General features: G+C 43.8%; 1 long non-coding RNA gene across 2 annotated transcripts; it reads right to left on the bottom strand.

Moving 5' to 3' along the window:
- Positions 1–28,343: 28,343 nt before the first annotated feature.
- On the bottom strand, positions 28,344–43,381 carry LOC139704983 (uncharacterized). 2 transcript variants are annotated; one of them, XR_011706910.1, is made up of 4 exons: positions 42,969–43,381; positions 42,172–42,375; positions 29,625–29,744; positions 28,344–28,848 (listed from the first exon to the last, which is right to left on the bottom strand). It is a non-coding gene; the product is annotated as an uncharacterized lncRNA (long non-coding RNA). The 2 variants fall into 2 exon arrangements; XR_011706911.1 differs by lacking the exons at positions 28,344–28,848; positions 29,625–29,744 and adding an exon at positions 39,366–40,260.
- Between the last annotated feature and the right edge of the window lie 17,567 nt (positions 43,382–60,948).

Consider the following 60,948-nt stretch of genomic DNA (forward strand, 5'->3'; position numbering starts at 1 on the left):
CCTCTGGAGAAGAGAGGAGCCGTGAGAGTCATTAGCAGCCAGTACCTACAAGAGAATGGGTCAGGGCATCGGCTACAGCCACTATGGCATGGGGACAGCATGTGGAGAATCACACACACACACACACACACAGACACACACACACGATACCAATCAATATTTCCACATGGATGTGGCTCACTTTGAGAGACCTCATCTGGTCTCAAAGTCCCAGCCATCCTGTGCTCCTTACTGATTGATTGATTGATGGATGGATGGATGGATGGATTGAATCCCACCTGACTTTTGATTCTCTCTCTTACCAATGCTCACATAAAAATTCCTTTCCTTGAGTTCCTTCTGATTAAAGAAACTTAAAGAGAGCATAGAATGTTCCTCCCTTGGAAGCTTTTAAAAGATTTAATAGAAAGATAGATAAAATGCACAAAGCTATTTTCTTTATGCACATAGAATATAAAAATATGTTTTTGAAAAATCAAGTTTTAAAAGACAATTTCTTAACATAGGAACATAGTACATCCAACATATAAAAATGATACAGGACTGAGTGTGCATACAGTATTGTATGTACCAATAAACATGTATTGGTAAATGAATGAGGCTACAAGGAAATAATTGAAAATGCTAACAATGGTTATCTCTTAATGAGAGGCAGTTTTCATACCATTATTTTAATGTGATTTTATCTCCATAGTTTAACAATAAATTTGTTTTTTTTTTCAGAAAATAATAAATTTCAGAGATCTGAAATTTACTTTTTCAAAAATGTGGCTGAAATAAAGAGCTAAATGGATAAAATAAATAAATAAATAAAATTAAAATAAAGAGATAAAATAAAGAAGTAAAGAGAAATAAAGGAGAATGCTTTGGCGTGAATTCCTCAAGGCAAGAAACTGGGAGAAGAAAGTTGATTCTGAGCTGCGGGTGTGTGAGTCAGTGGTAAAATTTGGTTATGGTTTCTCTCTTCAGCTCATTATTAAAACTGAACAGAGTAAAGCCATCACCTTCTCTGGCAAGAGACTATACAATTAGTAATATCACCTCTGACCTTCCTTTTTGCCTCTGGCTATGAAATAGTCTCACAAAGACAATGGAGGCCCAGGCAGTGGCCTTAGATGTCAAGGGCAACTGAACTCTTGATTCATCTTTTACACTTTCTGTCCCTTATTTCTGCACCCCCACGTGTCCCTCTTCCCTCGTCTCCCTCTCCATTCCTTCGTCCCCTTCTATGCCTTCACCTCTTTCTGATCATCTCTTGCCTGCTTTTCTTTCCCTCTCGCAATGAAGGCTTGGTGACTACCTCCCAAGGAGCCAGAAAAGCACTACGTTCATCCTCTCCCTAATTCAGCCTCTGGATGCATGGAGAGCAATCAAGGTAGATGTGTGACAACGTCATATTTTATTTAATATTTCATACCTTTATCCTCTGTCTCCTTCTAGACACGGTTTTAGTCCTGGAAACATTAAATACCCCAGGGGGAGGTTAAAATCACTGTGCATCAGGATAACAATATCTTTGCTGAATAAATTTGCTTTGTCTGTAGTTAGTCAATAAAATAAGTCCTTTTAAATTTAGTCAGTTTCATTTATGATCCCTGATGGTATAATGCCATTCATAAACAGCGAGAAGGTGTAAAATCAGGAGAAGAAATAAAGGAAGAAAAGATAAACAAAAAGTTGGAGTGAGTAAATGAGTGAGTAATCTTGGCATTGGGAAAGTGTGTAACAAAAGACCTTTCTTGTGCTGTGGCTGGCTGCAAACTCAGCTTCAATATTTCAGTGTCCGAAACAAACAGTGAAATAAAGATAATTGCACCACTGAGCAAGTATATGAGATAAAAACTGACCAATTTCTCAGAACTATTCCTAGATTTGGAACCAGATGAGAATCAAACTCTGAGTGTCATGAGCAGAGCCATCCACCGCAGCCTGACAGGATGTGATCACACATGTCACCAGCCTGTGGCCACCTTCAGGAGAGGCTGATACCTGCACAGCAAATCTCAGATCCACACACACCATGCGTGGGTGCCTCCCCTGGGTATAACCCAGGTCACCTGCATCCTGCTCATCTGGATATATACATGACAGACTTCAGGACCGGAGGAGCAAACAGTGCTTAAATATATCATCCAGGTAAGTTATATGGCCTTAAGCACTGACTTATGTATTTAGTTTTCTTCATTCAATAAAACACATTGGGCACCACTGTGTCTCAGAAACTATGCTAAGTTACCATGGCACCTCTGTCCCCTCTTGGTGTTTGAGAGTTTGAGAACCCAGCAAAGATTTCAACAAGAGAGAGCAAAGCCCTCTGAGGCCTTTATGTACGTGTCAATCCAACTGTCCATCCAAGTGATTATTCTCCTGGCCAGTGTTTATCTGTGTGCCACATACCACGCAAAACGGCAAGATTAGAAAAGTGAGTGAGACAAGGTTCTTGCCTTCAAAGAGTCCCCACCAAGTGATGAAGAGGGACCACATTTGGCTCCTGCTACATTGAGGCCAGGCACCAAGAACTATGGGGTGCTCAAGAGAGGAAAATTAGCTATTTTGGTTTTTTTTTCCAGTAATTTCCATAGAAGGAACCTCCTTGGACTGATGGCTTTCTAGAAGGAGACTGTGCCTGGCAATGAAGGGAGCGAGAAAGTGAACAAGAGTTTAAAGATGAACTAGGACGTCTTAGATGTAGAAACTGATAGTGTGAGCCTTGGGGGTGATAAATCTGGGCTGAAGGATTCCTCTGCCACTCGGGAGACACGGGACCTCCAGGTGTCATAATGCAAGTGTGTGAGAAAGACGCTTGCCCATTGTCAAACACAGCGGCTGGTCCAAAGTCCCAACTGGGTTCACTCTACTCGTGCTTCCATTTTCATTCTGCCATGTCTGTTTTGCATGGAAATGTGTTATATAAATGCCAAATGGGTCTTGGGCACAGATTCTGTGCAGGGTCCACGAGGACAGAAATAGACTTGATCATAGAAGGACCAGACCAGGGTCCAGTGCTGAAAGATCAGTAAGTGGGGATAATGATGAGTATGTCACTCAAACTGAGCTCCTGAGTCCAAATTCCAGCTCCTCCACTACGTTTGTATGCACTCTTGGATGGATTGTTCTCATCCATCCTATAATAATACTTACCTAGGTGGTGATTGTAATGGATTTGAACCATGTGCACATGTGCGTGCCATGATGGAAGTCAAGTTTTTAAAGTAACGGCCCATCAGACACCAATGCCACCTGGGGGTGAACTTCTTGATCTCGGTGGATTTCATTCCTAGTGGGTCTTATACAGGTTCTGGCTCTCAAGTTTGAGAAATGAAGGTATGTAAGGCATGTCAACCTGGCCCCTTCACCCCCACCATCCCATGGGAAAGAGATGTGTCAGGCCAGACACACAGGTCACCGGGTAGACGCCCCCAGCCTTTGAAGCCCTGAGCCGATGAGGATTGAAAGGCTTGGCATCCCGCTGGGCAACGGTTCAGCTCAAAGTTCACACTGCTGTACATTTGAGAACTTCCTGACCAGCTGCCCTGGGTCACAGGGAACTGAACCTCTGCTTGTCTCCAGCCTTGACATGGGACTGTGAGCAAATTCTTGAATTTACAAGACAGCATCAATGAGCTGATTATGTCAAAACATTTGAAGACAAGGCAAAATGGAACTTCAAAAGACTTGGGAAGGCCGGGATCCCCTTTCAGAAGTCAGCAAGTTCAATTGTTGATAAAATTCCTAGATCGGGCTCACATTTTGGCTTTGAAATCTCAGCTCAGAGGGCAAATGAGCTCCTTTAATGTATTTAAAATTGGGGTAAGGCTTTCACCTCCTAACTCTTGCTGAAAATGATATTCTCTTTTTCATGGAGGGTTTCCTTTGGAGTGTGGCGTCTACATTTACAATGAAGCGCTCATGTTGCTTTCACAAATATGTGCATGTGTGTACATATACATGTGTCTTTATCATCTAAAATGGAAGGAAGGGGTAGAGAATTGGGAGCCTTAATGCATCCTTTTTTATTCTATAGAAGATGACAGGTTCCTTGGATTTTGCTAAGGACATACTTCTAGAATTGCTTAGCAATTCTAGAATAATTCTAGAATAATTCTAGAATCATCTGAGAGGAGTTTTCAAAGAAGGAAAAGATCTTGTGAACTGAGTTTTGGTAGGAGCACTTAGGGAAATATGACTCAATTTAAAATATATTCTTTCTTCCTGACAGTTCTTTCAAAACAATTTTTTAAGTCAAATTTTGTATTTATACATAGAAATATGCAATTCACTATTCAGAGGTTGGGATCCAGGCACGACTCTGAAGTCAAACAAGTGACCTATTAGCCTTTAAAATAAAATCATTACCAACTCATGAATTGAAGCATATTTAATGAGTTTAAATGCATTGTATTTCTTATCTTCATTGAACTCAAGGTGCTTCATCTTTGGTCGGGGGAAAACTCTTCAGAACTTCTGACATACCCCCATAGTCTTTGATGGTGTATTTCTATTTGGTAGAATAAAAGTTTTAGGTTAATCTTGCATTTCCTGCTCCATTGCTCCAGGAAGCCCTGGTTTCTTATTGTGGGAAATGATAGTTGACGATTGCAACCTGGGAACTATAGAGACTTATTAAGACTAGATTAGTCATCGCATCTAGACATTTTTATAAAGTAGAATTAAGAAGTGTGTAGTAGCATTTCTAATGCTGGTTCAGAGATATATGATTTTTACTTATTCCTTTCACATCATATATGTATCTCCTTTGTCTTTACCCAACACCTTGGTTTCCAAGGACACAGTGAATGAGATAATTCAAATATTTCATTAGTGCTCATTTGTTTATCCCACACCACACACACACACAATACTCGTACTGCCACTACCAACTGGGCTTGCTAAAAATCGGAGTCTCATTTTCACTTAAACTGTAGAAAACAATAAGAGAATATCATCCCCACCCCTACAACCATGAAGCCATATAATAATAAAAAAATCCTATTTATAGTCCATCAGAAATCAGCACAACCAGGTAAACTTTCAAAGATTGACATGTCCCTCTGAGAAGAGATGGGACACATGGCAGGCTCTATCTTTGGCAGAATGTGGGAGGAAGAGATAAAGTTGGCAAGAGCAACCCAAATCATGACTTCTTCAACATCAGTAAGTTAGCATGGTTAGCATGGTAGTGTAGAATTTCTGGAAGCCCAAGAAACAGGGGAGTCACCACCTCTTTTCCACGATTCTCTTATGAGGAAGAGTAGGGGGCAGGACAGGAGCCTGAGAGTGCTGTCCTTCCACCGTGCAGGGGAGTAGCCCTGCCAATGTCAAAGGAGCTGGGAGCCACTTGAAGCAGCCCTCCAGACTGTGGGCCCTGCACGAATGGGTGCTGCCCATATGCTGCCATCGCAGGACAAACAGAAATGTCTCCCTTCCCAGATTTTCTCTCCCATTTAAGGCAAAGGCCATCTGCAGCTGGAAGAAGCAATTGTACTAAAACAGTTCTCATGGCTGTTCAGTCTGTGCTCTTACTCTTAGGTACACAACATGTTCCTTCAGTAGGTAGATTCAAAAGTTTTCAGGATTTGTTCCTTTTCTCTGATTTTCTTCTTAGGGGGCTCCTGCTATTTGTGTATTGGTTCTTCTTTATCTCACCTCATTCTCTTGAAGACTTCCAGCTCTTCTTTTCTTTACTTTTATTTTGTTAATGGATTTATTTTTTGCAGCACTCCTGATTGAACACAGGGTCTCATGCACGCACCCACATCCCCCCAGAACTCATCTATTTTTTATTTAATGAGTAGTTTCTCCTTTTGCCTTCTCTTTCTCCTAAGGCACCTTCTGTTGGGTTTATTTGTTGTCTGTTCCTCATAGTTTTGTCCTCTTTTCTAAAATGTTTTGTTCTTTTATTTTTTAATTATTTCTTGAGTTCTAAGTTTTTCCAATCTTGATCTGTTTTATATTTATATGTCTTATGTCATATATATTTATTTCATAAATATGTGCATGTGTATATTTATACATATATCTTCATCCTCTCAAATGGAAGGAAGGGGTAGAGAATTAGAATGTCTTTTACTCTTTTTTAAAATAATCATTTCAGAGTCTTGGTCTGTTTTGTGGCACGTCTTTCAGGCGTGTTATCATTGTTTGTAGGTACGTCACACACACTTACTCTTCTTTTTCCCAAAATGTTGTGTTGTGGCAGTGACTTCTTTTGCTTTGCTGCTGTTTATTGTTATGTGCAAATGGTTTCTGCTCATTCTTAAGGGGTGGAGGTCTTCAATATCATTTTTAACTTCATAGACCTGCTTCTGTAGTTTTCATGTGTGGTTAAAAATATGAAGATTTTCTTTCTGAAATTTCCTGGGGTTTCTCCCCTCCTCTGTTTTCATCTGACCCATCTCTTCTCATCATAATCATCTTGATGCCACTCCCAGCCAGTTGTCCTCAGAGTGGACTCTGTCCTGAAAGGAAGAGTTGGCTGTCAGTTTCAAGGTTCCTAGAGGTCAGATGGCCCAGGATTTTCATTCTAGAGACCATTTGTGGTTACCTCTGGTCCAGTGGGCAAGGTCTAGGTCATGCTCTGATTACACCTCTGTGTTTCTCAGCCAAAGCCTGGTGGCCATCTGGGGTTCTGCGCTCTCAGGTCCTCCTATGGTCCTGTTCCTTCCTTTGCTCCTGTAGCATGAACGCTGGGCCACCTCGGAGCTTGTGGTTGTTTCCCCTCACCCACTCACTGCTTTTTGAGGTTCATTCTTTAACACAATAATGTCATGGGAAGAGGGACAATGGCCAGAGGGATATTTGATCTTTTCAATGAGCCTGAGATCTTTGCAATCACTTATTGTAGGTGAGAAAATAGAGATTCAAAGACAGTGACCTGCCCAGGCCCGTCCCACTTGGTAAGCGACAGAGCCGGAATCTAAACTTTGGTGAGCGTGACTCCAAAGTGCCTCTTCCTTCTTCCGCAGCTTGGGGTCTCTGTTGTTTTCTGGTGTTAGTTCAGGGAGATTTGCTGTAGGTTTAAGCCCATGAAGGCTTTGACAAGATCCATGATGGCAACCACTAGTAATTGGCTAACGTGACACCCAGTCCCACCTCTTTCTGTCTTGTCTGCCTCCACTACAGAGGCAGGAAGAGGTAAACCTCACTTTTCCAGTCTCCCTTGCAGCTGCAGTGGCCCCAGGATACAGCTCTGGTCCAGAGGTGGAAGTCTGTTCAGTGTTTCTGGGAAGTGTCTTGCTTTTCTGATTTAAAAAATGGGCACCTGTGGCATGTGACTGGTCCTACATCCTTGCTCTTGGGTGTGCCTAGTTCCGGGACAGCCTTCTACAACCACAAGGAAAAGACCAAGAAAATCATAGTGAGACTGGCCCTGAACCAAGTTTTATGTTTGCAAAAATAGAACAACAACAACAAAATACCCATCTACTGGTTTAATCCACTATTAGTTAAGAGCATCCAGAATTGTTCCACAGTGAAATACTCACTTCTGATATCAAGAAGCACATTGTAGACTTTTGAAAACCTTGCTTACTCTCTGCAGTATGAAGTTGCTAACAGCATTATTTTAGCTGTGAAAAGTGATTAAATACAATTGGAACTAGAGTTCCATTTTTGATGGACCCACGTTTTCACTCCTGCAATGTTCAACTTCACATTGAACTTTATTCAGGGCCTACGAGCAGCTACTGTATTTGAGCAGTCAACATTCATGTGGTTTCTGTTTACTAAAGCATTAGCAGAAACATATACTGAAATATATACCACCATATAATAGATCCCAGATGTGTTATTGCATTTCTTTAAAGAAAGAAAAAAAAGATATTTGAAAAATAAGGAACCAAAGAACATTCTCTGTCAATCTGATTCAGCATGGTGGTAACTCACAGCATGAAAACAAACCAACGTGGGGTTAAAATGTGCCGGGGTTAAGGTCTGACTCACTTTGTTTAAATTCAGCAAATGATCATGAGTCTTCTTTGGGGCCAGATTACCTGCCTTTCTGGTTGTTATCCCAGTTTCAAAGACAATTAAAGGAAGGTTAATGAGCTGCAGGAGCTTCAGACCCAGAACAATGAAACTGGAATTCAATCTGGGCCTGTCTACTCTAAGGTCCACATGACTACTGCATGACTCTACTGCCTTAAATATTTCAGAAATACTTATGACATCTATAAACAGCAGAGAGGGAAAAAAGTCTTTTTCAAAAGCAAAAGCCATTCCATGAAAGAAAGATTTCTGAATGGCTTCAGAAAGTGGACCAAGGACATTTGGTGAGTGGACATTATCAAAAGACACATTTTTAACTTTGCTATCATCTTCCAAAAAAAATCTCTATTTCCTGCTGGCTATGCACTGGGCAGCATGGTAGCCATGTCTCTAGATGAAATAAAAACAAGATTCTTACCTATCTTGGAAGAAAAAAATAATAAAGACAATGGACCACATACACATAAAGGACTGTACAGCTATCTTTGTGCTAGTCCTTGGCTTGGGGCCGTGGTCTAAAAGGCCTATGGTTAATCTCTACATGATTTAGAAAGCAGGAGGACAGGTAAGTGTCTGACCAGAGCCATCTCATCAACTCATCCCTCAAACTCTGCCTTCATAGGTTGTGTGGATTTGTGAGTCCTAAGAACATGTCTAAGGAGCAACCACCATAGGAAGATCTCCTCAAGGCCCGCCGTGGTCTTCCACAGGGTGAGGGACAGGCTGGACACCTTTGGATTTGGGACATGAGAATTTTCCTTCCCATGGACTTCATTCCTGGGTCTAGGGAAGGACTTGTTGAGTTGGTAGAATAATGAACATTCAGGGGCTGTTATACATTTTGAAAAAAGAGATGAAATTCAGGCAAACTCTCCAGGTGCTGGGGGGTGAAAGTCCTTAATCATTCAATCCAGTCAATACCCTACCCACACTGGGAACCTGGGACAGCTCAATCCCAAAGAGAAGGAACCCTGCCCAGCTAGCTTCCTTACTCTACTCCCCGTGAAATAGTTAAAACCTCCCATAGCTCTCAAGGGGTTTGGAGTCTGTACATAAAATAAGGCGTAAACAGAACGGGCTATAAATTACTTTCACCTGGATGGACTTGTGCCACAATATAGTTTAAAGTTTTAGTAGCACAGGGAAGAAGAAGAATGGGAGAAAAATCTCCATAATTCTAGTGAGGTGTAGGATTATTAACTATACTAAAAAAAGGACAGACTCTGGGAGGGTACTCAGGCCTGTGGGTTACTATATTCTGATTTTATCCCATTCTGGAAGCTGTCTGTGTGCATATTGCCCAACAGAAGGGTGAGGAAGAAGCAGTTGAGGTAAATCCCTTCTCTTTACTTAGAGAGATGGAACCCAAAACTCTCAACCTGGAATTAGAAGTGAAGACATTTACCAGAGGCTGCACCATCAAGGCAGAAGCTAGCCCTCAGGAAAGGGGAGGGTTAGGCAGGCAGTAGGGTCCTACTGAGACTGGCTGGGGTGGTTCACAAAGGCTCAGAATCAGATGGTGTACTGAGGTGGAGGGCCATCCTGGGGCTGGTCCACTGGGGACTGGGACAGCTAAGATTTGGATATGAGGCTTCTATCAACCAGCAAAGTCCTTGGTCAGGGTCATGTCCCCAAGTCCTGGGACCAAGCCCCATAGGGAAGAGATGGAGGTTATTGAGGAAGCCTTTTACTAAAGGAATAGGTTTATCCACCACCCACTCCTACCCACCTCCTGAGGATTTGTCCCCATTGAGTAGAACAGCCTGGGTCTGGGGCTCAAGTCTTCACATGATCAGAAGATTCTGGCCAATAGTATTTTTCTTGCTGGTAGCAATGCCACCTATTGACCCCAAGGCAAAGTGCTACATGAACATGATTTTATATCATCCATGGAACTGTGTAAAGTAACCAGAGGTCTTTATCCTGATTTTTGAATGAGGAAAAAAGGCTAAAGCAACCTACCCAAGGCTACGTGGTTATGAAATGGCAGAACCAGAGTTTAAGCTCCTCTTTGGGTCAGAAGTATATTACCATACTGTCTCCTGACAAAATCCACAGGGCTCACAGTCAGGCCTTGGGAACTGGCTGCCTGTAGTGGGGTTCTCCAGAGAAACAGAACCACTTAAATTACAGTTTTAGTCATTCGCGCGTATTTGTTCTATCTATATAGACAATCTATCTATATGAGGAGATTTCTTGCAGACAATTGGCTCTCATGATTATGTTGGCCCCAACATCTGTGGTCAGCGAGCTGGAGACCCAGGAGAGGTGATGGTACACTTCCAGTGAGACTAAATCTGAAGGCAAGGAAGACTGATGTCCCAACTTGGAGACGGTCATGGAGAGAGAGAATGAACCCTCCCTTAATGTTTTCATTTTATTCAGGCCTTTAGTGAATTGAATAATCCTACTTACATTATGGAGCACGATCCGCTCTTCAGATGTTAACCTCAGCCAGAAACACACTCACAGAAACTCCCAGAATCCTATTAAATTGATATATGGGCACCGGTCAAGTTGACACATAAAACAAACCATCACACCACCCCAAATGAAGCCGATCCTCTTCTGCATCATAAAGATTGATTTTTCCTCTGTCTGCTAATTCTCAAAGAATAAAGACAAGAGAGGGGCTCTTCCACCTGCCACCTCTCTCTTCTGGCTCTGTCAGAAAGGTTGTCATGGTTTTGGACTCTCATTCTCCATGAAGATCCAAAGGAAATGAGGGCATTTCCGCCAGCTGGTGTTTTAGTACCTAGGCAATCCTTTTAGGCACAGAAACAAAGTTAGGCCAAAGTTGGGGGAAAAATGTCCCCAGACAAAAATGAGCTCTCTCTACCATTACACACACATACCTCTTGACGCACTTGCTGGTGGCAGCTGCACACGAGATGTGAAAACTTGTCACTCTGAGGAACATGGAAACAGACACTCAACTTCCTTCCTAGGCCACATGTGTGCACCTGCTTATGGAGTATGGTGACAAAAGGAGCAGTGGCCTTTTCCAGCTGGCCTGTCCACTCAGCCCCAGGCCTGCCCATGCCAAGGGAGCCAGAGAGTGACCACACACCAGCAGACACCCACTTCAGGTTGTCTCTCTGCTTCCCACAAACTCCTCCCATGACCCACCAAGATGGACCCCCTTAAGATAGTTCAGAGAAAATGAAACAGACTGGGGGACCTCTATGGTTCCTCAGGTCTCCCTAGTCATTTCCGGAATGTCTCGGGTGGCCCCCAAGTAACAGCAGTTCTAACTATGAAGATCCCTTAGACCTGCGGCATCTGTCTTCCAGCCTGGGAGTTGTACCAGGGGGTTATTTTTATAGTTTTCAATTCTGCCTTGCTGACCAAGGCTTGAAACTAGCTTAAAGGACTCAGATGAAACAAATTTGCAAGTCACAGCTGAAATCTTGGATCAGGTGATTGAACATCTGGAGGACCTAACCACTTTGGAGAAATAAGTGCTTTCTCATCCTTTAAAAAAACCCTACTGCCATTCTAAAAGAGGAAGGGGAAACCAACAGAGTTTTGATGATGCTTACAACTCAATTTCCTGCCTTGGTTCTCAAATAGTTCCACTGAACTCTTGGGCTGCTAGTTTTAGAAATGATACTGTAACTATGAGCAATGGTAACAACACTGCCTGCTATTTACACCAGAGCTGCTCCTGGACAGAGGCTGCCAGGTACTTTCCCATCATCTTATATTCCAGTCTGGGCTCAGATCAGCCCAGAAGTCCACTGTACAACAGGGCATTTGTCAGTGCCCACACATCAAAGAGGACTGCCCTCTGCAATTCTCCTTGTCTTTCCTTATACTCGCTTTAATCCTCTGCTCCTACTCACTCCCACCCCACCCCACATGACCACATCCAAAGTAGCAACGAGCACGTGTAGTCTAGGAGTTCTGGAGGACAGTGTCCTCAATATTCATATGCTGACTCCCCTGCCCCCAATGTGGTAGTGTTAGGAGGGTCTTCAGGTCTTCAGGTCTGTCCATCATGTGAGGATAAAAGGAGAAGATGGTCATCTGTGACGCAGAGGAGGGCCCTCACCAGAACTCGAACCGTGTTGGCATTCCAACATGGCACACTCCCAGTTTCCAGAACCATGAGAAGTAAATCTGTGTTGTGTATAAACCACCAGCTTATGCTGTGGCTGCCCAGCTGACTAAATCAGAGGATGAATGTAAGACAGTGAGGAAGAGGACACCTTTATGTTTTCCCCACTGGGGTCCTGATAACAAATAGTCCCCATGGTCATCAGATTCCAGTCATTTTCCTGATAAAGGAAGAGCCCTGGACCTGGACATGTGGTTCTCCTACCAACCCTGATGATGGTTATTCTAGGAGCGTTCCGTGACTCACTTTGGGATCATCAAGACAGAAACTTCTTTTCCTTTGTCCAAAAATGCTTCCCCTTCCCACCTGCTGAAAAGTGAGCACAGCTTTTCAAAACTTGCATATTTTCTATCAAAAAAGTCAACATCAAAAGATAATTCAGCCATAACTATACCCTGATTTTAACTGGAAATCTGTGAAGATATTTTTGTGGTTACAGTGATTGGGAGATTTTACTGGTGTTTAGGTGGTGGGAAGTCAGGGATGACCCCAATCCTCCAAGGTTCAGGACAGTGCCAGCCCCTGGCACATTCCTAGGAGCTCAACAGATATTTGATTATTGAATGAGCATAAGCACAGCCACGGTTTCCTCTTCTGAGGTCTCCCTTCTTGGGGAGTAACTGGCTCATCTGAGGACCTTCAGGTGGGTCTGGGTCGTGCACAAACCCAAGTAGAGTGATTTTTCTCACAAAACAATGGCAATTTGAGGATAATTAGTAATTCTTCTTCTCCAAGCTATATAATCTCAGAGGCAGGGACCATGTTCCATATGAGGATCATCAGGGCCATTCACGAATATTGCCTCCTTCTGGGCATTGACTAGAATTACACTTTCCCACCCCTTTTGGTGTCAGCCATGATCAAATGATTTGATTGGCCCATGAAATATGATCAAAAGAGCTGTGTCTCATTACGGGGCAGGTAAAAGAGCCAGCAGGCCATTCACTCACCACGTCCATTCCCACCACCACGGTGATGGCGGATCCTGGTAATCTGAAGGCCGAGTGGCCAGGGTGAGCAGCTTACTGCTTAGCTGTGGCAAGGTGAGAAGTCACGTTCCACCTGGAGCAAAGAGGAGTCTGGTTTTGCGAGGCCACTGAGATCTGGAGGTGACTTGTTAGCCCAGTATAACTTTGCTTATCTTAACTGCTATGGTCTAATCTGGAAAAGGACCCCTACTTCTTCACCCAACCGCAGAACAAAAGGAGAGATGAGACAAAGAGAAAGACAGATGGAGGCAAAGCTCTTAGCCCTATTCTTGAGTTTGTCCAAAAAAAAAAAAAATACTGGATTGAAGAAATTTTCCCCGTGAAGAATGGAGGGGCAGTGGAGCTGGGGAGACCCTGGCTAAATCCAACATTTTCCCTGGGCATGGGCTCAGCCCAGCTAGAGCAGGTTTTCAGTAGTTCACCAGGGTTGCCATAACAAACACCAAAGGCTGCTTGGTTTAACCAATAATTCTCATAATTTTGGAATTCTAGGTGTCAGTCGAGCTTGAATCTTTTGCAATCTGTCTGTCCCTGAGTTGTAGATGATCATCTTCTCTGCATCTCTACATGGTCCCTCTCTGTGTGTCAGTGTCCTCGTCTCTTCTTATAAGGGCACCAGTCCTATTGGATTAGAAGTCACCCCAATGACCTTATTTAACCTTAACTACCTCTTTCAAGATCCCATCTCCAAAAGCCTCATATCTAAGGTACTAGGAAGTTATCACTTCAATGAAGGAAATTGAGGACACAGTTCAGTTCACAATAGGAGGCTTCTCCGTTGGCCATGACTCCAAACAGCAAATCAGGTGACACTGAGAAAGGTGTGCCAGTGTGCCTCATTGTCGTCTTTGCAAGTGTGTTATTCACACATTAGTCTTTCCAAATTCACTCTTCACCCATCCCTCAGCCTCTTCAAGGATGGATTGGGTGCAGGGGGGAAGTGAACCAACCATCTCACACCCAATGGACCCCTCCACAGGGAGAAAACATAGGAGGAAGGAAGATGTGTGTCCTGTCCGCAGTCTGGATCTGATCCAAGCCTGTGCTCTGATCCCCTGATGCAGAACTTGGGCCATCGAAGGCACACAGGAAGACAGGATGGGCTCTATTGTGACATTTCTAACATTGCTTGGTTTGGTTTAGTTGCACTAGGGTTGTTCCACATTGCTCTTTGTTCCACTTGGGTATTTTCTACCTCTACACCCAACTGTCAGCTCTGGGAGGAGGAAGGATTTCCTGTACCCTCACTCCACCTTGCACACACCTGGCTTGTGGCAACTGCCCCACTAGGGTGGTAGCAAACGGAGCTCCGGGGCCATTTTTGGTTGCTGATTTTCTCACACCACAAATGAAACAAGGTGGAGGAAAATCAAAGCCTGGCTCAGCTCATGGTAGGAGAATCCTTTAGGTGCAGGGCTGACTACTGCCCGGCCAGGAAAAGCTGAGCCACTGTGGCCACAGCCAGGGAGCCCTACAGTCCAAATGGGTAGCTGGGTTGTTCTGCCAAGTCTCACTGCCGTTGGGAAGAAAAATGCACGTGAGGGAGCAAAGCCAAACATGCGTGCTCTGCCCCGAGAAGCCAAAGTAGCCTTTTGAAAGATTAATGGGGCATTTGGCTCTCGGCTTCTTAACAAGAGAGAAGGGGAGAGAGATTTCTGAAAAATAGCAGTGGCTCTGGCGGCAATTCCAGAGGACGGACTGTGTGATGGCCCATCCGTGCTTCCCCCCCACCCCAATCCTTGCTTAATTTTTTCCCACACTCTCTCCCCATTCTGCTTCTCTGCTTCCTCTTCTCATTCTTCTTTGGTGTCTTGGCCTCCCAGAACAACTTCTGGCTTTCCTTTCCTCCTCATCCAATCTCCTTCCTGTTCCCATCCATCAGGCTGTGTGGGAGGGGCGTTCTGTATGGTAGAGACGCCCGGGCTTTGGAAGGTAGCCAGGACGCCCAGCTCAACTCTGCAAAAATCTAAAACGTGCAGGAGGGACGTGGATTGTGTTTCTCCTCTTCTGTGGCGATGGCAGCTACATATCTGATCATGGAAATATTCCTCCCTACTAAAGGTGATTCTGGTGGGGATGTCAGTCCTATGCCCGCACCACTTGACCGCCTCACACACAGAGGTTGGCAGGTGATCAGCACATACAGTCTGCTCCATGACGTGACTGGTCCAAGGCCACAAAGCGGGGCCAATCAGAATCCTTCCGGGATCACTATGCACCACAAGCTAGAAAGACCAATGCAGCCTGCGTCTTCTGGGAGTCTTCTCCCCTCTCCAGAAAGGAGAGACTTCCAGAATGCAAAGTGACACAGAACTACACAGTCCAACACAGGACCCAGAGAGGCCACCTGGATCAACCCCTACAGCCTATAGTTTTCCATCACATGAGCACTATGGGTTGGGGGGGGCCGTGTAACTGTAGTTACGCTCTGCATGATGACATTTCTGACAATAACAGACTGCATATACAGTGGTGGCCCCTAAGATGATAACAGAGCAGTAACATTCCTATCACCTAAATAACACTGTAGCTGTTCTAATGTCCTGAGTGCAACACATGGCTCACTGTGGCCATGCTGGTGTAAGCAACCAACTGCACTGCCCGTGGTATAAAAGTCTAGTGCATACAATCATTGGTACATAATATTTGGTAATGCTAATGAGCAACTATGTTACTGGTTTTTATATTTACTATACCATACTTTTTAGTGTAGAATTGGAATGCTGTCACACTGTCAGAAGTCTTATACACCTTGTGCCTGTCGTGTTCCTTGATGGCATCAGGAAGCATCCAAGGGACTGACCTGCCCACTGACAGTCTGATGTTTGCACAGTGATGACCCATTTTTCGGAGTCTTTCCCCATATGAAGCAGCGCAGGACTGGAGTTTGAATTTGGTTTCTGCAGTCTGTAACCCATGGAATCCTAATAATCCCACAGTGTGTCGTCAGGTACTTCTAACTTCTTGGACCCTGAGCTTTCTTATCTAAAATTGGACTTCCTGGCCTGTGTGCTCCAGCCTTAGTGGAGGGCGTCTGTAACAAAGACACCTCCTGGACTCATTCCCAGGCGTGGTCTTTCTCCTACTAGACCCGGGACCTAGAAGGGGCTCAGTCTGTGTTCATTCACATCCCTTTTCCCTTCTCTCTCTCTCTTCTTTGAAGAACCTAATTACAACTTCTACTTCTTGTCTTTCCTGGCTAAGACAAATTTCCAGCCAATTTCTCCCAGCCCTCCTGCAGGTAAGTTTTCTTACCTGTGTACTCAGTGTCTGTGAAAAAACTATGGTCAGTCACAATTGTGTGTCCAGTTGGTGCTGTCAAGCAGGTCTATTCCAGCCATGCTTACCAGGGAAGAGGCAGCTAGCCAGCTATGCCCACAAGGGGCTGGTTGCTACAAGTGTTGTCAAGCTTTAAGGGCCGTAAATAATTACTGGTGCAAGAACTATGTCCAACCAAATGGAATTTTAGCTTGATATTCAAGAAACAACTCATGAAAGTAGCCCCATCCAAACTCTCTTTCTTTCCCTCCCCAAGGTCTGGGTGGACATTCCACACTCCCTCATGGTGATCCAGAGGTGATCATATTGCCAAGAAAACTCCTTCTCCCCAAACTGGCTCCTTCTCCTGACTTTCCAGTTTGAGTAGAAGGTACCAACATTCTCCTAGGATCTAGGCCTCAGGCCCCAATGAGGTGATTATTTAAGCTTCTTTCACATTGTTCCCGAGTCATGAAAATCCCATCTCAAATCTGTCTTTTTTTTTCTATTGCTATGACCCTAATTCAGGACCATTTACCTTTCACCTGTGCTATTTCAGAGGCCTTCAATCTTCTCACAGAGGTTAGCTTACTTCTCTTGGTAATATTGCTAGCCACAGCCAGTTTGATTCCAAAGGCCATGGCCTCCCAACCGCTGTGGACTGAATCATGTCCTTCCTTACCCTCTAAATTCATAATTCCTATGTTGAGGCCCTAACCTGCAATGTGATGGTATTTAAAGATGGGGCTTTGGGGAGGTAATTGGGCTTGGATGAGGTTATGAAATGGGCCTCTCATGATGGAATTATTGCCCTTACAAGAAGATACCAAAGATCTTAATTAATTGGGCTCCCCACCTCCCACCATGCATGCACAAAGAAGAGGCCATGCTTTTACACAGAGCACAGAAGCTGTCTACAAAACAAGAGTAGAACCTCACCACGACCCGATCATGCTGGTTTTCTGATGGTGAACTTTTAGCCTTCAGAACTGTGAGAAAATAAATCTATGTTATTTAAGCCACTGGTTCTATGACATTTAGTTATGGCAGCCTGAGCTCAGACACTAACTTAATGAGCCCCAATTAGCATACAGATGAGGGATAAATAGTTATCGCAGATGCTAACATTTTTGGCCAAAGCTCTTATCCTATGAGAAAGTCCCCTTTTCTGATGAAAATCCATGTCTTCTCTGTGTTTTTAGTATAAGTCAGTTTTATTACTGATGAGATGATTTAACCTCATATTATCCTGCTTTCAAAAATATCTGTTTTACTTTGCCATTTAAATGTTCAATTTATGGTTATGCCTGGGGATTCTCAGTTTTTCCTGTACCATCCCTGGCTAAAGAAAACAAGTAGCTAAAACATTTTCCCTTTGAAAGTTTCCCTGAAAACAAGTACCTGGGTTAGTAAGATAGACAAACCATCTGCTTATCAGTCATGGATTAACCACTTTTTTTCCTAAATGCATTTGAATTAGAAAGGCCTAGTAATTACCAAGGCCTCGACTGTTGAATCTTCTCAATCCTTCAGCCTTTAGGGTCAGGCCAGTCTGTCTTTAATGTAAAAATCAAATAGTTGTGGCCTCAGTCTTTGAAAATAGCAGAATCTGGTCAGCTGTTGGTAGCTTTTGGGAGAAATAGAAAACAATTTAGGGAGGAATATTGAAAGCCTCTATTTGTTAATTATAGTCACCAAGGGTCAAAAGACAGGGACAGAACCAAACCATAATGAGAGGAATATTGTAGACGGTGTTTTTAGTTAGGGTGAGATTAGGTTATGCAGCAGTAACACACACCTGAATTCAGTAATTTTCACATGAAAACTTGTTTTCCTCAAGTCCATTGTAAGCCTGTGACTTTCCAGGGAGATCCCTTTCCACGTGGAAATTCTGGAAGCTGATATACTTCTATCTCAGGATTTTAATATCACAACATATGCCTTACGGGGCCATTGAGCCATGAGAGCCAAAGAGTTCTAAAGGAGCTTTTCTTTACCTTTGCTTTGGAAGTGCTCCACGCTGCTTTTGTCCACTGAACAGAAGTAGTCCTATGTCTCTGCTTGGCTGGGGCAGTGAGCCCATCTGGTGAGCGGTCAGCGGCTCTACCATGAGGGCAAAGCCAGGCTATTTAATTTTACTTAGTTCCCAGGCATCCTCTAAAATGTATAAATATTTCATCTTTTTACCTCTGTATTTTTTGCTCCTCTCTGCAGAAGGAGATAGAGGCCACCTGCATTCTAATCCTGGTTATTTCATTGACTAATTGGTGACCTTGAGTGTGTCTAACTTTGCTTCTCTGATTCTCAGTACACTCTCTGGTAGGTTGGGAATGGTCAGTCACACCCTTAGCTGAACTACTGTGAGATTCAAAGTAGACATCTGAAATGCTCACCAAAGTGCTTGGCTTCTCTGTTTAATCCTCAGCGCCAGTTTGCTGAATGAAAAGCCACAAGCAAATTAACTGCATCCTATTTAATTTAATAGATACCACGACATTCAACAAAAATGGAACAAGGTGCAGAGGACCATCTTAGTCAATCAGATTGTCATGGTTGGTAAATTCATTCCACGTGGAAGTGTTTAAAATGAAGATGACTCTCATTCTACTCCACTGAGCTATTGGGAAACTCAAATTCGATTATCTGTGAGAAGGCTATGTAAACCGTAAATTGCCAAATAGATGTAAAATGCTGGTATTAACAGCACTGTGACCAAGGCTGGCTTCCTAGGGGCATGTCCTGAGTAGTTACATCAGGCCCTGTTCTCAGAAGGACCCCATACTTGGTTTAGTGATCTGCTATCTCCATCGTGAAATTCTTAATAATTTTCCAACAGGGAGCACCAAGATTTCATTTTGCACTGAGTCCTGTGAATTATGTAGCTGGTCCTAGCTGTGACTCAAAATATTGATTCTTTTTATAAAATAGGGGACATTTTAGGTACTTTTCCTGGTCCCTTTTAGTCCTAAAGTTATGACTCATATATATATATAAATATATATATATACATACATATATATATAAATGCATGCATATTTATTTATTTATTAATTTTTAAAAGCTCTTCTACTGTTCTTCTCTTTCTAATCAAACATTTTTAAAAGTATCTGTTATTTCTCACAAGCTCTCAATCTTTCAGTTTCCAGTCCCGTGAAGCCCTGAAAAAAGATTTGCTTTCCCCACTGGACTCAGTCTACTTAGCTGAAACCCTTAGAGACAATTTCAACTTTGTGTTTTTATGAGGTCTGGTTCAAAGCCTGCCTTGCTGCACACTTAATGGTCTGCACTCTACACTGAGGACTTGTGTTCGCATTGGGGCATTTGTTTTATGGATTTTTTTTTTTTTTGCAAACATATTTTAAGATATCTGCACTGGAAAGAGAACTTCAGAGTGGTAGCGTTGTTTCTGAACCAGAGAAGCTGTAATGTAGCAGAAAATGTGAGACCTGCCATGAGCACAGTTATGTTTAAGTTCTTATCCCATGTTTGGTTACCAGATGTGTAAGCCTAAGTCAGTTGCTTATCTCTCTGGGCTTCAGTTTTCTCATCTGTGAAGTGGGGTAGCAGGGGTAGGTGGTACCTACTTCATAGAGTTGTTGGATGGAGACACAAAAATAGCATTCTTTAAATTCCTTTAACGGTGTAATATACCCATAAAAGGGAATGATACACTGTAGTGTTTTCCTTCCAAACGATTTCAATGTACAAATGAATTAATTAACTATGATAACTTCAAGAATTAATTAACTATGATAACTTCTAGCATTCAAGTGTTTTGGCACCCTGGACTATGTTTTGTGATGGTTAGCTCCAGAGACTCCATGGTTCTAGAATTCTTCAGGGAATTAATAGCAAAAGTTCAGGATGGGCCATTTCAGTCAAGGACACGTAACCTTTGGACCAAGGGTGGTATGTGTAAGAGAGGGAGTAGAAAACTAGTAGAGTAAGATCATAAACTTCTCCAAGGGACCTGAAAAGGCAGGAGTAAGGAGGCAGAATAGAAGGAAGCTGAGAGAGATGGGCAGAGGGGTGGGGTGGGGGGAGAGGAAGACAATGGCGAGAAGATGCAGGAAGGCTGAGACCTGAGCCGGAAGCTCTCAGTGGTGGCCATGGCTGCTGCTTCCTGTTGTGCACTACACAACTGCGGGAGGAAATATCATCCTCCTGGTTCATAGAGATGTTAAAACACTTTCTCAGCAGATGATAATAAAGATCTCAAGGAATTTTTTTCCTAATTCACATAGAGTCGTCACATAGACTACATTGGCTGTGGAACTAATGGAATTTTAAGGATAGCTGCTCACTTTTACGCCACTTTGAGCCATGTAGCCTGCCAGCCCATTGCTCCTGATTTGTTCCCACATTGTCACTTGGATCATACACATTTAATTTCATTATTTGGGTGGGGCTTTGGGAAACTCAGGGAGAAGCTTAGCTCGGGAGACACAGAACAATAAGAAAGCCGTAGCTGAGGGGGGAGAGGGAGGGAAAGGGGAGCACTGGGGAAAGGTTGAGCAGGTGATGTTATGTGCCCGTATGGATCTATAACAACGTGTCACACTGTTATTATAGTCACCAGGGAAAGGTCAAGAAGACCTTCCCTGGACCTCAGGTAAAACCACTCCTCTTGGTCGCTCGCATCAGTTGTGATTCAAACAACAGGAAGAAGAGTTTCCCTGGATGCCAATATCCTGGGAAAATATTAAAAGGGCCAAGGAAGTTATGTATGCAAAGATATTTTCTTGTTGCAGCAAGAAGAAAATATCTTTGCATACATAACTTCCTGTGAGTATACTAAAATCTGTGAGTATACTAAAATCATTCCTTGGGTTGTGCAAGACCACGTTCAGAACTGCCAGGGACCCAAGACAGGCCACTCTCTGTGGAGGGAAGATGAAGACTCTGATGGTCTAAGTGGTTGCAGCTGCTGGGATGTGGGGTTCACCGGGTGAACCAGGAGGTGTCCTTATGTTCCTCAGCAAAGGTTCCCATTTCACTTGAAAGTACAGCTTCCCCACCCCCAGAATTTGTAATCTAGATTGGAAACCACATGTAGTCATGCCAAACATTTTTTTTTTATTTAGATTGTCCAACTTTTGTAGCTAATTATCAGATGGAGTCAGTGTAACCAAACCTGCCTCTCTGTGCTGGATTTGATTAAAATGCCTCTGCTATCAGCCAGGGGCTGTGGTAAGCGCGATGGTCTTTTTTTTTTTTCCTTCCCTGAGGAAAGCCCCTACAAGCTCTGTAAATCGGTACTTATAACTGGAATGGCAGAGACTTACCGTAAGAAGCGCTACCACTTCCGCTTTTAAGAAACAATCAACTATTTCCTGACTTTTCAAGTCGGAAGTCTTTGGGGAGCTAGGAAGGGCAAGAAAAGGTACCATGTAACAATACACTAAGGCGCAGGCAGGAGGATCCAGAAAGATCCTCCAAGTTCATGACTTATAGCTCAGCCATCTGCAGGTACTGCCCAGGAACATCCAGCTTCCTTGCTGAGAAGAACACTGTAACCAATGCTCCAGAACACCTGGAAAACACAAAACACTCAATGGTTGGCTCAATTGTGGGGCCACAGGGAGAAAAGCCTTCCTTGCATGGGTCGGTCACTATACGCCTGCTGATGCCCCTGAGTGTCTGCTTACCCTCCACACAGAAATGACTGGGGGCCTCGTGGGTGGGGTAGGATGGGAGCCCAGGATCATCTTCTTTCTGCAGATCATATGCCAGGCACCGGTGGGAGTGGGGAGGAAGAGAGGGAGGGAGCCAGGAGCCTGTGTCCTAACATCTTCTTAGGACCTCAGAACCCAATCAACATAGAAAACTCTAGATGATATCATCAGACTCTCAGAGCAGAACACACACCCCCAACTCACTTTCATCTGAGCCAACATGTCTCCTCCCATCCCTGGCCACAGAGAAATGGGTTTCCCCACTGCCTAGGCTCACCTGTCCTCTTGCTCTTAGGAGGCTGTTCCCTCCTCAGCTTCCCCATCTTCTGGGTCTTACAGCATCTGCATCCCTCCAGCTTCTTGGTGGAGATGGAAGAGTCTTCTCTTTCCATCAGAGCAGGATCTCAGGAATGTGCTGGGACACACTCTTACCTCCTTGCCTGCTATTTACTGTGTCACTCACTGAGATCTGGCTTCTTCCTCCTGTGTTCTCCCTGCACCAAGATCCCCAGGTACCTCCACTGGCCACATCCTAAAAAACTCTTCTTAATAACGGTTGTGAATTACCCTGCTGCCTGTACTTACTTTCAGATTCTTTAGTGGTGGCCCTTTAAAGAATGGGTCATCACAGGATCCTAGTCTCACTTTTCTATGATGCGATGATGCGGGTTCCTTCCCCTCCAAGAGAGGGATAGAGATTCTGCCGGTGGGAATGTGAAATTGTGTGGCCACTGGGAAAAAAAGCCTAGCAATTCTTCAAGAAGACACACATAGAGTTTCTACTTGACGTAGCATTTCTATTCCTAGATATTTACCCTTTAAAAACACACACTATCTAGAGTTCATCTAGTCCTCCCATGCTCTATCCAGGGTTCATCTATTCCTCCCATGCTCTATCCAGAGTTTGATCTTGATCGTGGGAGGAATAGATGAACTCTAGATAGGGCAGAAGGGTTGGAGGGGAGGGGGCATGGGGTTATAAATGATTGTGGAATGTGGTGATCATTATTATCCAAAGTACATGTATAAAGACATAAATTGGTGTGAATATACTTTGTATAAAACCAGAGGAAAAAATAAAAATTCCAGAAAAAACACACACACACACAATATGCACACAATCATCTGTAGCAACATGATTTGTAATAACCAAATGGTAGAAAACATGAAACTGTCCATCAACTAGTGAATGAATAACCAAAATGTAAAATGTTCATATAGTGAAATATAATTCAGTTACACAAAGAAATGAAATACTAAAACTCACTGCAGTATGAGTGAACCCCGAGCACAGGCCATAGCGTGGATAAAACCAGTTACCAAAGACTGCACAGTGTATGATTTCATTTACATAAAATGTCTAGAATTGGAAAATCTGTAGAGACATAAAGGAGATTAGTGGTTGTGTAGGATTTATGGAGATGGGGATGTTAGGGATTAGCTCAAGAGTGGGGAATTTCTTTTTAGAGTGATGAAAGTAATTTAAAATTGAGATGATGCTGCAGAATCTGTGAGTATACTAAAATCATTTAATTGTACACTTTAAATGGGCAAATTGGATAGTTTGTGGATTATACATCCATAAAGCTGTTTCCAAAAAATAGTAGGAAAATGATACACCTACCTCATCAAAGATCTGGAAAATATTGACACATTGTGATACTGGAAAGAGACATATGTTCTACTTTTTCATGTTCAAAGTTCTTTTCATTGCAAGAAACAGAAATCATTGAAAACAGACAAGCAGAGTGGGATTCTGAGGACTCATAGAGTTCAAGGGCTGGAAGCAAAGTTACATGTATTCTTTGACATGTATCCAGCAAAGCACTGTAATAAAAATAAAAGAGACTAATATTAATGGGTTGAGCGAGCTTGGTGCCTATTAGGTATTTGTAGAGCTGACCGCTAGTTTATTCACGTGGGGAATTAGTCGATAGAAGCTGCCCCTTTTGTATCTGGATGTTTGTATTGCTTTGTTTGGGGAAGTACCAAGAAAGTAAGGTTGGGGTTGGAATGTGTAGGTCTTGTAGCTCACTTTGGGTCACTGAGTGACTTTCTGGCACTTAGGACATTGTGATACTTGGAGAATGCAGTGGGATCTCACAATGTGGAAGTGGATTTCCTTTAGGAATGGTTAATAGGGGAGTCATGGGTGTGACTGTTCTCTTAAACTTGCATTTAAATTCCAAAAGCTAATTCTTTATTAATACTGAAAAACTCAGAGATTTATATAGCAAAAGGTCTGAAGGAGTATGTTATCCAAGTACATGGTCACCGCTCTCTCTCTCTTTCCCCTTTATAACTTTTATCAGTTATTACTGATGTTATTTGTCTGCGAGGACTTAATGTTCTATAAACTGTTTTGACATGAGCTTTGAATGGGAATCATATTTGTCTTGATCAGTCTTATGTGCAGCTAGAATGAGGATAATGGGAGGTGCTCTGTAAATATTTTTGAATGAATGAACGTGATAGTCTGTTTAGACCTAAACACATGCACATCTACTCGTTCATCTACACTCCGAGGCTCAGGTTAAAACTGTGAGCATTAATTCTGTCTGTCAACTGGATTGAATCAAAGGACCCAGATATTTAACTAAGTGTCATTTCTAGACGTGTCTGTGTTTATGGACACTAACATTGCATTGTTTGTATTCAGTGGATATCCTACTTTGAATTTTGATGGTTTTGTGGGCTAGCAATCTGTGATAAAATACACTCTCGTGAGGTTGGGCCCAGGCAGGGCATCATAATTCCCAGTCAACTGTGAGATCTGGAGGGCAAACGACCTATAACTATGCTTCTCAACTGTGATTGCTGGGTTAGGCTTATTAAATGCATTTACAAGTTATATTTTCAATGGGTTTACTGGGCCAAAATCCCACTGTAAGTCACAAAGCATCTGTCTGTATTATTGGTTCTGTTTCTCTGGAGAATCCTAATACAAAACCCTTGAGGTCTGAATTCCTGAGCCTGCTTTTTTTATGATGTTCTTTTTCTTTGAAGCACTTGAATCCATGTTGACCTATAGGGCAGGGGAACAAGGATGGAGGGGACCATGGTCATATAGGAACTACCAATTAAACAGCTGTAGTTTGAAAAGCCTCCTAAGGGTTCATGTGTTAAATACTTTGTCCCACCCCATAGCACTGTTGGGGGATGGTAGAACGTTTGAGAGGTGGGGCCTCATGGGAGGGAGCTAGGTTATTGGGCATGTGCCTTAGAAGGGGATATTGGCACCCTAGCCCTCGTCTTCATTTTTCCTGCTGCCTGGCTTCCATGAGGTGGACAGTTCTTCTCCATCACGCAGTCCCACCATGCAGCACTTAGCCCTGGACTAACCACTGTGAAATCATTCTCCAAAATAAACCTTTCCTTCTTTAGTTGGTTATCTTGGATATTTTGTTATAGCAGCAGAAAGCTAACACCCCCTCCGACATTCTTTTCTTCTATTAGAATAGTTGACCCATGGGGTGGACATGGGAGTGCACTGTACTAATTGGATCCAGGCCTCTCCCTAGGGACTGCATGAACTGTGCTTTTCATCTCCAATTAAAAATGAGCTTCAGAATTTTTTACATTTGGGTTTTTTTTTTCTTTTCTAAAATATTTTTCATGTTCTTCTGTGGACAATGACATTTTACAAACACCTTAGAAGCTTGAAAATACCTTGAGTACGGGTTTTAAAAGAAACATAGAATGACTGTAGCTGAGAGTGATTTTTGATGACAGTGAGTTTGCATCAAAAACAGATAACTTAGAAGTGAAATTGAAAGTCCCCAAGAATGACAAAAGTGTCATGAGAAAGACTCACTGGTCTATGAGAGTGAAAGTAATAGGGCAAGGTGTGGATAAATGAAAATATTTTAGAGTGCTCTCTCACAATAATGTAAAAGGAATGTGTTTAACTATAGATTAATCTGATCCTGAATCCTCAAGATGACAGTCACCTTACATAAGAAGAGTGACCCCAACCCAATAAACTCTAGCGTCACAAAATAAAGTTAATAGGGTATAATCAGTGCTTGCTTGGGAGTTTATGTGTTCTCACTAGCTAGTTGTATAATCTTGAGAAAATGATTTATCAACCCCTTTTGAACTTCTATTTCCTCATCGGTCAAGTCGGAATAATTATGTCTTGTTGACTGTGGTGGACATGGGAATGCACTGCCCTGAGCCCCTTCCAATTGAAAAACTTGTCCCATTGCCTTGGACTACTTTTGGCAGTGCCTTCAGCTACAAATTTCCCCCAGCGCAGAGAGCAGCTTCATTCCAGGTCACGCTCCTTCCCAGGATGGCCCATATCCAAGGACTGCTCTACACAAGAGTATGAAGAATTGGCCACCTTGGTCCAACTGGAGACAAGTCGGGAGGATGACTCTTGCTTGAGAGTTCCCTGTGGGTCAGACAAGGCTGTCCCTGAGCCAGCATCCCAGCATGCTTTTTCCTTGGGTGTTGATGCCAAGACCACTGTGCAATAAACACTTTACATGCTAAACTTTGTCTCAGAGTATGCGTCCCAAGGAATCCAATCTGCAGTCCACATCTAACTTAAGATGCAAGTAAATTTAGAAATTATTTATAGTTGGAATTGGAAAGTACTAATTCAGTCACTGACTCATCACATGAACTTTAAATATAGGTGTTGACCAGAGAGACATTTGTGATTTCTGTTGCTTATACAAACCACCTAAGAATTTAGTATCTCAAAAAAGCAATTTATACCCACCACTGTATAGATTGACTGGGTGGTCTTCCTGCTCTGCATGGAAATGGCCAACATACTGGGAAGTCTGGTAGGCAGAAGGTGGGCTGCATGCTCACCTGGGATTATCATCAGGGACTTCAGTTCTCCATATGTACCTCTCCACATGGCTACTTGGGCTTCCCCATAACATGGCATCTAAGTCCTAAGAAAGATCATTCCAAGTTGAAAAGCCCATTGTACAAGCACTTATCAAGCATCCTCTCACACCACGCTGTCCAATATCCCAGCAACCAAAGCAAGTCGCATCGCCAAGCCTGGAGTTAATGTTGGAAAGACTGGCACAAGGGCTTGACTGTGGAGAGTAACAGTTTATTGAAGAGCACCAAACTACCAGGCTTTATGAAAGGAAAACAGTAAGTATTGGGCAAGTTTTTATGGAACCAACAAAAAATTTTCTTTCCTCCTGACTAGGTAGGTTTTCTTTAGTACTTTCTCTGTAGAATACTTATAAACCATAGAAGGTAATATTTATCAAACAACAGAGTCAATATTCTAGCATCGGCTAGGTATTAGAAATATTTCACAGATATTAAACTACAGCTGGCTTTAAGGAGCACACGGTCATGTCAGGGAGATGAGCGTGCAAATATGTAATTACAGAACAGTGTGACAAGATAATACAAGAGTGTATCTCCAAAGTAAAATGGGAGCCCAGGGGAGGCAGCATCTAAGTCTAGGAGAGGGAGAAGCAGGCATTTCCAGCTGAGCAACATCAAGGTAAAGATAAAATAACTGCTCCAGTGTAAAATAACATACACCATCACAGCAATCTTTGCTAGAATTACAGTTCAATTCCCTGCGGTAGAAAGGGTTGTGTGTACATGTCCATATATGCATGCATGTCACCAAGAAGAGGTGAATACAAGAAGCAATGGGACAGGTATGTGAACTCCAGATCAGGAAGGAGCTGGATTCCATAGAATGTTTCAGAGGCTCAGGACTACCCCGCGGGGCCGGGGCGGTGGGGGCACCCAGGGACGCCTTCCTCAGAAGAGCAGGAGGTTGGATTTGTGCACTGAAGTTTGGTGCGCTCTGCATCCTGCCTTGGTTTGCATTGCCTCATTCCATTCCTGCAGCATGACGCAGTGCTTCCCCACATCCCCCCAAAGAACAATCCATTCCACAAAACATTACTGAAAATGTGGAATTTCTCTACATTTGCACAATGCAGCGATTTCCACGTTGCTGCAGAAACTGAAGGCTTTATGGGTGGGACCGAGGGGGAAATCACATTTCAGGATGTACCGAATCTCAATCCCCAGGTCCCCCAGTCCTCGGTCCCTCCTGTGCTGGTCCAGGACCATTGAGTTCTCATCTTTCCTTGATCCCTTCCCCTACAAAGTCTTTAATTTTCTCTGACTCTAGGTCTTTAGAAATCATGCCTCCCTCCTCCTCCCCATCTCCCCTTTTCTCATGTAGGGCAATTAGGCATTACTCTAGCCTGTCTGTTCCCATCATTTCTCTCAGCAAAGAAACACTTGCCAATATTGATATCTTCACACACCTCGAAAGACATCAGAGAATATTAATTTTATAAATAGCATCAGTATATGTTTATGGCTTAACTTTCAAACATCACTTCGGAAACCATACGAAGAATGATCAGGTTGGAGGCAGAGGGAGGCTAAAGAGGTCAGTAAGGAGGGACACAATGGCATAGGTGTAACAGGTGGAGGATCTGAGGTAGCCGCTCAGATACAAGTGGAAGGGGCAGGCAGCATCAGGAGGTGGAATTAGTGGACTTGTCCATTAATCCAGCCCATATTGTCTCTCAAGCATAGACATGTTTCTTCCTCAAGTTGGTATGATTTGGCATGATCTGGGCTTATTGGTGGAGCCAATCTTAGGAAAAGAAGTCATAGTGTGGTAGGGGATTGAGCCCTATGTTATAGATGGTGATCCTCTCCACTCCCACAGCCCTATTGCAAGTATCAGGTACGATAACGAACAATGAGGCAGTCTTCTGAAAGTTTCCAGGTGGTCTCACATATCCAGATCGATGGTGGCTCCTGTCTCAGTCCAATTTCCATTGCTGCAACAGGATACCACAGACTGGGAAATGTATAAAGAATAGAGGTTTAGGGCTGGGATTGTGGCTCAGTGGTAGAGCTCTCGTTTAGCACGTGCCAGGCCCTGGGTTTGATCCTCAGCACCATATACAAATAAATAAATAAAATAAAGGTATTGTGTCCAACTACTTCTAAAAAATAAATGTTTTTTTAAAAAAGAATAGAGGTTTATTCTTTTTGTGATTCTAGGGGCTGGAAAGTCCAAGAGTGTAATTCTGGAAGCTAGTGAGGACCTTCTAACAGCAGCATAACTTGGTCCAGGCATTGCCTGGCAACACAGATCAAAGTTGCTTATTTGGATGTCTCTTCTTCTGACAAAGCTACTCATGTCATCAGAGGACTCCAGCCTCAAGACTACATCCAATCCTAATTACCTCCAAATAGCACCTTTTCCAACCAGAATGCTGTTGGGGATTAAGTTTCAACATGTGTTTTGGAGAACAAACTCCCAGATCTCAGCAGCCCCTGTCACTCTAGGCAACTGTCCCTTATTCCAACAGGGCTGCTTTGGTTGAGATCCTTTCTGAATCTTTGGCATCTGCATTTGGAGCCAGGATATGAGACACCCAATAGTCTGGTCTCATTACTTGATGGTGACTTTCTATTTTCCCTCTGGAGAGCTTTAACCACCATGCACATCCAAACTGCTTTCCAGATCCCAAGGCTAAGGCTTCAACTAAGGAAAATAAGTTGGGGCATGAGAGTGGAAGAGCTTGAAGCTCAGGGTTGGAAAAAGGACCACGGCCAACAGCCACAGACCTGTTAGGAAGAGAGGCTGGATGGAGTCTGTCCTGCCTGGCTCTTCATCTCCAACTTCCCGAGTGCCACACATCATCAGCAGGTGATCCGGGACACTTCTCCGGATGCGACACTTCATTCCTAGGAGGTGAGAAGCAACAGTATTGCAAAGAGAATTAAAAAGGGCACGGGAACTGGAAACGAGCTTTATTCAAACGGCACTAGGGCTGGTTTACGGCAGAATGAGGCTGCAAATGAATTTTTCTTTCATAGCTTCATTGTTCAACTGCAAGATCTGCTTAAACCAGGGAAAGGTGGGCATTTTGAAGCAGTCCAGGTAGGTTCGGCTAGGGCTGAGCAGACTTCCCTGGTTGTTAAAACAGGCAAAGAAAAAGGAATCAGGATGGTGAGCTATAAATAACTAAAGACAAAGATAGACAAATAAAATTTGCTCACAAATACTAAATAACTGTTCAGGAAAAAATTATGGGGATTTTTCTTTAATTTTGTATCTTTGTTTCTTCTTTAGTGGAGGAGAAGATAGTATATAAACTACCATGTACTGGCCACAAATCTTACTACTTCCCCATAGACTATGAAATATGGGTTATTGCCTTTTACTATATGCAGCGTGTGTGTGTGTGTGTGTGTGTGTGTGTGTGTATGAGAGAGGTTAAGTTGCCAACTAATATTCGACAGAGACTGTGCTCTTAAACACCAAGGTGTTCTCCCGTTTGGAGTTCAGCTCGGGCAGCCTCTTCATTGCTGGTACCACAGCTGAGAGCCTGCAACCCTTCTTCCCCAGGGTTGTCAGAGAGGACCAAGGAGAAGTTGAGCCTCGGGGTTTTCCTGGATGGAATGGTTGAAATAGAACAAAATACAAGGTGTATTAGAGATAAAGACACCTGGTGATCATCCACCCAGATGTGGTCAAATATTTTTTAAACCTTATTTTTAAAACAGTTTTAGATTTACAGAAAAATTATAAATAGTAACACTTCACCACTAGTATGGCAATTGGTTAGAATTAATGAGCCCATGTCCACAAGCTATCATGAACTCGAGTTCATGTTCCAGAATCCCCTCCAGGGTACCCCGTTGATTTAATCATCGTGTCTGCTTGGGTCCCCCTTGGCTATCTCAGACTCTGTCCTTTTGGATGACCTTGACAGATTTGAAGAGTACTGCTCAGGTATTTTGTAGCATGCCCCTCAATATGGTTGTAGACGATATTTTTTTTCTCAAGTTGTCCTGCAGCTGTGTGTTCCTGGGAGGAAGACTGCAGAGGTAAAATGCCATTTCATCAGGTGATATCAAGGGCACACACCATCAGCATGTCTTATCACTGAAGAGGTGGACTTTCATCACCCAACTGAAATTCCAAATCTAGGTTCTATCTGGATATGGTACTTGGTTTCAGTCGATGTATTACTTTTTCGTTATTTGGTATGCCTTGTAATTTTGGGTAGAAAGTTGGATGTGTTGTATTGGGCAATAGGAACCAAGGAAACTAGGCCCCGCTTGGTGGATGTGATTAATCTGGCCACAGGTTGGTTGTATTTAATGCCACTAGAGCTGTAGATGCTTTGGGCTTCTAGTTCCTCTAGTGTCCTCTGTTGTCTTTGGACTTCCCTAAGAACTCTCCAGATTTCACAGTGGTATTCCCTTTAAAACCTCAGCTCTCAGATGGTCTGAGGAAAGTCTTCAATTCTGTTTGTTCAGCTTATTATTATTATTATTAGGACAGAAGTGACAATTTCTAAGTCCTTTACATGTTGGATCTGAAACCAGAAGTCTCTCCAAATACTTTTAAGAGCAGAAATATATTTTTTTCTTAATGAAATCTACATAACAGGGATGGGCATCATCATCCCTTTTTCAAGTATCCCAGATCATTAAAAAGTGGCATGTCCACATGGGGCACGTGGCTTCTTCCCACGTGATGGCAGTACTCTTTCTTGTCCATGAAATGCAGCCAGATGGCTTGCAGGCTATGGCTGGGCTCCCACAGAGCTGCCGAGTGCTCTAGTCCCTAGAGGCTGGCCTTGGTCTTCTGTGGTGGCTCTCCAGATGCCTCTCTTACCAGCAAGGTTTGGTCCTGTTGCATAGAACTCCAAAGCCATCCTTCACGATCATGCTCTATCCTCTTCCTCCAGCCCTCCCCAGCCCGCTGACGCTCACGGAATCCCCCGTGGCTGTGGAGCATGTGGTCCAGGACTCCTCGATCACCTACAGCTCGTGTTCTGCTCCTAATATCCTTATGATCAAAGATCTTTTTCCTTTTGATAAAACTTGGCTTCATAGAGCAAAGGCTTTAGCTTTCTAAGCCTAGTATTTGTGATGTGGGTTTTAACTAAACATTGAGTTTCTCTTACTTTTAATTTCTGCTATAACATTTTCAATACTCTGTGAAGTAACTGGATGCTTTTGATTAATTGGGGGGAAAGTCATGGATTTCTACAAAGAAATGTTGCATCAAACAAACAAACAAAAAACAAATAATGAGTTCACAGTATCTCTTCTTTTATAGCCAGTGATCTTGGACAAAATGAAAAAAAAAATTTCTCTGAACCTCAATTCTCCCATCTCCAAACCTGGGTAGTGGGAGAGGAAGAGAGAGGGAGAGACAGAGAGAGACAGAGAAAACACAACAGCGAATGGTGTGTCGGCTTAGCTCAGTGCCTGACAGGACCGAAGCCCTCAGTAAATGCTCAGCTTTATCTGCTTGTCATTGGCCCCCCTCTTCTCCTGAAACCCTGCCCTCCTCCTTCCCACCTCTGAACTTGGAGTTGAGTTGGTGCTTTCCATCTGCTCAGCAGGAAGATTTCTCCTCGGGACCCAGGTATCATGATGCCTGGGTCCTGGGGAAAAACGGATCCCATCAGCTCTGCTGAACAGAGACACACACAGGAGTAGCTCTGGAGCCCAGCTGTGGATTGCAGACCCAGGGTGGGCCTGCGTTAGTCTTCTAAGGGAGGACAACTTGCCCCCACTTCCATGTCTACTTCCAATCCTGTGTTTATTTCCCACCTTTGATAATAGCATGGATTCCAGAGAAACAACAGTTTGAGCTTCATCTCTAGGCTCAGAGGAGGTGGGAGGGCCTTGGTGTTTTCACATTTGTACCCTGTGCCTGTTCACAGAAGCAGCCTACATGGCCCTGCACAGACGCCTCTGCTGTTCCTGTCTGAGGCCTGTCAGCTTTCAAGGTTAAATCTCTAAGACTAAAGGAAAGCAGGGGCTGGAAGAATTTTGGAGGGACTCCAGGACTGGCTGGGCAAGCCAGCCCAAATAATTCAAGCAAGCAAAAATGTGCTTGAATCTGAGCTGCTGTCTAGACGGTGAGGATCGCATACAGGTAGCTGTATGACCTTGCACTTCATTTGGCCCATGAGCTTGTTTCAGGCATGTGGCAAGGAGTGTCTTGGTTTGGGTTCCTCCAGAAGTAGACCCAGAATGAACGATTTCAGTGCAATCAATTTACTTGAGAGGTTATCCTAGAGTTTCTGTTAGAGAGATGGGAGCATGAGATTGGGAAGGCAATGAAAGAAATAAAGTGTGTGCTACCCACGGCAGGTAGTTAGTCAGTCCTTCCAGGTGAATGTCATAACCACGGTAGAAATATTCCTGAATCACACCCTAGCAAGAGGGCAAGGAAACAGGGTGCTCTTCCATCAACTCCCCTCTGTCATTGATGAAGAGCATGATCAGCCTCTAGATGTGCAGAAGAATTTTGTATCTTCACACGCAGAAAGTTGCAGGTGTGTATGGCCAGGAGCGCATGCAGGAGAAAGGTCCAGGGTACATGGACTGGGCTTTGCCCAAGTCTTTAGCCAGTGAGTCAAAACACAAAGCTCCCTCAATCTAGAGTGCTGGTCATTCAGGCCCAATCCTAGATTGTAGAAAGATAAGTCATCCATTTAGGAACGTTGTCAGATAATCCCTCCCTCTGCCAGAGTCCCTTCTAAATAATCACTACATCCACTGGGTACTTCCTGTGCCAGGCACTTTCAGTATTCTTTATGACAATCCTCCGAGGTGAGAACCATTGCTATTATCAGTCGTGCTGCCTTCATGTGGTAACTGGAGCTCACAGAGTCCAGGAATTGGCCCGAGATCACGTAACGAATAAGGAATGACTCCAGATCTCACCCTTCAGATGAAGAATCCAAGTGAAATTCAGAGAAATGAAGAGTCTCACCCATGCCCCAGCTCTAGGAAGTAATGGAGAAAAATGGAGGCAACGTGGCTATAGGGTCAGCTGCCTGTCAAAATTCCGAGCAGGGGTCCTCTCCTCCTGAACTTCCTCTCTTGCCTCCCAGGGCGGAAGGAGCCACTCTCTGGTTTCTGATCTGCACATATGTTGTACCAAAGTGCTCACAATATTTAGTTTATAAACACTTGTTCTCCCATTAGTATTCCTCTGGTGACCTTTGCAATTCCAAGTTACATAAAAAAGCATTGAAGAAATGCGTCAAATTGATAAACACATAAACGGATGAGTGTGATCTAGCTTCAAGTCTCTGCATGGCCTCTCTTCTGTGGAGGGCTTTGGACCCAGAGAAGCTGGATTCACCTGCTCCAGAATATGTCAGGAGCCCTAAGATGGTCCTTGTGTGCCAGATGGTTCCTTAGATTGTCACATAGCTCTACTCACCTGCTAGGCCTGCCAATCAGCTCTTGCTCTTCCCCTACCACCTGTAAAGCTTTAGCAGAGTGACCAGAGCTTCATCAGCATGTACTCTGTCCCTATAGATTTGATGCCCACAAAGAGCTAAAGGCACTACTGTTTTAGTCACTTGTTTCACTTCTGTGACCAAATACTTGACAAGAACGATTTTAAAGAGGAAAAACTGATTTGGGGGCTCACAGATTCAGAGGTCTCAATCCACAGACAGCTGACTCCATTCCTTGGGGCCTGACGTAAGGCAGAACATCACGGTGGAAGTGTGTGACAGAAGGAAATCAGCTGGGGACATAGCACCAGGAAGCAGAGGAAGAGCTCTCCTCACCACGACAAAATATAAACCACAAAGTCACACACCCAAGGACCCACCTCCTCCAGCCACACCCTGCCTGCCTACAGCCACCTCCCAGATAATCCCATCAGGGGATTAATGCACTGATTAGGTCAAGGTTCTCATAACCCCTATGATTTCACTTCTAAATTTTCTTGCATTGCCTCAAACATGAGCTTTTGAGGGACACCACACATCTAAACCATAACGGATACATCTGCACGGGAATTAATATTTTAAAAAAGAATTTGCTAAATGATCAATGACTTAACTCATCAGAATAACGAACATAATAATTGCTTAGTTGTTACTATATACCAAGGCATTATTTTAAGAGTTTCACAAGTTTAAATCTCACACTACTTCTAGGATGCAAGTTGTTAGACTAGAGTCTCAAACTACAATCAGACATCTTCCTACCAGCCTGTCCCTGGAGTCTGACATCCCCAGTGATGCCTCCTCAGTCAGCCAGTCTCTGGCACAGGGCCTGGCACACAGTAGGTGTCTGGTTTCTCGGAAGCAGACTCTGAAGCCAGGATGCAAATGGAGGTATCCACTTGGAAGGTTCAGGAAACACCAGGGGGATTGGGCCAGAGATAGGGACAGGAAGGCAGTCCCTTCCTGTCCCTATCTCTGGGGACAGGAAGGCAACAGATCAGCTGCCTTGTGCTAGGGGACACTGGAGTTCAACCTCACGGGGACGCTGTGAAATGGCACTCGAACATGCCTCCGCAACAGCTCCCCCCGGGAGTGAGAGAGCCGAGCCGAAGCATTTGTCTCTAAGAAAGCTCATTCCCTCCATGGTGCAGGGCTACTCCCAGGGAGCACCGACACCTCACCACTTCATCCAGGAGAGAGTCAGGCAAAGTGGCTTTGGAGAATTGTCCCCAGTAAAGATAGACTGATGAGAGCACAAGAGAGTAGACTCCAGAGATGTGGGAAGGCACCCATAATATCTGATACAGTGGTTTATAAATATTTGTTGAATGAATAAATGATAGTGGTGCTAGGAGGCAAAGATACCCTGATTTTCTTTGGTTTGGGACGACTGTTTTTTAGGCTTTCTTACAATCTTATTGTTTTATTTATTTATTTCACCACTCAAGGCATCTCTGTCACAGAGCACCCAGGGTGTCTGATCTTGTCAGCAGCAAGAGGACGATGCTTCACGGGGGTTGTAGAAACATGGGAGTTCAGGTTACTAACTGTTCAACCCCCTGGTTCCATTTCCCATCATTCCTCTGAAGCTACCATTGCAGAATGCCAAGACCTCTGCAGGAGTCATCAGGAACACTAAAAGTGCCTGGGAAGACAGATGTCATCAAATTGTGTGCTCCCTCACGGGTGAACTCTGCCCCAGCTCTAACCTTGGTAGCACAAACCCAGCCGAGACTATGTGCAGCACAAGTCTGGATTAAGATCACTGTTGATTTCTCTTGATTTATTGTCCAAAACTCAGCCATTACAAATGTTTCCCACTACCCTGCCAGCTTCTGTCTTGAACCAAGTGTTCAATATTTTGTCAAATTATGATTTTTGTTATTTTTAACCTCATTAAAAAAACATTTTTTCCTTGAGGGGGAAAAAAAAAAAAGAAGTCCCTCGTAGGATTGGAGAGCAGTTTTTCTGTTTCTGTTTCCAGAATTATTTCACGTTTCTGAGTTCACATAGCTCCAGGTCCTGACAATCACATGATCTCATTGCTCTAAAACACAGGTTTCTCATATTAGCTTTTTCGTGCCAGGTCAAACCAGAACACACAGCTTCCGACTCACAAGCAGCACACATGGTCATAGCTCTGGGGTCAAGGACTAGAAGCTCCTGTGAAATCACCCTCTCTGGAAGACTCTGCCTTTCTCCCCACCCCTGGCCCTCCTTCTCAGCCTCTTCCTCCTTCGCCCTTCCCTTCTTTCTTTGGTTTCTAAGTGGAACAGACATTTGTGTGTCTGTGAAAGACCTAATATGCCTTGAATTCCCTGTTCTCAGGGAGAACAGGGACGCTGCTCAAGGAAAGAAATTATGATATCTATTATGAGACTATCCCCAGTTTCAGAAATGGAAACAAATTATAATATCCGTTATGAAACTATCACCAGTTTCAGAAATGGTAATTATAATAATTATGAAAATCTGTTCTTTTCTTCGATGTGTCTGTGTGCCTCTATATGTATAGGTGTATACAGTTTTTCTCTTTTTTCCCTCCTCTCCTGTTATTTACTGTGTCATATAAGGTGTGGTACATGGTAAGCCTTTTATGTGGTGTTATAGTTTCACTGTATCAAGGGTGGGGGGAGATGTGACTGGGCAGTGTCCATTCTGTTGGGGAGGCCAACCTGTTTTCATTTTATGCAGGACAGATGCATTATGTCAAGTGGAAGCAGGATTTTACCATTGTCTTTATATGGAAGTGAAACTCAGAAAAAAAAATAGATGCACCAAATTGCTAAGGCTCAGCATTCTGAATTATTCCACTGTCAATTTGGTTAAGCTTGGAACATCCACAGGATTCCCTCCTCTCCTTTCCCCAGTCTTCATGGTTCCAGGTTGGAGTTGGCCAGAAGAGGAACTTGCTCAAGAGAGGTGGAAATAAAGCAGTTAGTTAGCATTACTCTCAGCAGGTTGACATCTCGGTCAGATAGGGTGCTGCCCAGATACAGAGGTTCCCCAGGGAATCCTACCTTGTCCTTGGTCTTCTTGGCTCTGTGTCCAGTTTTAATTCTCAATTACTAACCTTCTTACTGCCAAATGCTCAACCGTGGACCCAAGATTCTGTAGCTACATGGAAACATCAATTCCCTAGTTCCCAAGAAGGACTTCTCCTTCACTGTCCCCTGAAAGAAGCACCCCAGCTCCTCAGCTCCCTGCAAGGGCAGATTGTCCCCTGCACCTGTGTTTTGGGAGGACTGCTTAGAGAGACTTCTTTTTCATTCCTGCCATTTCCCAGGGTCTTTCACTCTTTCCAGAGGTCTGATTCCCACAGTATTCACTGTGGATCTACATTCCTGATTGAACCCTGTATGATACAGTTCATAATCTGGTTACGATTACAAAAGGTTATTTCCAGAAAGACACAGAGAAAGAGTGAGTTCCCAGGTCAGTAGTACAAGACCACAGGTGTTAGCAGTGAGTGTGCCAATCAGAGTGATCGTCACCTGGGGCCAGAAAGAGTAGACAGAAATAGGTTGAATCTTTTAAGTCCTCAGTTCCAAAAATCAATTCTGTTAAACATCATTATTTTTTGCTAAAGTTTTCCATTGCTGATCTTTCATCTTCTCATTGGCATTTTTCCTTAGTATATTAAAATAAGCTAATCGTGCTTCACATGCAGAGACACGCTTCGGTGGTTAAGTCATGAATTTCAGAGCAAACAGCCTAGAACTCTACCAAAAGGAAATGCATAAATGGAAGGTGAACTTGGTCCCATCTGAATCCCAAACCTGCAGCTCCCTAGAGAACCTCCGTCCTGCCTGGTTCCAGCTCCTCTAGCACTAAACAATGGCACTCACACGTCACCTTGGTCTAGTTTGCAGATTCTCATGCGATTCCAGTGCTGTGAGATTCTCCCTCACTTCCGGCCAACTTTTCCTTCTCTAGTAAAATGTTAGCCAGTTTCTCTTGTGACATATTCTACCAATGTCAAAGAACATGAGCTTCATACCACAGATATAAAAGCCAACTCTTTAACAAAGGACATTATAGATTTCTAGGCGTCCCATTACTGTATTAATCATTTACTATAAGTCTTCAGGATGCAAATGTGATCATAATGAAATAAGAAATATATTTTGCTTCTTTGGCTTCTAATAAAACAAGAAATAGAAAGTCTACATTTAGCTAGATATAGTATTGAACCTCCAGCAGGTAAACTTGCTGCTGAGACTTAAATCAGCCTTGTAATTAATGTCACACTCACAGTTGGACATGAAGGTCAAGGGCGATTGATTGTTGGTCATTTTTCTGAAATAGAAGCTATGTTTTACTGTACCCCCCACCCTCATTCCAGCCTCCTGCTGTTACACATTCTGCTTTTGAGAGCTATGGTCTGTGGGCCAGGTTCTTACACTCTAGGGTGGCTCAGAGGACAGACAGAAGCAGACCTATCCCTGCAAAGATGCTTATGGCTTCCCTGGTCCATCCTTTTGGGGCTTTTTGTTGGCAAACAACAGAAACTTTGTCCAACAGTGAAAGAGAAGTTTGGATGAAGTCAAGGAAATAGTTGCGAGAGCAGAGGGCAGAGTTGGAGAATCATGCTTGGGGTATCTAGGGAGCTGACTCTAATGGGCAGATTCTCCAGAGAACTGCTGTCTACTTGAGTGAACAGCTTCAAACCTGCAAGTTGCTCTGCCCGAGGATCAGCTCTGAGGAGAGAGGATTGACCTTGCTTGAGTTTTAGGCATCTCTTGGTCAGAAGCAAGTGGGGGACATGGTGGCCAGACCCTGAAGACTAAATGCACTGGGACAGGGATGGTTGTCCAAAGAAGAATCAGGATTTTTTTTTTTTTTTTACCAGATACTGAGTCTACTATGTCATATAAGTTTGTGTCACATGATATCTTCCTGCTGACCATTTCTGCACCAGGAATTTGCCCAAGCTCAGGACAAGAGACAGGGAAACCCAAGGTCAAACTTCAATTTAGTGTGATGCTTCCATCTTCTTTTTGCCCATTTATTATCCCTGGTTTTGAGGGATCATGGAGAATTGGATGTCATTGATATTCCAAGAAACCAGCCATTCGCAATTTATCATATGCCATACCAAGAAAATTGTGAAAAGGAAGCCAAATGACATTCAGGGCAACATTTTCCAGACACCTCTCTATATCAAGATCCCAGTTACGACAAGTCTGAAAAGTCTCATTATCTATGTAGAAAAATCAACCCTGGAAAATTTTCTCAGGCTGTTTAATTTCTTTGCTGACAACGGCTCCAATCTCAATCCCAAGTCCCTTCTCTCCAGTCAAATGCATCTTTTGGCCTAAATCTGAACATAGTTCCAATTATCTGGAGAAGCCTCCAGCAGCCAAACCAATGAGTCAGTTTTCTGAATCTTTTCAAAACCCCAGAGATTTGCTTGCTGAAGCTTCCAACAAGCCCTTGGGACATGGAGATGTGCCTGAATATCCAGTTATTTCTCTGCATTCACCCTGTCTCCCTTTTTTAGATTAGAAGAGCCCCAAGGAGAAGGGTCACATCTGTCCAGCTCCTCACCACCACCCCCCCGCCGGCATCCAGAAGAGTGCACCCCAATCAGAGCTGATAACTCAACCCATGAGCAACGCACTCAACAGGAAACAGAGAGCCAGGTTCCAATCTCGGTTTTACAATTTGCTAGCTCAGTGACCATTCTTGCTGAGCCTCTGTCCTCTCTTCTTTGCAAGGTGACCATAGTTCATTGCGTATTTATGTCATCGGATTGTTAGAATATCTGAGTGAGACAGGCTCCATGTGAGTGATGTACCATCTTCACTGCAGACCTGCCACCTGGCAATTGGGTCACCTGGCACGCCAGAGACGTTCCAAATGGAGCTGGAAAAGTTCAGCCAACCCTGGCCATCTGGCGCTCCAGCTCTCCCTTGCGTGGTGTGTCATCATCTTGCCCTTGGGGTCACATTGACACTGTCAGGCTGCAGAGCAGAAGCCTAGCCATTTTATATGGAGCACAGCAAAAAAAGAAAGAAAGAAAGAAAAATAAAACAGGACTGTTGAGCACCAGCTGCGATGTAACGCTGCAGCAGAGGACATTAGGAATCCAGGCGTATCCTTTCTCAGCAGTATTTCTCTAAAGTCTCTTTTTCCATCTGTCCCTACCACAAAGACACTTGTTCACACTAGGCCTGCTTCCTGTCTGGATGCCCGCCACCTTCTGCCGTCTGACTTCCTCTCTCCTGCCTCCTGACCCCGTGCGGGGCCAGACGGTGGAGGATGCCACTTCTTAATCCAGCTTGGAGCTGGGATTCTGTGCCAGCCGCCTTTTCTGTACAGGGCAGGAAAGGTCTTTTAAAAAACTTCCTTCTCGATTCCTCCCATCCTTTCTTCTCCAATTTGGGGTTTTGTTTTCTCTCTTCCTAAAAGTGCCCACCAAAAGCAAAATCCCAAAGTGACTTCTTTATCTCCTGATTTTTGTTTTTTCTTTTCATTGTGTTCGACATACATCAATGCTCTCTGTCTCTGGAAACTAAAAACCACGTATAATTAAAACTCCAGCACAGCAAAGGGATTCCGAAGTTTTGGCAGAAAGTTCTAGGAGATTAATCACACAAAAAGAAACGCCTGTCTTGTAAAACTCTGCTGGGGTACACTAGCACTCAGTAATGTACCCCCAGTACTGAGAGTGGTTCTGATCTTTGGTCAAAAACTATGCAGGAGTTTCGACCCCCAGCCTTTCTCCTCCTCAACCTGGACCCAAATTCCTTTCTTTCGGGCCATCTGGTCTCTTCATTTAACTTGGCCAAACACAGCTTGACAAGTCTCCCCAACTGTGATGACACAAAGAGAAGAAAAGACGACCTGAAATCAGCCTGATATAGTCCCAGACTTCAATTCCATGCTACTTAAGATGCAATAAACCATCAAAGTGAGATATTAGGGAACTATGTGCCACAAAGCCGCATTCATCCAAAACTAAAGTCAGGGGCAGGACTGGATTGAGAACAAATGGTACTGGTGCTTTGGGAAGAAATGACTGGCAATTCTCTCCCACCATGCTCACCTCAGAACAGTAATGGCCAACGGCACGCGGCTTATTTCCCCGTTAACAGGGTGTCTTTACGAGTGGGAGGACATCAAAGACCAGCAGAGTAATTGATCTTTGACTCTTCTTCCTACTTTTAAAGCCCTTTTAGATGGCATTCATTCTCTCCCAAGTTCTGGAAGATCGGCAAAGCGGGACTTTATTCAATCCATCTTTTGTCTATTCAACACTTGTTTATTGGATCCCCACAGCGTGCCTGGAGCTGCCGAAGGTCCCGTGGATGCAAAGCAGTGAATGGAACAGATGAAGGCTTGGATCTCACTGACCTCCTATTCTAATGGGAGAACGAGTTCACAAGCCTTTATGTGAGCCAACAGAGAATGGCCAGGTGGGATCAGACGGAGATAATGGATGGGGTGGGCCCAGAGGAAGGGCTGCTGAGACCTAGGAGGCTGAGATGAGCAGACGCCTGGGGGCAGAGCCTGAGGCTGGCACGAGGTCAGAGAGGCCAGGGTGCGGGGAGATGCCCAAGGCCTTAGGGAGCACTGCGAAGGCTCTGGCCTCTAGCCTGAGTGTCCGCACTCAGACGACTGGACACAGTTTTAAGCAGAACAGGATCTGACTTTCATTTTGAAAGAGTTGCTCACGCAGACCCTGTGTACTGTGCCCCTGTGTCCATTTCCTCCTTGTGTGACAATGGAAAACCCACGTTTTTAGCTGGACACATGGCATCGCAGAATAAAGAACCTATGTCCCAGCCTCTCAGCCTCTCCTGCGAGGAGGCAGAAGCCCTGAGACTAAAGTTGGCCAATGGACAACAAGTGGAATCGCGGTGACCGGGGACACTTGAAAAACTCACCTTTAAAAGACAGGCAGTGTGCTGCTTTTGATGAGTTTCTTCTTATTTCGACCTTCATCTTGAGCCTGGAATGCAGATTGATGGTTGGGGCTCTAGCTGCCACATGGCACCATGAAGGCAAGACTCATCCCTCTGGATTGGACAGAGATGAGCAGGAAGGAGTGTGGGCCCCTGAGGACTTTGTGGAGCACAGTAGGAGGGTGGCTGAAAACATTGGCTTAGATGTTAGCAAGCTTGTGCGTATTTAAATCCTGCCTCCAAACCATCTAACCTGTTCCTCAGCCTCTCTAGGGTGTCCTCCTGAACAGAACAGGGCTGAGAACTACACCTCCCTCCGAGTGTTAAGAGGAACTGTGAAGAGACCTCGCATGGCCTGGCCCAAGCTGGAGCTCCCTGTGGGTTTGCCCCTCCTGGTCCTCCTCTCTCTCCCTTTCCCCATCTGTTAGGGTTAGATGTGGTGTCCCCCAGAAGCTCACGTGTGAGACAGCGCAAGAAAGTCTGGAGGTGAAATGATTGGGTTTGGGGCATCTTAACCTGATCGGCGCATTGACCCACTTGAATGGACTAACTGAGTGGTAGCTGTAGGCAGCCCTGGTGGGACCGGAGGAAGTAGGTTACTGGGGGCGTGCGTCGGGGGTTTATATTCCGTCCCTGGTGAGCAGCTATCTCTCTCTCACTCTCCTCTCTCTCTCTCTCTCTCTCTCTCTCTCTCTCTCTCCCTCTCTTTTTCCTTCCCTTTGTCCTGCCCTGAGCTGCTTCCCTCCCCCACCCCCTTCCCCCATGATGCTCTGCCTCACCTCTGGCCCAGGGCAATGGAGTCAGCTGTCTGTGGACGGAGACCTCTGAAACCATAAGTGGCTTATAAACTTCTCCACCCCTAAAATGGCTCTTGTCTGGTCTTTCGATCACAGTAGCAAAACAGCTGACTCAAACACCACCTCTGCTGCATGCCCGGCAGATGCTGGTCCTTCCCAGGTGAGTGGCCATCGCCTGGCTTTAAGAGGGAGCTTCTGCTAGGAAGGGAGGCGGGAAGAGGAGGAGAGGGAGAGGAACCTGGGCACACGAGGAGATGGATGGACTTTCCAGCTCTCAGAGGCTCCGGCGCACAGGAGGAGGTCAGCGGTGTCCCTGGGCATCTGAGAGACCCGGGCAAGACGCCCGCGGCTCCGCTTTCAGCCTGAGGTCACATGATGCTCCAGGGCTCCGTGCTGTTTCCTGGCCCGTCTTCTCCTCTCTCCTCTTCTCTGTCACCTCTTCCCTTTCCTCTTCCAAGATAAAAAGGGAGGCAGGGAAAAGCCTAGTAAGTTTTCTATTTTCAGGCTGCTTTGTCTTGGAGGGACTGGATCTCAGGGGCCTGGCAGGATGTTTGGCCCTGTGTGGAGACAATTCCTCCACTCTGCACGTGTATGCGTGCATGCGTGAGTGTGTGTGCGTGTGGAGAGAATTCCTCCACTCTGCACGTGTATGCATGCATGCGTGAGTGTGTGTGCGTGTGGAGAGAATTCCTCCACTCTGCACGTGTATGCATGCATGCGTGAGTGTGTGTGCGTGTGTGTGTGTGTGCCAGTGCGTGTGGGGGGGGGAGTGTGTTTGGCTTATTTTCCTTTTGTTTGGTTGTGTTTGAGTGCTGGGCTTTGGAATGCAAAGCAGCACATACATGGTTCCTTTTTGGTAGCAGAGGAGGATGTCCTAAATGTTTTGCTCGGGCTGATATTGAAATGAATTGGCTTCCTCTGACAACAATAAGTGTAAAAATAACAGGAAGTGGCCCAGAATCACCCAATAGTAAAAATAGAGCAGAGGGGAAGCAACGGGAATCTTGAGAACGTCGTGGTGATGAGTCCTTCCCTTTCCATTTCCTATCTGTCTGTCCACTGGTTCAAAAAAACCCACGAACGACTCAGAAAACTACATTTATAGCCGGTGAGGCTCATGGGAACCCTCCCCACAGACTCGAACTTTTTTTTTTTCTTTTATTAGAAAGTCATGAAACACTAAGTAACAAAAATCAGAAGAAAAAAAAAAGACAGTTGTTTCAATTTCTCCCTAAACATTGACCAGTATTCTGCCCAATACAATTATTTCATAAGGAAGATTGAGTCCAATTAACACACTTCCATTAATTATATTGTACCTTGAAGGCTCTGGTAAGGCCTGAAGCAAAGCACTTTTTCCAAACTCATCTGACCAAGCGAGGGCCAGATCCATTTGACCATGGAATCTGTTTCCTTTCTTCCTTGACTACTTAGGAACTTTAGTCTTGGGATCACAGAATACAAACTTTTCAAGATACTCCTTCTTAGGGAAGGGCTCTCCTTGTGGAGATTCCTGCTTCCTGGCAGTTAACCTTATTATAACGCACCTGAATTCTGATCGCTGGTTGCTCAGGTCAACATAAAGGGACTATTCTCTTAACAGAAGCATATTCTGTTCATCAACATGGCTAATTCCACCAGATCTTTGGGAGACAGAATGCCTCTGCCTTTGCCAGCTGATAACCATCACCTTGACCTTACCTAGAAGGTGCACATTCAGGAGGGAAAGGGGATATCTGAATCCCAGATCACTTTCCCCCTAACCTCCCCACACAGGGAGCCCTTGACCAAGGGCTTGATACCAGGGGATGGAAACGCGGGCCAGGTCCCTTCAAGTCACATGGCCCCTCTTTGTTAAAGAGATCTGAAACAGTACCAACCTCCTCTCTTGCTTAGGTCTGGGGAATGGAGGACCCACTGTAAATCCCCCAGGGACTCACAGCATAAATGGGGTGGGGTGACGACTCTAGCTACAAGAACTATTTGGAATCCATGCCAATAAAGCCCTTGATTCCAGCCTGTGGTGTCTTATGGAGGGAACAAAGACAAGGCCGAGGCCAGGGCTGGGGAGAGCCTGTGAGCATGCTCAGTTGGCCCAGGTGTCTCTGTACACTTGGTTCACACTGCAAGCAACAATCAACAAACATGCTTGATTAATCGCAACTGCTCACAGGGGTCACACACAGTACCGAAGGCCAGCTAAGCCCCAAAGGGGTCAACCCGTGGACACAAAAGCTTTTTATTAGGCGAGACATCTGCTCCCATCTCTGCTGCCAATTAGGTTGTCATTAGACTCAGCCGATGCATATTGGTGGCGGAGAGACGCCCCTGGGAGGAAACATTAACGCCTTCACCACTCACTGTAAACCAGGGGCTGCGCTGTTGTCGGAGTGCATCTGAACAAGCACTCTCTGGTTTTCCCAGCCAGGGGTTCTCTTCTGTTGCAGAGTGGCTGTCTAAAAACTGGCACAGTGGGACCATGGAGAACTTCCAGGGCAAAGGTAATGAGCTCCCTGCAAAGTCTCACACCAAAACTTTTTCTAAAGTAATAAACACGTGTGGTAGAAAAATTCAGAGTATTATAGAAAACCAAAGGGAAAGGAATAAGGATTACCCACAGGGTCCGAATCCTGCTACATCTCCACATAGCCTCTTCCCCTCTGCATTTCCATTTTTCTTCCAGAATTGAAATCATGCAGTTGATTCACGCCACTCCGGCCACCCTGGCCCACTGACTTTCTCCAGGCACTCAGGGCATGCGCTTACCTCCTGACCTCCGCACCCGTGTCCTCTCTTCTTGCTCTTCCTCTGAGCCCCCCAATCAAGTCACTGCTCAAATCTCACCCCCCTCCAAGAAGCCTTCCTGCGCACACAAGCTAAATAGTTGCTTCTCCTGCTCATTCTTATATTCTGTGCTCTGCTTTATTTTCCTTCAGTGCATCATATACCACCTAATCAGTGTTTCTCACTGCAGTTGAGGCCCCATGGAAGCAAATATTTTGCTTTGCTCACCACTGAATCCCCCCTAAACTAGAACAGTGCCTGATGTTCAATAAACACTCATTAAATGAGTGAATGGATTTTTTAATGTACCTTGCCTTTTTCCCCTTTAAAAATATTGAACAGAGCCTTCAGGATCATTAAATATTATTCAGCAAACTTTTTAAAAGACTATATCACATTTCCATACTCTGGCTGTTTTATAATGGACTTAGTTAATTTCCTATAGTTGAGCAATTTATTAAGTAGCCCTCCATACAAACCATTTGCCCCTTGTTTTAAAACAAAGGTAGCACATTGGAAGTATTTATGTGATTTATCTATACTGGGCTGACCTTGATGTTAACAACTTAATTGAAGGTTGAAATGAGGGAAACAGTCATTAGTGAACCCTTGACCCCAAGCTGAAATTCCTCTGATAAAGAAAGTGGACAAGATGAGGAGACCTGCCCAACCAGCAGACCAGCTACATCATCCACAGTGGGTTAGTACCGTGACACCTCCATATGTGGTCTCACGTAGGAATGTGGGGCCTGCAGAAAGGAACAGAGTACGGGCCACATGGTGAGATTCTGGGATGCTCTGTGTCCTCCCAAACTTCATGTTTTGAAACCCTAATCCCAGTACCTCAGAAAATGACTGTATTTGGAGTCAGGGTATTCAAGATATAATGAAATTACCAAGTAAGACTCAGATGAAATAGTTTTAACTTTGTGTGTCCCAGTTTGCATTTCAACTCCTCAAATCTGCCATTGTAGAGTAAAAGCAGTAACCAATGTACACCGCTGAATTCTATTTACAAAAACAGGATGCAGACCAGATTGGGTCCAGGGGCTCAGTTTGCTGACATCTTATCCTGGGAGATGACATGGTCAACAAAGGGCAGCTTTCCATAAATGTCCTGTCAAGCAGAACACTGCAATAGACCCCTGGGCCGTACAGCTAATGAGAACAAACAACTCCGCAAGATCTGAGACCCCTAAATATACAGAACATGAAATCGTCTGTTCCAGATGGTTCTATTGGAAATATGAGATCTTCCCACTTCAGCTTACGACGCCCTCCTTTTTTCCTAACTGTTCAAAACACGGGAAACCACCCTACCATACAACTCAAGCCAGCAGTGCCTGGTGGGTGGCTGTGCCTAATGTTTGGAGCTGGGCTGGCCGCCTTGGAGTATCACTGTCCTCCATCAGAGCTTATTGGACTTCCTCTCCAAGTTTCCAGAGCCTTCACTCTCAAAACAGTACTTCTCAGAAACCATGGTTTGTGGCCTGAACTGCATGTACCACACCCTGAAGTAAAACTTCCAGGCTGGTTAAAACATGGGTGTGCACAATTTCCACATATTTCCATGGAAAGTTGATCCACCTGGCAGAGATGGCAGAGGGTCTTCAATCTTGTCATGACAGGGTCTTCTAGGCCCTCGCATTTCAGGGGGGATGGGGAGAAATCAAGTTCCAGAGCCACTGGAAGCTGGATCATAATTATTAAGTTAATCAACACCATTGCATACAAAAAGTTTCCTAAGGAACAAGGACAAGGTGTGAAGCACACAGGACAAATGGCTCTTCGTGACAGAGGAGCTCATTCATACCTTCTGCAAATAGTTATACTCTGTTTGCTACCAGCAAGTCTCTGTTTTAGGTGCTGGGTGAAACAAAGATCACTGTCCCATGGAGATTATAATCCATACTGAAAAACGTTTCCTAGTAGAGAAGACATCTAAGCTTGCACACCTCCAGGGGGCACCATTCATGTTGTGGCCTCCTAGAACATCATCCCCTGGAGTTGTGAAAGGCACAACCCATGTATGTGGTCTTACATGTGACTGCGAATGGAGTCTTAAAGAAGGAACAGAATTCTGGTAAGTCCAGAGGCAAAAGGAATACAGTCCAGTGCTATGGGCATGGTATGTGCCAAGGTGTCAATAATTGTGTATTTAATGCAGACAACTACAAGGCATCAGGCCCTGGCTTATTAAGAGGTAAATTCTTTGACTTACATATCATATCACATCACTTTTTCAGTAATAGAATTTTTAAAATAGTTATTTGAGCCCAGACCATGTTCTAGGCCCTGCTATAAAATACTACATACAGTAAACAGGTCATAAATGGTTCTTAACCTCATGGAATTTACAATTCAATGGTAAAGGCATATCGCATAATTTTGAGAATGAAGAACAACTTCAAAGAAAAGTGCCAGGTCTTTAGATGAGCTTGTAACTGAGTAGTTACCAGACTTCCCTAAGGATGAGGAGGACAAAAGGGCATAAAAGCATGAGACAGGGCAATGGACTTGGATTATTTAAGAAATGCAAAGTCCACAACAAAAATAAACCAGGGGAATCCTTGCAAATGGTGTGCAGATCAACTAAGAGACTGAACACACCATCTTCTTGCTAACCCTGAGCATCAGGTGTCCATGAGAATGAAGGGTGGGGGTGACCTTATCATCAATCCTCCATACCTGAGAAGTGCATATGTATTCTAATAAAGGATAGTGACGCTCCGAGGCTGCCAGAGAGATGACCTTGTTTAGAAGGACAGAATGGGCATCAGTACAAGAACTGCTAAATCCTAAGGAAACAGATCTGGAGAGAGCAGCGGTCTGTGATTTTACCGAAAATAAGCAAACATAAACCATTCCTGAGACTTTCCTTCTCTTGGAAAGTTCCAAGCAGAGGAATCCCACAAAGAATCTCTACAGGAAGGGGAAGAGTTTTCCACTGATAAACTTGGAATCTGGAGCAGGGATGTAATGTGTTAATGCAGAAATTGTGGACTGGGGATGATTTTTGAGGTCAGACTTCTCTGAAGATGTCTGATACTTGATCCAGAAGCCAAGAGAATGCACCACAGATTATTTAACTAGTCAAATGGACCTCAAAGTAGTGTCCCTGAGGAGATTTGGGGACACTATAGTAAATACAAACACAACGACAGTGGCCTCAGAGCAAGAGGGAAATTCCCATTCTCTGATGAGAGTACCCCCCAAATTCTAGTGTGCCTCAGAATCGAATCAGAAGGCCTTTCTTACAAATGCCCAGGGGGCAGTGATACTGCTGGAGCACAGGTTGACCACCATGGCTCCTCCATGTATGTCAAGGACTTTTCAGAATCTGACCGCAAGTCTCTTCTTCCCATTCTTTATCACAGTTTGGTTTCCCTGTCATGCATCTGACCATCCGAGAAAACTGACATTTCTTTTTACTTTTTCAGGACGTACCATAAATGAGGCTTCCTCTGTATATTTGCTTACTCTGCTCCCTCCACTGTACATCCCTCATCTATTTCATGAAACTCTTCCAAGACCAGCTTGAACACGGCCTCTTCATTACGCTCTGATATCTCCCTCCCTCCCTCTCTCTCTCTCTCTCTCTCTCAGTATGGGTAATTTGGGATTAAAATTTTAAGTTTAACTAGTGTTCTGTGCACTAATCTTCCTTGACAGATTATTATCTCCGTCAAGGGAGGTACCTTCCATTCAGGCATTCATTCAATAAACCTATATGAGGGACCCCTGGGCTTATGTACCTGGACCCAGCTAGGAGCTAAGATTGTGATGAGGAAGATGTAACCTCTATGCCTTCCAGGAGCTTATTTCATGGGAGAAAGAGAAGTAAACAGGTAACTAGGATGCAGAGTGGTAAGTACTAAAAGTTGGTTATGGGAGCACCCGGGAAAGCCCCTCAACCCAGCACTAACTGGTTCAGGAGAAAATGGTTCCTTCTGTCATGTGAGGAAGGGTGAGTGGGATTCAATGACAAAAAAAAAAAAAGTGTAGGAAGAGAGAAGTAGGGCGAGTGAAAGGGTGGCCCAGGCCAGAGGTGAGAGAGAAGGTGAGACTGAAGAGGCCAATCTGGGGAGAGGGCAGATGAGAGATGGTTTGCCATGATCCCTAAACACCATGATGGGCAGTGGTGGCCCAATCAGGAGACAGAAACCTCGGGGTATGTTAAAGAGGGATAAGTAGAGGTCATCCGTTGATAACTGACATACCGCTTCAGAACATTACCTTATCCACAGGGATACTGATCAGGGGAGTGAAAGTACCAGATGACCAATGGAGGTGGACTAAGCTGTCACTTCCTCTTCTCAGTACTTGACCAAGGAGGAGAAATAGGCCTTTCCACAGATGACGAGTCAACTACGCACCAACAGTGCCACTATTTAGCCCTGGGTTTAGAGCATGTTTTCTCCCTAAAGCTATTAACCAGATTCAGGATTAGGCAAAGAGCAACTAGACATTCTTCAAACCAAGCCTCAAGGAAATCCATCCCATGTTCCCAATTGCAATGAAACCTCAAACCTAAAAAAGGCAATTTGTGCAGTGTCCATTATGGTTTTATTATGGAAGTTTCTGCACAGCTGTGGTCGGGGTCCTCCCAGTGCTGATGAAGTGATGAGTCATAGAAAATGAGTGAGTGCATAATTCCATAAGGCTGACCAGACAACGTACTAAATATATGAGACACATAGGATCCTTCATAGTAAACTGTACCAAGTTCAGGCCGTTGCGTGTGTTTGTGTCGAGAAGGGTTTGTGGAATAGTGAATAACCCTTCCTCGTGTATGTTTTAGGATTTGACAGAGAACTGAAATTAGCTCTGTTTTCCTGCTTTGTGATACTTCTTTCGGTCATAGTAGGAAGCAAATGAAAACGGGCTCAGAGACTCCACTTTGGTTCTCTCATTTAGCTGAGAAGGTTGAAGTCAGGAGGCGGAATCACAAAATGCCTTTGTTTGGAACTATTGACATCTTAGTAGGGCCTTTGGTTGCTTGAACCATGACTTCTGACCACATTCCCTTGGCACATTTGATAGCTTCCCCCTAATTGTTCCTTGCATTCCTCTTATCCTGCATGTAGTTTCTAAAGATGGCATGTCCTAAGGTTCCAGAGTCAGTCATGTCCTTCAATAACCTGTCATTCAATAACCTGCACGCTGTCAAATGCACCAAGAGTTTCCACTATCAAATAGGAATTCCCCACCTTTCAACTCCGGTTCCATATTACCATGTGGCTATTTATGATACATTGAATCATTCCTCCCATCCTCACTCCTCTCCAAAATAACACATCTGTGTTAGTTTTTTCATTGTTGTGACAAAATACCTGAGAAAAACAACTTAAAGGAGGAAACATCTATTTTGGCTCACAGTTTCAGGGGTTTGAGCCCATGGATATTTGCCCCCATTGTTTCTGGGCCTGAGATGAGGAAGAACATCATGGTGGAAGGTTATAGCTAAGCAAAGCCGTTCACCTCATGGTGGCCAGGAAGCAGGGAGAGAAAGAGTGGAAAAGGCTGGGGACAAGAGAAATTCCTCCAGGGCATGCCTTCTGTGACCTACTTCCTTCAACTAAGTCCCACCTCCTATGGTTTCCACCACCTCTCGATAATACTATCAATTTATATTAGTCCATCAATGGATTAATCCACTGATAAGGTCAAAGCCCTCATGAGCCCCACTTCTGAACACTCCTGCATTGGGAGCCAAGTCTTCAACACACAAGCTTTGGGGGAACATTCCAGAATCAAACCATAACAGCATCTATGCCCTTTACCAGATAATTATTCTAGACCTCCCACCAAAGTAGGCAAGGCACGTTTACCCACCAGTCTGATGTTGGACTTCACCATGTGACTTGTTTTGGCTGACGGAATATTGGTAGTCTTGAAGCAAGAAGAAATTTTAAGTGAACTTGCATGACTGGGCTTGGCCTCTTGTGCTTGAACATACTTTCTGTGGCTGCTGGTCCCAGAATGAGACACCTGGAGCAGATGTCAATCTACCTGCAGCCTGGAGCCAATCATCTGAACCCAACCACAACCAGATGGTATCAGCCAAGCCCCAGAAGACCCATATGCACGTGCTTGAGAGAAATAAGTGTTTATTGTTGTAAAGTATGATATTTTGGTATTGTTTCAGCCACACAAGTTATGCTGAGCATGATGCTCCTTTGCATTATGTGCCTTTGCTTTTCCCAATACCTCATTCCCTTCATATTCTGTTCCTATCTTTATTCACTCATGCATATAATGGGCATTAAACTACTGATATAGCTGGAGGAGAGTGGGCAGGGCCGGAGGGCAAGATCAACCAGGTACATGAGAGAACTTTCTGGGTGATAGATACACTCATTATCTTAATTGTGGTGATAGTTTCATAGGCATATTCATATGATAAAACTTATCAATAGTACTCTTTAAATATTTGCAGTCTATTTTAAATCTATTATACCTGAAGAACTGTTAAAGAAGCACAGCCCAAATTTTAAATTTTAAAAGATCAGCTATTACATAAAATTCCATATTAACAAGGGATTCACTTAACGTTATTCTTCACTTCGGACGTGTTACACATTCCGTTGGTTTACTTTTCATTATTTTATTTATAAAACTAGATTATTCTAAATAAATTTTTGTATCTATTGATCTGGAGAATGACCCATACTATATTTGGGGTTAATAAAGAAGAAGTTACAAATTAAATTACATGGTCTAATATCACATTTTTGTTACTGAAAGCTAAATGAGAAAGAAATATATATCTGTATCTTCATAGTTTTGCATGTCTGAGCATACAGGAAGGTGGTTGGGGTGGACATGAGCATTTGGTAGTTTGGGGTGTCTGCTTAATAAGCATATCTTATATGACAACTAAAAATTGCATTTATCAGCTTGGAAGATTGGCCAGTAAATTCCTTGTGAACCAATTTTTCTGCCTTTTCTCAAATGTATTTTTTCAGGGAGCCTTTGCATGTGGTTTTAAAGTTTGACTAGTAATATATCATCTGATTTTTTTAAAGAGTATTTTGTGTTATGAAGAAAAATATTTTTTCTCATACTGCATTTGGGGAAAAAAATTGCAAGAGCACATTCTTTATCAAAAGCTAGCACACACTAGTGCCAAAAAGTTAAATGTTCTGTATTCCTTGTTGCTCAGTTAGTAATAAAGACACGCCCTCCACAGACACATGGACTTGTGATTTTCACCATTTCAACCCTGAATCAAGTGCAGGCTGCAAAGTGTCAGGGCCCCTCTGTTGCCCAACTTGGAGGAGTCACACAGACCTCGCATTTCTTCACACAATGTCAATCGTGTTCCTCAGAGTTGCCTCTGCTAGCTCTCTTTGAATCATGGCATTCAGGGCAAACTCTTTTCTTTTCAAGGTAACGCTTGGCTACTGATTCTAGTCACCTTTTGTAGGCTGCTCGTGAAATGGAACTTTACCCTCATATGCGTCCACATAAAGGACCAGTGCTGACCTACACTGTGCACATCAAAAGCTTCATCCAACAAGAAGGTTTCAGCAGCTTCTTTCTTTTATGTACCGTGACTAAAAAGAAGTCCTGAAGTGTCACTGATGAAGGAGTCATGCCAACGCCTTATCCTGATTTCTCTCAGAGAATAATATCTTTTTTTTATTAACCTGAGAGCAGTCTTATAATCATCTGAACCACAGTGCAACTAAATAATATTTTGCTTTGAGGAATATGAATTTGGATGATACTACAAGAAGATTTGTCTCTCCAGTGACTTAAGTAATTCACCAGTTTAGTATCAGAAAGCGTGGCTTTTGTCCCTGCCCTGGAGAAATTCAAGAGCTTATCACCAGGCTTTGTCTAAAAACGGATTAAAAATGTCCTTGGGTTTATGTTCCTCCTCCACAATTTCCAAACACACAATACCCTGAATGGTGGAGAGAAATACAACCTAATGTTCACATATCCAGTCAGCCATTCATCTTTGAAGTCAGAATTATTTAGGTGTAATTTTTTTTCATAGCAAATTGTACCCTCAGAAATTCATTTTGATTCTTCGTGTGCATTCATCTGTCAGGGTAGGGGATATCAAAAACATATCACATATATCCAGCGGTTCCAGGACATTCACGTTCCCCTTTATACTTGATCCCTAATCCTTGTTTGTTCCTATAACCTGGTTTTGAGATGTAGTAATTAGATACTTATTTTTTTCACTAATATTTTGCTCAGCAAATTATTGTGAGCACTGATCCAGTTAAGAGAATTGGAACAGCAAATCCCATCCTATACAACTATAATTATGTACAATTGTAATGAACCAATTTTTAAAAAGTGGGGGGGGGGGAAATAGAATTGGAGGTGTAAAGGCATGGAACAATGGTAGGAAAAGAGATTTCTACGAACATAAACAGTAATGCACAAATAAAGTGAAAACAGACTAAGTAGATTAACTAGTAGAGTTAAGTCCACGTTAGCAAAACCACCTTTTAAAATATAATGGAACTTCCATGAAAACCACAGTTATTTTACTTTTCAAATTTGTAAATAAATATAAATAAATTTGGGTCATCATTTTCTTTCTTTCTTTTTTGGTAACATGGATTGAACCTAGGGGCACTCAACCACTAAGACACACCTCCAACCCTTTATATATTTTATTTGGGTTAAGTTGTTGAGGACCTCGCTAAATTGCTAAGTCTGGCTCTGAACTCACAGTCCTTCTGCCTCAGCTTCCCAAGACGCTGGAATTACAGGCACACACCACCAAGCTCAGCTGGATCATTTTTTTCTCTCTCAAAAAAGTATCTAGCCACTTCCAACTGACAATAAGAGCAATCTAAGAAGCAAAGCCCTGAAGTGTCTACCTTATGTTGAGTGAATGAATGAATGAATGATCTAATTAATTAATTAATTTACAGACACAAATTACCAGAGTAATTCATGCCATAACCCACATATAGAAACATAATCTCTCCCCTACAGCTAAGAATTTTCTCTTCATTCAATTTTATAATCTCCTTCCTTTGTCTCTTCAGTTCCGATCATTCACCCACAGCATAATATTGCACACATATAAAGAGTTGTCTATAGCCTTAGATTTCATTCATTCATTCAGCCAACAAGATTTATTGAACACCTATGCCCCAGACAGTGCTAACTACTGAGGATAGGGTGCTGACAGAACATAGACAAAGATTCTGTCCATGTAACTCGAGCGATCAAATTGATGAGACAGACATTAAACAAGTTGTCACAAACACAAAAGATTAATTAAAACCTTCATTGATGTCAAAGCTGGGGGTTTCCTCTTTTAGGAACATTAATGCATTTGAAAAAGTCAGGAAGTTGAGTCATTTTTAGACATCCATAAAAGTCACACTGAAAGTCTGCAACAACTTGAAACTCTTTGCTTGCTTTTGCATTAAGGACATTTTGAAAATTAATCTCTGTGCCTTGTTAGGAATGTATTTCTTTGTATGAGAGCTATATTTCCTGCAACTCAAAATTAATGTAAGATGTTGGCTGCCCTGCAGTGGAACAATCCACTGTATGAAATCATTTTGTGGTTTGATACTTCATTATTAGCTGGAGGAGTCTCCACCCCCTTGCCTGTCCCCCAACCTCATGCCATCGCAAATAGCAATTAGTTGAAGTAGAAAAGATTCCTACCAGGTGCTCTGTTTGAAGTGGGGTTTTTTCCCCCCTTTTAGTTGTGCTGGGAGTGAGAGTGTGGGGGAGGGTCCTGGAGGAGAAACCCCTTTTGTGAAGTGTTCTCAGTGTATGCACATCCTGGTAATTCAACAGGCATCTGTGGAATCTTGGAGCATTGGGACCTTTTGTGTTTAACCATGGCGCTCTAACCTCAAGGGCACTTGCTGTGGGCAGGAATGGGAGTTGTGAGGCTTATTCACTGATGTGCAAAATGGCATGATCCTCTTAAGAGTTAGAACAAGTTCCATTAGAGGAAAGAAAGGCAAGGACATGATGGCTGGGTTAATATCTTACAAAGGAATTCAAGGGCTATGATTTAGAAATTGAATTCTCTTTTCACAAATGCATAAGGTGTGGCAAATGAAGTTCAGATAAAGTGTATTTGTAGGATTATCCTTTTACATGCCCAAAGTCAGATGGAAAAAATATCTATAATATTTTTCTTTTTGTTTCTGGGCTTTTTTCTCCCTGTGATTTCATTAAATTTCTTAGTATAAATGTATATATGCACATGTATGCGTCCAGGTATGTATACACATGTATGTTGAAACTTGGAATTGAATAAAAAATATGTTGAAAGACTGATTAGAGAGATTGCTCCAAGTTGTAAAATTCTCCTAGGACATTATTGATTATATTGGTTCCCACCCACACACCCTGGTAGGACAGAGTGACTCAAACATCAGATCCTGAGTACAGAACAGAAATCTGCCAGTAGCATCACACTGTCTCTGCACAGGGACCACCTCAGGAGCTGATTCTTCTTTCTTGTTCATTAAATAGCAGAAGCATCGACAGATTTGCCTTGCTCTCCAGCACCATGTGACCAAAACAGGACAAAGAATAGGTCTGTATCTCTCTAAAGCAAAACTGCAACTCTACAGAAGTTCTCTGGTTGAGCACACAAGCTCTCTGGTTAGGCCTCCTTCTTTGGGCTAAAACCTTTAAGAACAAAGTGCAACTGTTTTTTGTTGTTGCTTGTTTTGTTTTTGTTTTTGTTGTCCAACAATAAATTCTAACCAAACTAAAATGCTTGAAAGACAGGAGAAGGAAGTATGAGCTAAAGAAATGTATGTATGCTTATAAAATCAACAACTCCCAAGCAGGTGAAGAAGCATGGGTTCATTCACAATGGAGGGTCAGACCCGTGGAACAGGAGGTTCTGGAACCAGGAAGTGGCCATTCGGATTCTCTCAGTGCTGAGGTCTGAATGTGGCTTGTCCAGCAAAAGTCAGGTTGAGGCTTAATCACTCAGTTTAGCAGTACTGAGGTGGTGGGGCCTTCAAGTGCCATTTAGAGTCATGAGGGATTTGCACTTGTGAATGGATCACGTTTTTCTCAAGAGACTGGGTGCCGCAGTCTGGCTGGGCACAAATGCCGCAGTCTGGCTGGGCACACAATCACGAGCCACCACACAGCTTGTAGATTCAAACAGCAACTCTTTATTCCCGAACTCACACCAGCCGTCTACAATCACGTTCTGGGGAAATCCAAGTTCTCTGCCCAAATCCACCTCCACTGGGCTTCTATCTCCCAAAAAATACTGTCTGAATCCCGTGAGAACTCAAGGGGAACTCAGGCAGCAGGATACGCCCTATTCCCAGCAGGAATAATCTTAAACCTTAAACCTGGAACCTAAACTGGGAACGCCCTAAACCCGATTATCCTAAACCGGGAACACCCTAAACCCGGATCCGCCCTGGTCCTTGACAAAGGTCACCTACATGCAATGTCACTGCAAAATGTCCTATTTCCACGAGTCCTTCCACTAAGCAACATGGGGTACACTGGCAAGGAAATTGTCATACCTACTTGGCTAATGGCTCCCAGCAACTGGGTTGGTTCTCTAAAATCCAAATTAGGTCTCCCAGGACTGAATTAGCTATGGCAGAAGCCAGTTGTTATAAAGCAAGTTCTACTTCCTTGGCTTGCTCCCTTACTCCTCTCTCACCATGTGATATCTCTCTCTCTCTCTCTCTCTCTCTCTCTCTCTCTCTCTCTCTCTCTCTCTCTCATGCATGCCGTCTGCCATGCTGTGATGCAGCCAGAAGGTCCTCACTAGAGGCTGAATAGATGGGTTGCCCAATCTTGGACTTTGAGTTTCCAGAACCGTGAGTTAAATAAACTTCTTTTCTTTATAAAAGAACCCAATGTCAGATATTTAGTCACAGTAACACAAACAGAATAAAACATCCTGCTACTTCAATTTCTTCAACCAAAAAGTGGGGATAATAATGTGTAACTACCAGAAGTAATGTGCAAGTTAATTGGCATATTTTCATATTCCTAATCTCATTGGGAATAGATTTAGATGCCTGCCATAGGAAATCCAAAATTATAACAGCTTAACTACATTAAGATTAATTTCCACATGTAAAAGATGTCTGAACACAGCAGCCACAGCCACTAGGTTGGTTTCATAAAATCATAGGAAGTCCGTAACTTTCTAATTTTGGGCTCTGGCATCTTAGAGACGGATTGCACCTTCAGGGAATCTCATGATCCAAAATGGCTCCATTGTCAGGGTCTATGCAATCCACTGAATGCCTATCCCCCCTAAAAATCCATGTGTTGAAGTCCAAACCTCCCAGGTGATGTTATTAGGAGGCCAAGGCTTTGGGAGATAACTAGGTCGTGAGAGCCCCTGTGAATGGGATTAGTGCCCTTATAAAAGAGACCCCAGAAAGTTCCCTTGCCCCTTCTATCATGTGATGACATGGTGAGAAGACAGTTGTCTTCGAACTAGGAAGGAGGCCCTCACCAGACAGCAGATCTGTTGACACCTTGAACTTGGACTTCCCAGCCTCCAGACTATAAGAAATAACATTCCATTGTTTACAAGCCTCTAAGTTTATAATATTTTGTTATATTGGCCTCAACAGACTAAGACAATTGGACACAGGACAGAGAGCTTTCCTAGAATGTCTGTCCACATTCTGAAAGTCCCTCCCCACATCTGTTCCAGTTCATTGGCTGGAGCTTGGTTAAAAGTCCACACTCAACCCAAGGACTACAAAGATCCACATCATTCCCATCAATAAAACAGCGAGGTTAGTAAGGAGAACTTGGAGGTTAATAGGCAGCTGGCAGTCTCTGCCATGGGACCTGGTACAAAGCCAGTGGCCAATTAAGGTCAGTTCCCGGTGCTGTTATTGTTAAAGACATATTAATAAAAATCAATCTTTAAAATGTACTCCTATTGTTCTCTATGACCAATAAAATAATATAATTCAGTTCAGACACCCATGTGTCATAGCTCCTAGTTACCTCTGGGGAGTATTGCCCAACCAAAGTTGTACCAAGAAGAGTTGAGATAAACTCTTCTGTTGTTGTTTTTTAGTGCAACTTTTTGATGTAATTGTTTAATTTTTTGCAGTGCTGGGGATCAAACCCAGGGCAGAGTGCAAGCACTCTACCACTTCCACAGCCCCTCCCTACTGCTTTCTTCATTAAAGGTGGCTTTCCTCTTCAGAGCTGACCATCAATCAGTTATTAAGCGAGGGTTTATTTAGCACCTAGGCCTATGCTGAGTGACAGAGATATGAAAACTTGAGTTCCAATTCTCCAGGAGAGCCCAGACGAGTGGAAGAGGCAGCCAGCTGAGTGTAACAAGACAGTGTGGACAGAAATGATCACCAGGAGTCCAGGAGTGCCCAGGAGGGCAGGCCTAGCCTTGCAGGGCAGAGAATGAATTCAAGGAAGAGCGGGCTGAGCTGAATCTACACAACAAGTTGTGCAAATATGAATGGGAGGGAAGAAGAGCCCGGGGCTGGAAAGTCTTTTGCCAAAGACCCAGATGCCCAAGCAAACCAGCATCTTAAACAAAACCTGAGTTTGGTGCTTCCACGAGGCTTGAAGACCTAGAAACCTCTTACTGTCCCCAGTGGAGGACATGTCCCTCCCTTGTGCATCGGCTTGATGTTCTGAAGCATCACTGGAAATGCGCCCAAGTGGACAAAGAGGACAACGGACAGGTGTGTTTCCATTTTAAGGCAAAAATTAGGTCAGGGACCAAAGGAGTGGGACTTGCTTTATGCAGTTCACAGCCATCTTCACAAATAAGTCCTTCCAAAAAGGAGAGAAGTTTGCAGCGATGGGGGGCGGCATCATCAGAGGAAGACACACACAAACTTCCAGCCTGACCCCTTGAGGGGGCAACAAGCTGGGATACACTGTCTGTTCCAGTGTCACGTTATTTGATGGCGCGCTTTCTTAGGGCAGACAGAGTCAACAAAAAGATTGCTAGGGCTCAGCCGAGCGGGTGGCGCACGCCTAGAATCCCACACATGGAAGCCAGGCCTGAGGCAGGAGGGTCTCAAGTTGAAGGCCAGCCTAAGCAACTTGGCGAGAAATTTTTTAAACAGTTAAAAAGGTCGGGGCGGGGTGTCGCTCAGTGGTTAGAGCACTTCTCAGTTACCCAGAACAGAAAGAAAAGATGACTACGATTCAACTCCCTGATATAAACTTAAATTCTGAATCCAATGTAAAAAAAAAAAAATACACATAGACCTTATCTCCAACTCTCAAGAACTCAATTTATTTCCTGTAGAATTTTTTTAAACAGTTCATTAATTCACATGTGCCAGCCCATTAAACAATGGGGGATTTGCTAGAATTTTTGTATTCCCAGAGTTGAGACTATTCAGAAAGGTGGGACCATTTTGATCTCCCTTTCCTCTCACTTCTAATAATAAGTCACTGATATATCTTTAAGTAACTCCTGCCTCCATAAGTATTTTAAATGGGTCTTTTCTTCTCTATCCTACTGCCAAAGTCTTGGCCCAAGACTTCAAAATCTAACCCAGAAAAAAAAAATTCTGACCCAGCAATTAACTTTCCAAGCTTTCTCCACCCTCTCTAATCGATTTCAAACACTACCACCAGAGTGATCTTCTGCAAAGGAAAATGGAATGATTTTTCTCTTTTGCTTAAAACTCCCCAAAGGATCTTTTAGGACCTAAGGTTTCACTAAAAACCCCCAAATTCTTCTATTTGGAGAGAACTTGAAGGTGAGTGTGCTTGTCAGTTTTTCATCACGGATGAAAATACCCGACAAGAAAACTTAGGGGGGAAAGTCCATTTGGGCTCATGGTTCCAGAGGTTTAGTCCATGGCCGGCCGAGTCCACTGACCTAAGCCTAAGGTGAGGCAGAGCGTCATGGAGGAAGGGCGTGGTGGAGAGTCTGCTCCATTCATGGCAGTCGGAAAGCAGACAGCGGGAGGGAAGGGGCCACAGGGCAGATGTACCTCTTCAGGGCAGGCTCTCAGTGACCCACCTCCTCCAGCCACACCTCACCTGCCCACAGTGACCACCCAGTCAGTCCCTCCAAACTAGGAGCAGGGACTGATCAGGTCACAGCTCTCACAATCCAGTCACTTCAGCTCTGAACATTCCTGCATTAACCCAGGCGCTCTGGGGGGACACCTCATATCCAAACCGTAACGATGAGGTCCTATCCACCTTCCCCGTCTCACTGCTC

The sequence above is a fragment of the Marmota flaviventris genome, chromosome 3 (genome assembly GCF_047511675.1).
Source record: "Marmota flaviventris isolate mMarFla1 chromosome 3, mMarFla1.hap1, whole genome shotgun sequence".
Classification (NCBI taxonomy): Eukaryota; Metazoa; Chordata; class Mammalia; order Rodentia; family Sciuridae; genus Marmota; species Marmota flaviventris.